General features: G+C 39.8%; 2 protein-coding genes across 2 annotated transcripts; one reads left to right on the top strand and one right to left on the bottom strand.

The window, feature by feature from the left end:
* Nucleotides 1-43,194: 43,194 nt before the first annotated feature.
* LOC121855555 (putative nuclease HARBI1) lies at nt 43,195-48,826 on the bottom strand. Its single transcript, XM_042350554.1, has 3 exons — nt 48,790-48,826; nt 44,913-45,120; nt 43,195-44,279 (listed from the first exon to the last, which is right to left on the bottom strand). The coding sequence occupies exons 2-3, from the start codon at nt 45,109-45,111 to the stop codon at nt 43,426-43,428; spliced, it is 1,053 nt and encodes a 350-aa protein (XP_042206488.1). The 5' UTR covers nt 45,112-45,120; nt 48,790-48,826; the 3' UTR covers nt 43,195-43,425.
* Nucleotides 48,827-49,391: 565 nt separating this feature from the next.
* Nucleotides 49,392-67,397, top strand: LOC121855475 (vesicle-trafficking protein SEC22a-like). Its single transcript, XM_042350439.1, has 7 exons — nt 49,392-49,730; nt 52,959-53,140; nt 56,713-56,876; nt 59,641-59,901; nt 61,072-61,196; nt 62,394-62,462; nt 62,734-67,397. The coding sequence occupies exons 2-7, from the start codon at nt 52,959-52,961 to the stop codon at nt 62,932-62,934; spliced, it is 1,002 nt and encodes a 333-aa protein (XP_042206373.1). The 5' UTR covers nt 49,392-49,730; the 3' UTR covers nt 62,935-67,397.
* Nucleotides 67,398-71,061: the final 3,664 nt, after the last annotated feature.

Raw genomic sequence — 71,061 nt, 5'->3', positions numbered from 1 at the left:
ATTAATAAAGTCGTTATTGATGATCGTTTTACATGTTTTCCCGCACCAAATGGAAGAGTCGAAATACCCCAACACCCAGACACATGACTCACACAAGCAGTTGCCTTAAGTATTTATTGATAACAAGCCTCAACGTCTTTAAGCAGTTTTAACTCAATTCCTAGCAATGTTTGTGATGGTGAGACTTGAAGTAATAATAACACCTAAACTCCCAAGGTTCTGTAATGATGGGATGATGGTGCTGACAGCATTTACACGGAATTGTGCTGTATCATTCCTGTTATGAATTATTATGTATTTTTAGTAGCGCTGAAGGAAATACAGTTGGATGGGCACCACACAGCTTTGAGTCGGCACTAAAACAAACAAGAGACTAATGAACGCTATAGGGGTAGGTTAAGTCATCAGCAGAGGAGAGAACAGTGTCATAAGGACGGTATATTGACCTTAGTTATCATTATATATTTCCCTAACACACAACAATAAACCTGTGGCTACCATGTGTGCCTAAGTCCTGGTAATGTGAGTGTAGGACAACAGCCCCCTAGGACAACAGCCCCCTAGGACAACAGCCCCCTAGGACAACAGCCCCCTAGGACAACAGCCCCTTAGGACAACAGCCCCCTAGGACAAAGCCCCTAGGCCCCCTAGGACAACAGCCCCCTAGGACAACAGCCCCCTAGGACAACAGCCACCTAGGACAACAGCCCCCTAGGACAACAGCCCCCTAGGACAAATAATAAGAATTTTTTATATCATTATTTTTATTCTTTATTATTTACAGTTTATGAACCGAACCTAACCCAAACTAACCTAACCTAACCTAACCCAAACTAACCTAACCTAACCTAACCTAACCTAACCTAACCTAACCCAAACTAACCTAACTGAGGGGGTTTTGTTCAGGGAGTTGGAGCTTTTGTCCCAACCCCGATTATCTTACCCACTGAACCCCTTGAGGAAGTTACACCTCTTAAAAACTGATAAACAACCCATAATTTTATTTTTTCTCAAGGACTGCGGAGGGTCGAGAGCATCAAGGGACTTTATAAACACCATGTACTGTTGATAAGTGTTGTATTGTCCCCAGCTTAAAAATTGTGAACACTTTTTTTTTTTTTTTTAGATCCTGTTGTCTGCTTCTGTCTGTAAATGTTGGGAAAATGTTATGTTAATGTGTAGTTATTGTTGAAAGCGGCAAGGTCGGGCGCCCAAAACAGTAGTATCCTAGTAACTCGCGCCTCAGTCTTACCACCTGGGAGAGAGTCTGTACTTGTGCCTCAATACGTCCTTGTACTGATGTTTCTATTGTGTTTACGTACCTTCACGACACTGCCACCATATTGGAAGCCTTGTCTCACAGAACCTTAGTCGTAAAAAGATTCATACTTAAACCAAACAAAGAAGACAAACAGACTAACGGATGTATCATGACCTTCACTACACATAAAAAATAAGTCACATCCGTAATCAATATAAACGATACATCACCAACGATAAGTGTCTCATCTTCCCGTGTGCTGGTACTCGACCCTCCGTCACCCCTCCCTCCCTCCCTCACACATTACGGCGCCAAGATGCTACCACCACCACCAGCCTCGTGAGTTTACGCGCCAAAAATACATCACTCACATCAGCCATGACCACCAGGGAGACGACCTTGCTCTCTCCCTGAGATTGACGCCACTTTACGCCGCCGTGATGCCTCAAACACCCTTATTTACGCTAGAAAAACGCGGGAACTCCACGCTCTAGGCTATTTACCTTGTCCTTGATTCTCACAGAAACGCGGGAATCTCGTGTCAACTGTGTCGGCAGATCCGCACCGCTAATGTACAAGATGATAGATAGCCTTGTTTACCTCCCAGCGGTATCCTTGTGCACATCTTCACCGCTCTTTTAGTTCATATCTTCTTCAACATAAACGGATCGATAAATCATTTATTTTCGTTGACAGGATATCCAGTCTAAGATAGGCAAGTCAATATAACCTAACGCGGTCAAACCTAACCTAACCCAGTCCCAGTTGTCTAAAACCTTATCACATTTAGCCAGTTAACCTCACCCAGTCAGATCTTAAGAAATTTAACCCAATCAATACTAACCTAACGGAGTAATATATAACCAAACCTCCCTTAACCCAGTCACCTAACCAAACCTCCCTTAACCCAGTCACCTAACCTAACCAAACCTCCCTTAACCCAGTCACCTAACCTAACCTAACCTAACCAAACCTCCCTTAACCCAGTCACCTAACCTAACCTAACCTAACCTCCCTTAACCCAGTCACCTAACCTAACCTAACCTAACCAAACCTCCCTTAACCCAGTCACACATAACCTAATCTAAACTAACTCAACCTAATTATTTTCCTAAGTACAAGAGGTTTATCAAAATAATATGAAAATCTCTGTAAGTGTCTGTCCGCGCCGAGGTAATAATAAGTCTTGGAATAAATTACATAACTTTTTGTTTTAAGATACAATTTCATTTTCTAAAGTTATAAATCAAAATGTTATATTTATTTTTACTGGACGCTCGATAACTCTTGTACACACGATATTGTATGACTTATTCTTTATAATACTACTACTACTACTAGTAATAATAATAATAATACCACCACCACCACTACTACTACTACTTTTATTTATTTGTTATTACTACTACTGCTACTACTACTACTACTACTACTACTACTAATAATAATAATAATAATACGACCACTACTACTACTACTTTTATTTATTTGTTATTACTACTACTACTACGTACTACTACTACTACTACTAATAATAATAATAATAATAATAAACCTCAGATGGAAGTGTCAACAACAAGCAGTGGCGGCTAAGCAAAGAACTACTATTGACTGTTGTGTGTGTGGCCCTGACCCCTCCACCTGCTAGAGACAATTACCTCCCCATCTTAAGGTTTGTAGGGGGAAGAATAATAATCATTGTGTGCGTTCTTCCCGGTCCACCTGATCTTACCTGTTGGTATAGCTAAACGAGTCTTACCTAATGCAACAAATACTAATCATTATATAATCTACCTTAGTCTTGTCTGCCATCATCTAATCTGTGCGCTGACCTAACCTAACCAGATCTATCCTAACCTGACCTAAACCTAAACTAACCTGACCTAAACCTAACCTAACCAGATCTATCCTAACCTGACCTAAACCTAAACTAACCTGACCTAAACCTGACCTGACCTAACCTAACCTAATCAGATCTATCCTAACCTGACCTAAACCTAAACTAACCTGACCTAAACCTAACCTGACCTAACCTAACCAGATCTATCCTAACCTGACCTAAACCTAAACTAACCTGACCTAAACCTAACCTAACCGAATCAACGTGACTGAATTAACTTACCTAACCTAATAAACCTAAACCTAGCTACCTAAACCAAATCAACTTGGCAGAAACTTAACCTAACATAGTGCCGGGGGGGGGAGGTTAACTAACATAGGATTTTGTTGACTATCTCTTAAACGTGTTTATGGGTTCTCGTCCAGTCAGTATACTAACTATTACCTCTCTAGTTCAACAACCATCCATCTATCTGCCGCAACTACCCATCAGCTACCACAATAACCATCCATCTACCACAATAACCATCCATCTACCACAACAACCACCCATCAACCACAACAACCACCCATCAACCACAACAACCCCCCCATCAACCACCCATCAACCACAACAACCACTCATCAACCACACTAACCACCACCCATCAACCACAACAACCACCCATCAACCACAACAACCACCCATCAACCACACTAACCACCACCCATCAACCACAACAACCACCACCCATCAACCACAACCACCACACTATACTTACCACCATCTATCCATCCACCAAGGTTATATGTAAAACCCGGATGAGTCAACTCCTCAGTCAGTCGTCTCTTCCCAGTACAAACAGGCGCTTCCTGATGCACCCTCGACCAGTGTTTGAAGACGAACTACAATCATGAGTCTAACCTAAACGTCTCTCCCTTCCCCTACCTCCCTTCCCCTACTTCCCTTCCCTTCCCCTTCCCTCCCTTCCCCTTCCCCCTCCCTCACTCCCTTGTACGTAATATTATCTACCTTAACTTCAACTTCCGTGACTTATCTTAGAAATCAAATTAATTTTTTTTTTTTTTTTTTTATTAATGGTTAAAATAATATGAATACTTTCCATTTCTTTTTCTTTTTTTCCTAGAAGTCGTACGTGACTCCCGACGGTATGGAGTGTTTATGAACATTTGTCCACTAAACACATCCAACAATCACTCGTGTCAGATGTCAAGGTCTATGTTTGATTGGTCCGTCAGGGTCCTCGGCCACGCCCATAGAGACAGGAGACGTAGGTGTTGCCACGTCAGTGTGTGTGTGTGTGTGTGTGTGTGTGTGTTATATCATAAACCTTACATAAAAGAAGAGTTCAGGGTCGGATTCTAATACCAGTTCCGGTGATTTTAGGGTAAACAGCAGAGTATTATCCCAGAGCTTCTTGTATTATGACTTGAAAATGTGAGTTTGGTGTAGAGTTGAACACCTGATGTGGTAATAATTGTTCCTGGTGTTCATGTTCTTCGTTATGAGCGTAAACCTACACGAACAAGAGACCTTTATCTCTCATAATTGTTCATGGAATAGTGTTCTGTTACGCGCTTATGGACCATAGTTGTTGAAACGCTGTAATAACATAATAATAACAAACATACAATTAAATAAAAATAACAAGTATTATTATTTTAGTCATTACCACTACTACTACTATTACTACTATTACTACTACTACTACTATTACTACTACTACTACTATTTTTTTTGCGAACGTGGCCTCCAGTCTCCCCCAATAGCCACCTTCGCCACCATTTAATTACCTTAATATTAAATATCGTAATACATAAGTAGCTATCCTATCTGTGTTGAGTTAGTTGAGCCGTAGATCTATGCGGCATTCAGTGACTGTAGCCTCATAGTCAATATCTGCTATTACTCTATTGATTATAAAATTATCAATAATATAATTACATACGATTATTACCATTATAATTATTCTTATATCAGCACCTCAAAGGCTCTTCAATCCAAATTTCCTCTTCAATAGGAATAAAAAACACATCTAGAACAAACACGTAAGACTATACCCCCAACATAGCGCTGAACCTACACTGTGCCGCTACCTTAATCAGCTGTGACTTATGAGAGAGACTTTACCGTATAATATGGCACATACAGTATATACAGTTCTGGCTGCCATATTGGGCGTCAGTCAGGGCGGGTGCGTGAAACTCTAGTCTAGATGACTCATCTACTCTGTGTTTTGACAAATAATTTTTAGTTAAATACTGTGTGTGTGTGTGTGTGTGTGTGTGTGTGTGTGTGTGTGTGTGTGTGTGTGTGTGTGTGTGTGTGTAATAATAATAATAATAATAATAATAATAATAATAATAATAATAATAATAATAATAATTAACGGTTTATTGAAAGAGCATGGCAGCCGGAAGGCTGAAAATATAGTTACATAATTGGGGAATGGGTCTCTTGATTTACAAATAATATACAAGTAACATAAGTGATACAAATATGAAATATAATAATTAGGTGGGGAGAAGGTCATACTACAGGGTCTTTCAACATAGTGACAGTGTAAAAAAATAAGATTGTGCATGCGCGTGTTTTAGTCTTTGTGTATGTGTGTATTAGCATGTGTGTGTGTGTGTGTGTGTGTATACTAGGGCCGGCGTGTGTGTATGAGTGACACCCACGCCAGATTCACTTTTCCACATCTCAGTGAAGGCCGTAAGACCCCCTCTCTCTCTCTCTCTCTCTCTCGGAAACATGAATATTACAAAACCTCCTGTGGATAATTTTCCATCATTAACTTCAACAACTTACTCACTAAAATCTTCCGTCCCAGTGTGTGTGTGTGTGTCTTACTCTCTCTCACCCTTTCACACATTTCTCACCCACTCTATTTCACTTTCACACTCATCTCTCTCTCTCTCTCTCTCACACACACACACACACACACGATCAACTTGGTGCCCTTAATCCGGTCATAACAACTTCCCGTCACACCTACGAGCTGGGATCAACTTTTCCACCGGTTCGTCCCACGTTCATCCCAGGCCTACCCCACGGTCATCCCAGGCCTATCCCACGAGTGTCAATACAATAATCTTCATTCCACACACACACATACACACACTCCTGATTTATGTACTGTACAGCCCTGTAAATGTATTCAACGCATATTATATCATTATGTCTAAATCAAATGTAAGCCTATATATTTTCAGATACCGGCTGCAACTCTATCAATAAACCGTTTAATATTATTATTATTATTATTATTATTATTATTATTATTATTATTATTACACTGTATGTACCCACTTTTTGTAGGTCTTGGGCCAGCTGAACCAATCTAATTCTTGACCTATAACCTCTGGCTGATGCTACCCACAAATGTGACGAGTTAGTGTGGGCCAGTGTGGTGCTAGTGGGAGGCTAGTGTGGTGCTAGTGTGATGCTAGTGGGAGGCTAGTGTGGTGCTAGTGTAGTGCTAGTGGGAGGCTAGTGTGGTGCTAGTGTAGTGCTAGTGGGAGGCTAGTGTGGGGCTAGTATGAGATAGTGTTGAAACTGGTATTGTGCTAGTGTGGTGCTAGTGACGAATCGTGTGGGATAATGAAGGGGGGTTAGTGTGGACTAATTTTAGTGAGGGCTAGTTAGGGTTGCATTCATACATACATACATACATACATACATACATACATACATACATACATACATACATACATACATACATACATGCATACACTCACGTCACTTTTCCTCTCACCTGTCTTGATGATTTAAACCTGTTCAGTACAAGACTTGATGTGTGAACGTGAGGAGTGCGCCAAGGACGTGGGCGAGGGCGTGTAGGCGTGGGAGTGCGGCATGGGTGTGGTCATGAACGAGGGCTGTGGGTATGGTCATAGAGCATGGGGGTGGTGAACATGGGTATAATCATAAACTATGGGCATGGGTGTGGTCATCATAATCTGTGGCCGTGGTTATACAATATAGGCGTGATCATACACTATGGGCGTGGTCATACATAAACTGTGGGCGTAAGTGTCATCATCTGCGAGTGTAAACATGGGCATAGACTGTGGGCATGGGTATGGGCGTGACCATAAGCCGTGAGCGTGGGCACATGGGGGCAGGGCCAACATAATGTCAGTCAGTACCCGCTGAAGACAAGCACGAGTGGGAGAAGACATAGAAAACGGGAACCATACCTAGGAGACACAGCATAAAACACTAATATTGATAAACACGAAGTAGAGAAAAGGGAAGATAAACAGGGAATAAGAGTTAAAAAAGGAACTAGACAGAAAGAATAAACAGGAAATAGAGTAAAAAAAAGGAGTAGACAGAAAACTTAATAAAAAGAAGTAGAGAAAAGGGAAGATAAACAGGGAATAAGAGTTAAAAAGGAACTAGACAGAAAGAATAAACAGGAAATAGAGTAAAAAAAGAAGACAGAAAACTTAATAAAAAGAGACAGAAAGAAATAGAGACAGATTAATCTCATAGAATTTATATAATACTTAGAGAATTAATTAACCTACGCCAGTATAATGCATAACCTTATATAATGAATACTGAGAAAGGTAACAAAGGCCTGACCATCGTAAAGAGAGGTAGAGGAAACGTAGTAGAGAGAAGAACAGACGAAGAGAAGATAGAGGGAGGAAAAGGTGGTGATAAAACTAAACACAAAGGCATAGATGACAAAAAAAAAACTCGCGTGTGTGTGTGTGTGTGTGTGTGTGTGTGTGTGTAAGTCAGTGAAAGTGAACAACAACAACAAAACAGAGAATCTCGGGACACAACCACTACCACTACCACTACCACTACCACTACCACAACCACTACTACTACTACCACAACTACCACTACTACCACAACTACCACAACTACTACTACCCAAACTGTACATGGATCAAATGAATTATCATCCCCTTATACTGTGCGGTATATAAGTAAAGGGAAACGGTGAGCTGAGAGAGAGAGAGAGCGAATTAGAAGGATAGAAGAAAGAAAAGAAACAGAGCGAAATAGAGACCAAGAAAAAAGAAAGAAAAGAGAAAAGAGAGAGAGAGAGAGAGAGAGAGAGAGAGAGAGAGAGAGAGAGAGAGAGAGAGAGAGAGAGAGAGAGAGAGAGGAACTGGTATTTATATCTCAAGTCGTGATCACCTCAGGCGGTGCTGGCTGACGTACAGTAGTGGGAGGTGGGTGGTGTGTGGGGTGTGGCGAGTAAGTGGTGTGTGGTTGGTGGGGTGTGTAGGTGTGGGTGGTGTGGGTGTGTGGTTGGTGGGTGTGGTGTGTGGGTGGTGTGTGGGTGGTGGTGGGGTGTGTGGTGTGTGGGTGTGTGTGTGGTTGGTGTGGGGTGGTGGGGTGTGTGGGTGGTGTGTGGGGTGTGTGTGGGTAGTGTGTGGGGTGTGTGTGTGGTTGGTGTGTGGGGTGTATGTGTGTGGGTGGTGTGGGGATGTGTGGTGGTGGGTGTATGTAGGGTGTGTAGGGTGTGTGTGTGTGTGTGTGTGTGTGTGTGTGGGGGTATGTGTGAGAGAGAAGAGGTGGTGTGGGCGGCTAACACAACACCTAAGCTAACACAACACCCTAGCTAACACAACACCCTAAGCTAACACAACACCATAAGTTAACACAACACCCTAAGCTAACACAACACCTTAAGCTAACACAACACCATAAACTAACACAACACTATAAGCTAACACAACACCATAAGCTAACACAACACCATAAGCTAACACAACACCATAAGCTAACACAACACCATAAGCTAACACAACACCATAAGCTAACACAACACCATAAGCTAACACAACACCATAAGCTAACACAACACCCTAGCTAACACAACACCTACAACACAACACTATAACACAACACCCTAAGCTAACACAACACCTTAAGCTAACACAACACCCTAAGCTAACACAACACCCTAAGCTAACACAACACCCTAAGCTAACACAACACCATAAGCTAACACAACACCATAAGCTAACACAACACCATAAGCTAACACAACATCATAAGCTAACACAACACCATAAGGTAACACAGCACCCTAAGCTAACACGCAATATTAGATAACCAAGAACATTTAGTCTCTTTCAATCACTCTGAAGGTGGAATATTGTCCAGTAATTCGTCTGGGGGGATTTTGTCCGGTTGAGATTTTGTCCGTGTACCGAGGATGGCATTTCGGCGGCATGTGGGTGGCATGTGGGCGGCGTGTGGGCATAGTACCGTCGTTAAAAATGCAGACTGCAACTAAAGGTTACCTGAACTGCTCCTACGGTCACCCCATACTACTACCAGGTGTGTGTGTGTGTCACCTAAGCCCACGACCAAGCAGTTTAACAGGTGTGCAGGTGGAGGGTTTAATCCCCACCTAACCTAACCTAACCTAACCTCACAGGGTAAACAGTGGACTCAGGAAACTCAAACTGGTGAAGATTCTGATGGTAAAAATTTTGTCCATGAACTAAAAAATACTTCGTAATTTTGTCCAGAAAAGAAGTGATGGAATTTTGTCCGGGTATCACCATGGAAACTTTTGTCCACACACCCATACTGACAACACGCCAAATACGACTTATCACAATGGTATACAGTAAGCCCTACAGTAAACACCCACGTTATTTCACCAGCTGTTGTATCAAGTGATCAAAAAAAAACCACACCCTCGACGGGGAACATCCTATAATAATGGTGACAACAAACGGGTTACATTCTCGATAGCGTAACCCGGTATTAACAGGGCCGTCTTGAGATTATGCCCGGTGTAGCAGGGTTATGTTCAAGGTCCAGGGAAAAGATCTACAACAATAACATACGATCAGCTGTTTTATCGTGGTACCAGCTGTGAAGGCTGTCACACCTACACCACCCCTGCCATACACACTCACACCCTGCCATACACACTCACACCCCACACACTCACACCCTGCCATACACACTCACACCCACACACACACTCACACCCTGCCACACACACTCACACCCCTGCCATACACACCACACCCCACACACACACCACACCCCTGCCATACACACCACACCCCATACACACTCACACCCCACATACACACCATACCCTGCCATACACCACACCCTGCCAACACACTCACACCCTGCCACACACTCACACCCCTGCCATACACACCACACCCCTGGCCACACACACACACCATACCCCTGCCATACACACTCACACCCCTGCTATACACACTCACACCCTGCCATACCACACACCCTGCCATACACACTCATACCCTGCCATACACTCACACCCCACATACACACACACCCCTGCCACACACACACACACACCCCCTGCCATACACACACACACCCTGCCATACACACTCACACCCTGCCATACACACTCATACCCCACATACACACTCACACCCTGCCAAACACACTCATACCCCTGCCACACACACTCACACCCTGCCAAACACACCACACCCTGCCACACACCACACCCTGCCATACACACCACACCCTGGCCACACACCACACCCCCTGCCGCCAAACACATTCCACACCCTGCTACACACTCACACCCCTGCCATACACACTCACACCCTGCCATACACACTCATACCCTGCCACACACTCACACCCTGCCATACACACTCACACCCTGCCATACACACTCACACCCTGCCATGCACACTCATACCCTGCCACACACTCACACCCTGCCAAACACACTCACACCCCTGCCATACACACTCACACCCTGCCATACACACTCACACCCCACACACACCACACCCTGCCATACACACCACACCACATACACACCACACCCTGCCACACACACTCACACCCCTGCCATACACACTCATACCCCACATACACACTCACACCCCTGCCATACACACTCACACCCTGCCATACACACACACACCCCTGCCATACACACCACACCCTGCCATACACACTCACACCCTGCCACACACCACACCCCTGCCATACACACTCATACCCTGCCACACACTCACACCCTGCCACACACACACCCTGCCATACACACACACACACCCTGCCATACACACTCACACCCTGCCATACACACTCACACCCCTGCCATACACACACTCATACCCTGCCATACACACTCACACCCCTGCCATACACACTCACACCCCTGCTATACACACACCCCACATACACACTCACACCCTGCCAAACACACTCACACCCCTGCCATACACACCACACCCTGCCACACACTCACACCCTGCCACACACCACACCCTGCCATACACACTCCACCCCTGCCACACACTCACACCCCAAGCATACACACTCACACCCTGCCATACACACACTCACACCTCTGCCATACACACTCACACCCCTCATACACACTCACACCCTGCCATACACACACACACCCCACACACACTCCACACCCTGCCAAACACACTGCCACCCTGCCATACACACACTCACACCCTGCCATACACTCACACCTGCCATACACACTCACACCCTGCCATGGTTCAAGGTCTCTGCCATACACACCACACCCTGCCATACACACTCACACCCTGCCATGCCACACTCACCCCACACACTCACACCCTGCCACACACACACACACACCCCACACACACTCACACCTGCCATACACACTCACACCCCTGCCACACACACCACACCCTGCCATACACACTCACATCTCTGCCATACACACACCACACCCCACACACACACACCCTGCCACACACACACACACACACCCCTGCCATACACACTCACACCTGCCATACACACACACACCCTGCCATACACACACACACTCTGCCATACACACTCACACCCTGCCATACACATCACACCCCTGCCATACACACACACAATCTCTGCCATACACACTCATACCCCTGCCATACACACCACACCCTGCCATACACACCTCTCACACCCCTGGCCATACACACCACACCCTGCCATACACACCACCCCACATACACACCACACACCCTGCCATACACACACACACACCCTGCCACACACACTCACACCCCACACACACACACCCCTGCCATACACACACACACACCCCATATTAACACTCACACCTGCCACACACCACACCCTGCCATACACTCACACCCCACATACATCACACCCTGCCACACACTCACACCCTGCCATACACACTCACACCCTGCCACACACACTCACACCCTGCCATACACACTCACACCCTGCCATACACACACACACCCTGCCACACACCACACCCTGCCATACACACTCACATCTCTGCCATACACACTCACACCCCACACACTCACACCCTGCCATACACACTCACACCCCTGCCATACACACTCACACCCCACACACACACACACACCCCTGCCACACACACACACCCCTGCCATACACACACACCTCACACCCTGCCATACACACACACACACCCTGCCATACACACCTCACACCCCTGCCATACACACTCACACCCCTGCCACACACCACACCCTGCCATACACACTCACACCCTGCCATACACACCACACCCTGCCATACACACTCACACCCCTGCCATACACTCACACCCTGCCATACACACCACACCCTGCCATACACACACACACACCCCACACACACTCACACACCCTGCCACACACCACACCCTGCCATACACACCACACCCTGCCACACACTCACACCCCTGCCATACACACCACACCCTGCCATACACACTCACACCCCCTGCCATACACACACACACACACCCCTGCCACACACACTCACACCCCTGCCATACACACACTCACACCCTGCCATACACACCACACCCCTGCCATACACACACACACCCTGCCATACACACACACACACCCTCATACACACTCACACCCCACACACACACCCCTGCCATACACACTCACACCCTGCCATACACACTCACACCCTGCCATACACACACACACCCCACATACACACCACACCCCAAGCACACACTCACACCCTGCCATACACACTCACACCCTGCCACACACCATCTCTGCCACACACACTCACACCCCACATACACACTCACACACCCCTGCCATACACACACACACACCCCTCTGCCATACACACTCACACCCTGCCATACACACTCATACCCCACACACACACACACACCCCTGCCATACACACTCACACCCCTGCCACACACACTCACACCCCTGCCATACACACTCACACACCCTGCCATACACACTCACACCCTGCCATACACACTCACCCTGCCATACACACTCACACCCTGCCATACACACTTACACCCCTGCCATACACACACACACACCCTGCCACACACACTCACAACTCTGCCATACACACCACACCCCCTGCCATACACACACTCACCCCTGCCATACACACTCACACCCCTGCCATACACACACACACACCCCTGCCATACACACTCACACCCTGCCACACACACCACACCCTGCCATACACACTCACACCCTGCCATACACACACCCACCCCTGCCACACACACTCACACCTCTGCCACACACTCACACCCCTGCTTACACACACACACACACCCTGCCACACACACCCACACCCTGCCATACACACTCACACCCTGCCATACACACTCACACCCTGCCATACACACTCACACCCTGCCATACACACACACACACCCCTGCTATACACACACTCACACCCTGCTATACACACACTCATACCCTGCTACATACACACACACACACCCTCATACACACTCACACCCTGCCATACACACTCACACCCTGCCATACACACTCACCCCACACACTCACACCCCCTGCCATACACACACACACCCCTGCCACACACTCACACCCTGCCACACACCACACCCCATACACACTCACACCCCCACACACCACACCCCACATACACACTCACACCCCTGCCATACACACACACACCCCACACACACACACACACACCCCCACATACACACACACACCCTGCCACACACTCACCCCACACACACTCACACCCCTGCCATACACACACTCACACCCCACACACACTCACACCCTGCCATACACACTCACACCCTGCCATACACACACACCCCACACATACACACCACACCCCTTGCCACACACACACACACACACACACACTACATATAAATACAATATAATTCTGGTGAAGTAAGATACGTGTTTATGAAGGCTTTATCACAACGGGATGCTGGCAACAGTTATAATGACCTAACTCACACGACGAACAACACAAGGGCCTCTGTGGTCCGTCAGCCCATCCAAGTGTCTGGGTCAGTCATCACCACTAATCGTCCATCTCTTCTCTACCTATCTCTTTATTTATCTCTTCATCTCTCTCTCTCCATTATGTGTCTCTTCCTGCCTCCCTCTCCGTTATGTATTTCTCTCTCTCTCTTGTGGAAGGTAAGTGTTGTGGTTTCTCAGGTGAAGGCAGACACCTCCACCCACCTCCACACTATACTCAGTAACCCCCCGACTCACACACACACACACACACACACACACACACACACACACACACACACACACACACACACACACCCTCCCCTCCCCTACACTTTCATTCCCTTCCTTTCCTCCCCACCATCAAACCAACTTTACTCTCTCCCATCCACTCACCCCCCTCTCACTCCTCCCACTCTGTAACTTACAATACTTCACTGGTGGCTGGGAGCCACACACACACACACACACCCGGATTATCACCATTACACCTGAAACATTAGCAACACACTCATACACACAGATGAAATATCAATGCAGTAAAGTACACCACACACCTGTAAACACATCTGCAACTTATGAGCACCACACCTGTAATGCATCTGAAATGTGTTACCACCACACCACACCTGCAATACACCTAGAAAATACAGGCAACTTATACGAAATATACCTGAAGTAAATTGTACTACACCTGCAAACATATATGGATTTCATAGTACTACACTGAAATATACCTGAAGCACATTACCCTTACACTTGTTACATATGAAACACACCTGCAACACCTACACGAGTCAACATACAAACAAGACACCTGGCACTACCACCACATTTACCACGAACACAACAATGTGGCAGGTCATTATCACCGCATGTGCGATACATCTGTCATGAAGGCAACACAACTACAATAAACATGCAACACTACTAACAACACACCTGTAAGAAGTCCGCAAACCCCCGCAAAACAGTAATTAACAACAACAGGTATCCCGACAACTCACCTGTGTCAAACGTGCTACATACAGAACCTGCACTCCATTTACAAAACACCAATCTACAATGAACCAGTACGCTCGTAAAACACTTGTCAAACACCTGTAAAACATTCACAACACACCTGGCAAAACACTTACAACAAACCTGTAACACAAGAAACCTACCACAATACTGTAACAAATGCAACACCACACCTGTAATGATACCATTTACCTGCGGAACAGCTGCAATACAGGTGAATGGAAGTGTTGCCCCGTGACGCTGGGACACAGGTGTGGTCTGGGAGGTAAACTAGTGCTCATTAGTGCCGCCACCTTACACACGGTCACACACAACGGACAACATTGAACCTCAAGTCCAGATTCTTTCTCGGCACTATACTGTCTCTAACGGCACACGGACAAAAGTACCGTTGGTCAAAATCCTATAAGACAACACCCCATTTAAAATTCTACCAGACACTTTCTTATATGACAGAATTCCACCAAATCTCAACAATTTTCCATTGAACAGAATCCCATAAATTTTCCCAATGAACAAATTCCCGCCAAACAATTTCCTAATACTGTTACATAAAATCAATTAAACAATATCCCATCATGTAATTTCCCACTAGACAAAATCCCCGCCAGCACAGTAATGAACACCGCATATAAACTCCCACCAGCTCTTAAGTCCAAAAGAAATCGCTATAGGATACAATTTTTTTAAGTACCGGTATTTTCGTAACGTTCTTTCATCTCTTGACTAGATTTATTTATTCACTTTCACAAGACTTATAGTAGAAGTCAATTTACCTATAAAAAAGCTATATATTGTTTATTTACCATTACCAATACGTCTTACTTCTCTCATTATACAGACACATCTGCCTCCTACAATGCACGCACGCCACCATACACTCTCAGTTTGTCTACCGTTCAACATCTATCATTATAATTCAACAAAACCCACCTGAAATTTCCGCCCGACTCTCAGTTTGACCAACCCTGCCATATCCATTTCAATGTGTTACTTTCCAACCGCCTGGTCTCGCCACACACCAATGATAAGTAAACAGTATAGAACTGTTAATCGGCTCCAAAGAAAACGACTGAGGCCATGTTGACAGTGTACATATGGCATCGTTTTTTGGTGAAGGAATTTTGGCGGGAGTTGGTGGAGGAATATGCTTTGTTCCTCACAGGGTGATCTAAGGCACGCGAAGACACCAAGTAACTAGTTATTCTAATAATAATATGTATATGTATATTTGTAAATTGCAAAATTATAAATAAAAGATAAAAAATATTTGTTGTTAATTATTTTCTAAACATAATTCAGTATAATTTTAACTAGCAAAGGTTACATTATATTTGACTTTATACTTTCATAAATGACCATGAAAATGTCCAAGTTTCTTAAATTGTACTAGGAAAACAAATTTAATGCGTTCCGTTAAAGTGTATCTATTTAAAGAAGGATTTGTTTACATATCCTAAGTTTTAAGGCTCATGAACTGAAGATACAGTTAATGTCACGGTGCTGTTATGTCCGTGTGTGTGTGTGTGTGATAAATTAGATCCAATATCCACGATATCTGATGAACTGTTTGAAATGTTAACTTAAAACTTGGTCTCCTTAGCCAGCCAGGGTGATGAGTTTTTAATTCCTTTGAGATGCGAAAACAATCCACATTGAAGTGTTAAAATCCAGTTGTATTGTTGACGTTATTACTGTACCGCATTTGAGCAATTAAGGTCTGGAAGCACGTAACTAAATTCGTAATTACACTAACCACATCAACATTTAAAATTGAGATTACATTTTCGCATTTATGGTATCAATATGTACAAAGTTTAAATTACCATTATTATTTGATCAATATACTGAATATATCAGACAACAGCTGTGTAAAATGACTCCTTGTAATCCTCTTGTTCACGCACACGATAAATTAAGTTGTATTTCATATTATCATTATTTTTCTAACTTTCACGAACACAAATCAAGAAATATCTGCACTCCATGATGGCTCAGGAACGTAAGAAAAACACACGACTGGGTCTCATCTAGTCCACATAATTTATATTTGGAGGTGAGATTTTGTCAAGCGGGATTTTATCAACTGGAATTTTGTTTACAGGAGATTGCCCGTCGGGATTCTGTCCAGTGGATCTGTTTGTGTAATTTTGTTCGATGAGTATCTTAATAATGCAAGTGCCCGACGGGGTATTGCTCAAGCATCATTTTAAACAAAGTTGACAGGAGTCCACAACAGCAGAGCGCAGAGTAACGCATCGCTATATTTGTTTGAGCCTCACAGACTGGACTCGGTTTATTCAGGGGACTTAAGTTGTCACGCGCCTGCCTTGTACCGCTCCACAAATATTCAACAAGTCCATTTTTATCTGGTGACTGAACCACTTCATATGTACAAAAAAATGTTCACAGTAAAAACATCACGAACGAGACAAACGTACTTGTAAGACAGGAGATATGACGAAAGGTGTACACAGCAAACACGCCGTGAGTGAGGCAGGCAAGTCAGTTGATATGAAGATAATTGCATATCATTTTATGTACAATTATATATTTTCATCCAAACACAAGGGTTGGCTCTCACGGATATGAATCACTAGCTCTCGTCTGTACTGAGAAAAACGAATACTGTACTGCTCTGTGTGCAAATCTACCAGAACAATCCTACACTCACCTAACACAACCTAAAGTAATCCGACCATACTTACACCTTTAAATTTGTTCAATTATACCCCCCCCCCAAAAAAAATCTCATCCTAACAAAATAACCAAATCTAATTTTCTAACTGAATACAATCTGGCTTTCGTTATAATGACGTTACCTGTATAATTCATAAAAAGGAATTTTTTATCAGCAACCATTTTTTTTTTACAATTTATTACAATATTTTTACCGGCTGTTATTGACGGAGAAAATGATTGTATTACAGACGACCTCTGTAATATGATTATTTTTATTTACTTTCTTGACTTACTTCATTATACGTCACAGATTACTGAATTCGGTCACAAATGGTAGGTGTGGAGGCAGGCGTTATGCGGGGAAGTGAGATGTGCTACTGAAAAGTTTTAATGACTTCATTTTATATTTTATTGATATAAGAGATATAAAACAGGTTACGGCCGGGAAGAGTAAACCTTGACAACCAAAACCAACACGTACAGTTAAGAACACCTCCATGAGTCACGGGGGGCGAGGACTATCAGTTACAATGTCAGCTCGATAACCGATAATAAAATCTTAAAATAAAAATGGCTGCCGATACTTGTTTACATCCGCGTCTGGTATGTTCTCAACGTCCCAGATACTGATGATATATTATTTAATTTGTCGTTCATAAACTAAACCAAACAAACCTACCTGACCTAAACCTAATCTAAAATACCAAAACAAATTAGGACAGTTTTTTTTCCCTTTGAGCGCGGAACGGTGCCTGAGAACCAAGCAGTTTATCTTACCTAACTCAACTGGGTAACCGGACTTATCCGTGGATAATTTGGAGTTGGTGAGTTTAGAGTTTTTGTCCAGTTAGTGATTTTACTGGTGGGATTTTGTCCATTGAGAAGTTATCTAGTGAGATTTTGTGGACTGGGAATGGAATTTTGTCCAATATGAAACTGTCTACTTGTGGTCTTACTTGTCATACAGTACAGTTACATCTCACCTAAGGTCCCGGGCGTCTGGAAACACTTCGATTTGTTCACCTCCTGCAATGTTGCCAACACGTGGGCACCACCGTAGTAAATAAACCAGAGGTGAATCACTGATAAACGAATTTATAAATAAGGAAGCTTATCGTAGAATCATCTAGCAAGGTTTACACACACACACACACACACACACACACACACACACACACACACACACAGCAAAGGGTTATACACGTAAAACAATACTCCACAAATTCCCCACTCTTTACTGTACGTACTCTGTTTATGACCGGCCTTTGTTGCACTGCTAAGTAATGTCGGACCAGTGTAAGCTTGCATGACCATTTTATTATGTAAATATATATCTACCAACTCCTCTTTATTCTGGAGGGAGACACCAAGCTTGTACTGGGTTATCAAGTGGGCGGGGTAGTGGATTTATTATATATATTCGCAGTTCTGTAATTCAGTATTTCTTCAGTTGCCTCGTGCTTGTCCAGTCGTCTCTCAACGGTGAACACGCTTGAAGACGTGTTCAAATAAGTTGTGTCATTAGTCCCCAAAACACCGTGAGAAGTGTTCTTGTCTCAGCTTGGGGTGTAGACGTACTTACGTGTCTTACTAGAGATCTTAAAAGTAAGAGACGTAAAATTATTTCGTATTTACTTGTATTACGATCGTACGTAAGAGTCAGTCAATCACAACACCATGGGGTTGCGGACCGTTATCAATTAAATGTTTAACGTTCTCAGTTTCTCTCCACTGACTTAGGTGTGAAAGACCCGCACGTTACTTCTCTCCGTTAATGAGTTAAAAACAACACTTATACTTATTGTGTGCTGTACAACCTCCGTGGATTGTTGACGCCCTGTTGCTCTCCATCTATGTGCTGTAGCCGACGTCAGCCTTCATCTATGTGCTGTAGCCGACGTCAGCCTCCATCTATGTGCTGTAGCCGACGTCAGCCTCCATCTATGTGCTGTAGCCGACGTCAGCCTCCATCTATGTGCTGTAGCCGACGTCATCCTCCATCTATGTGCTGTAGCCGACGTCATCCTCCATCTATGTGCTGTAGCCGACGTCATCCTCCATCTATGTGCTGTAGCCGACGTCATCCTCCATCTATGTGCTGTAGCCGACGTCAGCCTCCATCTATGTTGTAGCCGACGTCAGCCTCCATCTATGTGCTGTAGCCGACGTCATCCTCCATCTATGTGCTGTAGCCGACGTCATCCTCCATCTATGTGTTGTAGCCGACGTCAGCTCCATCTATGTGCTGTAGCCGACGTCAGCCTCATCCTCCATCTATGTGCTGTAGCCGACGTCATCTCCATCCACGTCAGCCTCCATGTGCTGTAGCCGACGTCAGCCTCCATCCATCTATCCATCTATGTGCTGTAGCCGACGTCAGTGCTGTAGCCGACGTCATCATATGTGCTGTAGCCGACGTCAGCCTCCATCTAGCCGACGTCAGCCTCCATCTATGTGCTGTAGCCGACGTCATCCTCCATCTATGTGCTGTAGCCGACGTCATCCTCCATCTATGTGCTGTAGCCGACGTCAGCCTCCATCTATGTGCTGTAGCCGACGTCAACCAGTAAGAAGAATGCACCTATCTCTTATTATGGGTTAAATTTAACTTCCGGCCGCTTGAGAATCTTTGTGTCGCAGCTGGGGGGCGAAAATGTACTTGATTTATGAGTTAATTTAAAAGAGAGAAAACAAATAGGTTGTAATAAGGCGTGTAGATATATGGGTGAAGAATTAAAGGATTAACTGAAGATTAGCCCACAGTTTATTTTAACTTAAGATTAACTACCTAACACTAACGTATCCTAACTTAACCTAACGTACCCTAACTTAACCTAACATTAACCTAATCTAACCCGCCAGGTAGCGTTAGGGTATAGTCAACCTTAAGGTGAAATGGCCTTGGGGTGAGGCCTTTTCTTACGACTCAAAGATAGTTTCTCAAAAGTTCTTCAGAAAATATTTTACCTTGTGAATCTTCTTGAAAGGTGTGAGTAATGATAAGCGGGGAAGATCCGACACTGATTGACTAGATGCTACGTAGATTACTAAAAGATTTTAAACGGTTGAGAAAAACTGGGAGGTTAAGACGACTTTAAGTGAGATAGGCGCCACTCTGTTAGACTTACGGTAGATACAGTTAGTGTGGAGAGAGAGAGAGAGAGAGAGAGAGAGAGAGAGAGAGAGAGAGAGAGAGAGAGAGAGTCACTATCAAAATCAATGCCACATTAGAGAGAGGGGCAGGACACTGTAACTTTAAGAGTAAAGATTTCAAACATTCACTCGTTGATTTGTTTACGTCGCGCCACGATACGAGAGAACGCATCCACTCACAGCAGTCAACTTGTCCGCCATCTTTAGGCTGACTTAGATAACATGAGAAAAAAATAGTTTTTAGTTTTTATGACGTTAAATAAAATCTATATTATTTTAAAAGACGAGATAACATAATAAATAAATAAAAAATCAAACAAAATACTAATATGATAAATATATATTTTATTATTTAGAAAGTAAGATGGTATGAACGCTGAGCTAATAAACATCGACCACTGAGCAACACCACACAACACTCACCCCTGCCACACCACACAACACTCACCCCCGCAACACCACACAACACTCACCCCCCGCCACACCACACAACACTCACCCCCTGCCACACCACACAACACTGACCCCACACCACACAACACTCACCCCGCCACACCACAACACGCAACACTCACAATACCAGCTCCACTACCGGTTAATACTGCCTCGCTAGACAATACCAGAACTAACTTAAATAAATAAGACGATTTATCTGTTCTTCGATGCACTGAATAACACTTGGAAAAAAAACTCACCATCGAAAAAAAAACACAATTCGGTCATGAAAGGAAAAACTCGGTTGACTAAACGTAGCTAATAAATAAACTAATATACACTTATGAAATTAAATTCTAATAATCTAGTTTTGAGGACAGGTAACCTAACGGGGTTGTGCGTTTTTTTGTGTACGCTTGAGTCAGTCAGTCAGTTGGCTCACACACACATAACCAGTTACTGAGACATTCAACGTGAGAACTTTTGATATTACATGTCTGACTCTGTGATATAAGTTAAGGTGACCGAGCCAGTTAGATGCGTTCTCACATCTCTCTTACAAGTTACGGTGAGCCAGTTAGATACGTTCTCACATCTGTACAAGTTAAGATGAGCCAGTTAGATACGTTCTCACATCTGTACAAGTTACGGTGAGCCAGTTAGATACGTTCTCACATCTGTACAAGTTAAGATGAGCCAGTTAGATACGTTCTCACATCTGTACAAGTTACGGTAAGCCAGTTAGATACGTTCTCACATCTGTACAAGTTACGGTGAGCCAGTTAGATACGTTCTCACATCGGTACAAGTTAAGATGAGCCAGTTAGATACGTTCTCACATCTGTACAAGTTACGGTGAGTCAGTTAGATACGTTCTCACATCTGTACAAGTTACGGTGAGCCAGTTAGATACGTTCTCACATCTATACAAGTTACGGTGAGTCAGGTTCAGGAAGTCTTTAAAATGACTTGTGTTAGAACCCGTGTTGATGCCGGGCAAACACACACACTGCAGAGGAAGATGGGCAAAGAAAAATACACGGAGAAAAAGTTTGTAAATTAGTAAAAACAAAAGTTAGAAGTTTAAAATAACACGAGGCAAGGAGGAACTGTGTGTGTGTGTGTGTGTGTGTGTGTGTGTGTGTGTGTGTGTGTGTGTGTGTGTGTGTGTGTGTGTGTGTGTGATAGCCATTCTTATGAAAAATATAAAACAGAAAACACGGTAAGAGTTGGATTGTTTTTGTTTTTTTTGTTCTTTACACGGTCATGCACTGAACATTGAGCATATAAATGATAGATTCTTGTCACAGTCTCCCCTTACAGAAAACGGGAATAATACACAGAAAACGGGAATACACAGAAACGGGAATACATAGAAAACTGGAATGCACAGAAAACGGGAATAATGCACAGAAAACTGGAATACATAGAAAACTGGAATAATGCACAGAAAGCGGGAATATACAGAGGGGAGGACCTCAAAATATTTTCCACCATTAAATAACAACCAACCTCCTATATCGCATCCCTGTGTTAATATGTTTCATCGGCATCTGACGTTCATGTCTGGCAGAAAGAACTTTAACCAGGTGTAAAGGAACTCAGACAACATCAACAACAACAAGTAATAACAATATCTAGAGGAATTACAACAACAACAACAATAACAATATCTAGAGGAATTACAACATAAACAAACAATAATAATATCAAGGTAAAATCACAGACACGTCCAACTAACCTAACCTAACCACATCAAAAAAAAACGCGAGATAATGACCATAACTTAAGCATAAAAAACAATGACAAAAAAAAAACGATAATAAAAAAGAGTAAACATTGCCACACTAATAACAATAACAAGTTACTCTACACGTGATCGAGACAGAATCCTTTACCCATGAGAAATCTTGAAATTCATTCCGATTGAAGCTACCCCCCCTCTACCCCCATATCTCTCTTTCTCTACATGTCTTCGCTGTCTATCTATCCTATTCTCTCTATCTTTCTCTTACGTATGTCGTCTCTCTCTCTCTCTCTCTCTCTCTCTCTCTCTCTCTCTCTCTCTCTCAGTGGAGGGAGTGGTAACAGTACTTCAGGAAGGACCTATTATAACAGTACTTAATGTTCCTGCCGACAACTTGATCACGTCAGTTGATGGTGGTGGTGCAGTACAGTAGTGAGTGTGTGTGTGTTTGTGTGTATGTTGATGTGTGTGTGTGTGTGTGTGTGTGTGTGTGTGTGTGTGTGGTAGTAGTAGTAGTAGTAGAGTGTGTGTGTGTGTGTGTGTGTTGATGTGAGCAAGAACAATGAGAAAACGAAGAAAAGGGAGGTATTGCATCAGAACACACCACCACCACACTAACCACACCACCACCATACCACACCACTGACCACACAAATTTAGCCTTGACTTGATAACCTTGGCGCCAGCACTTCATGAGCCAGCTGTGTCATAAGGAAGGTACACTACAAAATCCCGCCAAAACAGAATTTGTTTACGTCCTCAGACTCCGGCACGTTAAGTTAGATTACACGAGGCGATGTTAAATTATCTTAAGATTTCACTAGTAACTTACTCAGTGACATTAGGTTAGGGTAAAATAATCTAGGTTAAGTTAGATTAGGTAAGGCTGTACGCGGATAGATTAGATATTAATTTTAGTAAGGTTAAGTTAGTTTGATTTAGTTTAGGTTGATTTAAATTAGAATAAGTTAAGGTTAGGTTACGTTAAGTTAGGTACACGCCTCATTATAACGAACTTCAGTGCTTATAGTGATGGAACAAGGTCTTATACAGTGTTCCGGGTGACTTCATACTGCTCCGTCACGAAGGATCAGCGGCCATTGTTGTACCGTGACGTCACTTCCCTTTGGCGGGATTACTAGACTCCACATTATCACCAAAGGTACGATCAATGGTCCTAATGAGATGGAACTTAAGTTAAAACACATATGAACCCGAATTAACAAAAATAACAAAAGTTCCGTCAAAATTACACTCCTTAACCATTTACTACCAGACGAGTCAAAAATTACTCTTGTGATTTTGTACTTGGAAATTTTCTCTTAAGTGAATGTATTTAGTCAAGGCGTGGGAGTGTAAATTTGATGTTATTTGTGTGCCTCAGTTGGAGTCACTCAGTAAGGTACATTCTTACATTTTCACTTACGAGTAATAATTATCTTGGGAATCTTTGAGAATCTGGATCCCTGCAGCTGGTCCGCCATGGCTCCTTCGACACAAATTTCTCACTCCCTACGTCACTCCTCCCGATTCCAGTATTATTCAGAAATGAGATTTCTTTTGCCCCCCACATCTCGAATATAAAATAAATATGCCATTTGGTGTTTGTACAAAATATTTCTACTAAATGTTGATACTGAACAACTTGAGTGAGAAAAATATTAAAAAAAGTTAAGTTATCATTGATGGTGTCCTGTACAGTAGTGCGGGGAAGACAGTCGTGATGGTGAGAGGAATAGATAACAACAGTAATATGAACACATAACATTCACAGATATTAGTTGCAAAATGTTGGCTACATCTAAAAACTCAAAGAGGCCAATCCACTTCCCACTGCACGTTGTGGACGTTTGAAACACCTTACCCAACCAGCTGGTCACGCAGCCAAACATGTTGACCTTTGAGAAACGACTGTACAAGCCTTGGGCAGACTAAGGTGTCATGTTCGATGACAACTGTGAATAGATGTAGTAAAACAACTATTCCGTTCGCTAAAGTAATTATCACAATTCAAACGAAGATTTGGGACACAGGCCAGAGGTCCTCGTCCAATATGTACTGTTCCTGGGGGTAAAAAGCTACCTGCGTAGGCTATGGTCGTAATAATTACATTGTTTAGTGAACTATTGCCATCTTGTGTTACATTATTGAGCTACAATATTATTACAAACAAATTAGTTCTAAATAGTTTATGTAATATTCAACTGACATTTTAGTTTTCCAGGATACCAAAGGCGTACTGCGCTCCTTGTTTTGGGAAACATTTTGTTACACGTCCATCAGTCACAGCTTAACGCCCCCAAAAGGCACTCGATGGCTCTTAGTTATCAAGAGACTCCTGAGGCTGGCCCTTGACCTCTCAGCCAGCAGGAGGGAGGTACAGTACACCTCCCTCACTCCATCTTTTCTGAAATTTACAGCTGCTCCCATGAGTACTTTGTAATAAACGAGCGACACGCCAAGCACAAGTAATGTGGATTTTTATGATTTTTACAGATGTGTGTGTGTCTGTGTGTGTCAAAATTATTATGCCTAACCCTAGCATTATGGTCCAACCGGCAACTGACGCTAAAATATTGCCCTGTGTTGCTCCTCTCTCTCTCTCGTCTACACCAAATACATGTTAAAATAATGAAAAAGTATTTGACATAATTACACAAAAGTAGAGTTTTCGACACCAAACGTTTCAGCATCGGGGCGCCGTATAAGTGTTGATGTTTCTCTGGTTAGAATAAATTTATTAGTAAAACAACTATACTGTGTACACTTCCACCCTAAACATGTTCCACCTTATGTTAAAATAACGTTTAACCCAACACGCTCTTCAATTAGTTTAACTTGGCCTAACATAGCCAATGACGTTTCACCTTACTGTAGAAGTTTTCGAAAGCAGCTTAACCTAAAGTGTCAACCCAAACATACTGTATTCCAGCCAAACTTGATGAAACGTAACTATAAATGTTTCACCTAAATAAACTTATCCGAAGTATATGACGTAAGGTGTAGGGTTACCACAGAAGAGAGCACTCCGGAGAGGTCTATCAGTATACTACCACCTCACTTTGTACTAATGCGTTGTGTATATAGTATATGTAATACATTAACCCTTCACAATTCAGAGGGTACTTAGGTATTTTATTCGGCTGAGAGAATCCCCTGCCCTCTAAAGGGTTAGAACCTATTTCAATTAATGCAACATAACAGTCAGTATACAGTAAAGTATATAATGTATTGTGTTCTACATTTTTTATGGGGATTAGCTCACCCGGGCACAGGTCACCGACCCACATACAGAGATGAAAACAATCCAAGAGTGAAAAACGATATACACACTATGTTGTGTTGTTAAAGTAAAGAAAACAATTGAAACCCTACAATTGGGTGTAAATGAGGCAGAAAGTCAGATCAGCAACCTGGGACTTGGTCACAATTGTCGTGATGTCATATAGCAGCAGGGTCTACCATTAGACAACACATTATGCTTCCAATACCTTCCCAGGCGGTAGTACCTCCCTGCTTGATAGCTGCCTACTACATGTTGTCTTTATTGAGTATCTATAAATAAGAACAAGGGTCTTAACCTCAAAAATCAATGTTATAATTCGTCAATTTCAATGTAACTCTTTGCGTGGAGTGAGCAAAACAAGATTATATCAGCTACGGGGTTCTATATAAACATAACTTACTTTGGTTGGAAGAAAAAAAAACCGAGCAGGTCAAAATCCCGTACATTTTTAGACATTCTAAAATCCCGTCCAGGCGGAGAGAGATTTCAGGACCTAAACAGAAGAAAAACCGGACGGACGTATGTTAACCCTACGTAAGGTAAGTAATGTAATCACACCTAAGACGGATAAAGGGTGTTGAGCGGACGCAGGAGTGTGGTAAGGCCGCACCTGCTGGAACTGTGGGTGAGTGAGAGACCTTCACGTCACTGATGTCATAGCTGACACAACACACCATGACACCAAAGCTGGTTTATCCCCACTTAACAAGTCTTACTACTTCCCCAAGTATTTTATTTACTCTGCTGACACTGAATTTATATTTTGTCATTAAAAACACGTTTAAACATTTTATTGGTATAATTATTAAAACCGATAACAAATCACAATTTTAAATTTTTCGATACCTGATACTTTTTAGGATTTTTTGTTCATCTTTATTGATAAAATTTACATCATTATTATCAATAACTAAACAATATATTTAAAATTATTTAGTTCACGACCGCATTAATGTACAGTATACTGTACTGTATTTTGGAAGTCGATAACTTGTCCAAGGAATTTTCTATTACTATTATTATTTACTGGTTAGCCTCTAGTTTGTTATCTTAGCTTAATCATGAAGAAAATGCACTAAGTATTCCTTACATCTTAACCTTTTTTCAGTTCGACGCTGAGTGTGTGGGGAATTCTCAAACTGATCACAGTATTTTCGCCAGTCAATGTATGTAGTTTGATTTATTTTATTTCAGGTCAACAGTGAGTTTACGAGGGCTTTTGGCGCCTAGTACGTCTCCCAGAATTGTCCTTATTGTTACTTATAGAATGATTTGAGATCGTCCGTGTGAAAAACGTAGACTTGTTTCACTTGTTACACACTCCGTAATCATGAACTATACATATTATAGACAGAGCCAAAGTTTCACACCCTTTCCGATCATGACCGTTCCTCACCAACACCTACTCGCGGGAAGTCCATGTCCACAACTTACATTCTTTAAACATGTGTGGCCGGATTCTCATAAATTCCTAGGTTAAAATTTTCCCCGTATACCTGGGATCAGAGAACGGATGTGGTTGGGGTAAAATCTCTTTGCAATTTCGGTGGAATTTCTGCCGCCCGTCATCTCATCTTCACGTCGTAGGTTGAGGTAATAACGAGTTCTCGCAGAGGCAGTTAATGCGAAATTTAACCATAATAAGTTTTGAAGGTCCATCTTTTTTGTCGAATCGTAAGTAAAGCCGGTTGAGATCTCACAAGTTATTAAGTAAATTTAAGTAAAAATATAACAGAATCCTGGACTTAAGTTATGATCTTTGAAAATTTGTTCCTCTTCTCACTTGCAGTCATTACTTAACCATCTTTATTATTTGAAAGGAACTAGACATTCTTTTTCATTGTGGTAGACTGGTAGAGGTTCTAGCAGACGTGTTCACTTAAGGGCAGCAAGTGACAAGAGACACATTTAACCTAAGCTTATATATTATGGTTAAGAAAATCGAAAAAATCTGCATGATTTAGTTGGGTAATATGAGCTGGCTGGAGTATATATATATAATACTGTATTTTGTAAGTAGATGGAAAGGCGTGAGAGGAAGAGATACAAGTGAATAATGAATCTGGACAACATAATTTGCTCGGAGTAGACGTGGCAAGATAAACACTGGCGCGATGTTACGGCTGAGACTGAACGGAAAGAAATAATAGAATGAATTTCATTAGCATACTGACCTTGGAGACGACGGTAAAAAAGAAAGTGAAGAGACACCCTAATGTGACATGAAAGAGAGGTGGGAGTGGGCGCTGATGAGGGGAATAACCTGTGCATTGATGGTAAGTATGGGAGGGACAAAAGAGGTGCCGCCACCTATACACGAGGGCCGACCTACAGCTGTGTACAAAGTTAAGTATGAAGGAACCTGAGCTGGTAGGATAATAAGCTCGTACTTTATCTATCCAAACATATCTAAGCAACTAATTTATATCTATCCAAACATATATATAAGCAGTAATTTATATATATTTATATCTACAGAACCCCCCATCCCAACCCTCTCTCTCCCTTTGTTCGTGGACACAGGGACAGAGGTCGTGTGGGTGCTTTACCTTCACCATGACTTGCTAACGTCTGGACACATCACATTCTTAGGAAGACTGACGCGCTGGCGGTGGTGCCAATAGTCTGAGTTCTCTTTATTTGTTTTGCTTTTTTTCGTTTTATTTTATGTGCATCTTCCTCCATCTCTCTCTCGTCCTGTTTACCAGTCTCTCTCTCTCTCGTCGTGTCTATTAATCTTTTCATTTTACTAGTTCAGCTATTAATGGCTCGCTCTACCGGCCTAGTTGTTTGTCTATCAGGTTAGCTCTCTCCGTCAGTCTCTCGATTACGTGGATAGCAGACAAGCCTCTCTCTCTCTCTAATATACAATCTATCTCTCAGGCTATCTCTTGCTCACTATTATATGACAGACTAGCCTCTCACTATGTATGTATAAGTGTATGTCTCTAGGCTACATGGATGACACAGACAAGTCTTTGTTTTTGTTTGTTTTTCAGATGGATGGTTCCTCAAGGTGGCATCCTTTGTTCGACTCCCCCCCTCCCCCCGCCCCCTCCTCCTCCACTTTCTCCTTGGTCACGAGTAATAATTTCAGAAATCCTTCAGTCAATTTCCGTTTCTGTCGCCTCGTTAGTTTCTCCTGGATAATTCACGGCCGTCATGCCTCCCCCCTCTCCGTCACCAATAAAGATGAAGTCAAAATAAAAAGTGACTCAAGATTCGCCACATAAACCCTAAATTAGAAAGAAAAAAGAATCAGTCCACGAGACGCGTTGGATTTGGCTGTTCCTGTTTATTGTATATTCGGTTATAGAAGCAGGCGTGGTTCGGATAGAGGCAGGCGTGGTTCGGATACAGAGGCAGGCGTGGTTCGGATACAGAGGCAGACGTGGTTCGGATACAGAGGCAGGCGTGGTTCGGATACAGAGGCAGGCGTGGTTCGGGTATACGAGGGACCAGTTGTTGAAACGAATGAATAAAGTTATATACAATACCTCCTTTGAAACTCATAAGCTTATATATCAAATGATCCCAAATTCAGCTGGAGGTTAATATTCATTTACTAATCTATTAAACTACTGTCCAGGATACATACATTCACTCTCAAGCCTCTTGGTGAATAAATGACAGTCTCTTCCCTTCTCCAGATAACTTTAAGCGCCTATTTTAGTAAACTTTTAGCGGACGATTTTGGCATAATCATTTTTAAAAACTTGGCGTACAGTTTTGGAGAGAAATATTACGCGAAAAAATGAGAGGCAATCTTGGAGGGCACATGCCACTACAGTACCGTTCATTGACAGTTTTAAATCGTCCCTTTTAACTACTGTAAACAAGTCCTTTTGTCTCTCATAAGTGTGTGTATTAGCACTTATTGTCCTCACTATTTCCTCAATATAATCAAGAGGGAACAAATAGTGTCATTATTCCACTCTTCCATTCCACCCACTCCACCCACTCCCGGCACTCCACTCCACAGCACACAATACCCCGCTACACCTCTCACTCCCACCACTTCACGCCAACCTGAGTCACCAAAGAAAAAAAAAGTCACATTTCTGTCTGGGTGATTCCTAACTAAACCAAACTCAATCAGGCCAAAAGAATTCTGCCTGGACGATTTCTTGACTAACCTAACCAAACCGGAACTATTCCCAGCCTAAGTTATATCAAGGGCGATTCATAGCCTAAAGTTAGCCTTGACTATTGATTCCTATCATGCCGAGAACAATTCGTGTAGCCAAGCTTAATGTGAGTACGCGATTCCCATCCTGATTAATTAAACGACGACTTTTAGCCTAATTCAACCAAATCAGGACTGCGTGTCTAACATAATCTACCAAGAGTCACCCTAACCTAGACGATCCTAGTCTCGATAACCAAGGTCATTATTAGCTTAACCCAAACCAAAACTATTCCTAGCCTAACAAATGACAGACAAGTCATTTTTTGTCTAGTCTAACACAGCTTGAGCTAATCTTTGCTGAACATAATCACGACGGTTCCTAACTTAACTTAAACTACAATTATTCCTAATCTAACGTAAATTAACATTGCCAAGAACACTTGTTAGTACTAACTAATCTATACCTACTCAAGCATGACCTAAGACAGCTAGGATGATTTCTAGCCAAACATCTTTTTTAATGGGGGTTAACCCAACCGGTCAGACCCACATCGGGGCCGGGAAGGGGAAGAACCAACTGCACCTCGGAAAAAAAAAAAAAAAAAAGTGGAGAAACGAAAATATAACAAAAAAATCAAGAGTGAAAAACGAAATACAGTATAATAAATGTTGTATTGTCATTATTATGAGAAACAATTGAGACCCTGCAATTGTGTGTAAATGAGGCTGAAAGTCAGATCAGCAACCTGGGACTTGGTCACATATGGCAGCAGGGTCTACCATTAGACAACACATTATGCTTCCAATATCTTCCCAGGCGGGAGTACCTCCCTGTTTGATAGCTGCCTACTACCACTATAATTTAACCTGGCGTCCTAGTCAAACTTTACGACACGATTACGGTAGTCTTAGCCCAACTTTAGACAACCAGGTACACCTTTTAAACTAAATTAAGACAACCAAGACTATTCCTCACTGAACATAGCTGTACCAAACCAATACATTCCGGTTTAGTTTAGTCCAAACATAATCGAACCTCACAAAGACCAAAACATTTCCTAACAAAACCAGACCAAAATATCTCTGGTTAGACGACCCATAACTAATTTCAATGTGAATTAATAATCCTAAACTATGTGTACCCGGATGTTTCCTGGTCTAGCTTACCCTAACAAACATATTAAAACAGTTCAATTTGGATGAATTTTAGCTTCACCAATTATGCCTACAGAATTCCCACGTGGACAACCGAGACGGCAGAAATATTGCGTCCTGACAGGTTCTCAAGCCAACCTATCCTGAAAGATATCGGTTACCGTGGTTAGCCAAACCCCCTAAAAATCGACCTAGAAAAATCATGTTCTCACATAACGTTACGCTAACAGCCATGAAATGAAGGAATAAGTCAAGGATGATCCAGTGTGACCTTCTCGTGTGACCTTGGGTTAAGGCGCTGAGGTAAAGACATGCGTCAGTTGCGCCCCGGCCATCGTTAGGCATTTCCCTCCATAATAATTAACTGTTGTTGTTGTTGGTGGGAAATAGCCTCTACTAGTCTGATGAAAGTTATGTTCCTTAGCCTCTCTCACCGTTAATGTTGTCTGCAAGGAAAACGAAAGCAGATGATCTTTGTCGGATAACAATTATATAAAAAATTATTCTTTCTGTTAACAACGTAATGATTTTTTATAGTTAGGAACAAAAGTTCATATGTGTGTGTGTGTGTGTGTGTGTGTGTGTGCGTGTGTGTGTGTGTGTGGACAAATATTAGTCTTAGCTGTAGCTTCTTCGAGGCCATAATACAATCAGTTGACGCTTCAGGTGGAAGTCAACTAAATCAACAATGTTTTTGGCTGGAAGAGAATTTAATCAGCTGACGAAACTGAGCTAAATCAGTCGGCAGTCTCTGAGACAATAAACTTTATCAACAATCAACTAAAGTTTTTTGGGGAGACTGAACTAATACAACTCTGTCTCTGGGGAGAGAAAACAGTAAAGCACCTGATGGTTCCAGCGGAAACAAAATTAAACCAGTTTGTGCCTCGCGGGGAACTAAACTAATTCACTTAATGTTCCTGGCGAAATAAATCCACCAGCTTGTGTTCAGGAGCATCACCTTATCCTTCCCACAAGGAAATATAAACAAAGCCAAAGCAGACAACACACACACAGTGGCAAGTTTGTTTTAGCTGTGAGCTGTGGTGTGTGAAGGTCAGGGCCACGTTTACCCTCAACATGTACCAACACTCCGTCATACTGGCTAAATTCTCGGGCCATTTTAGGGTTCCCACAAAACTTACAGAGAATCTTATTTCCGCAATCTTTCACGATTATTTACACGTTGTTCTTCGTAAAAAAATATACACGAATGTAACACTAAATATTAAGGACCTCAATGAAACGGCAAGAATGTTGACTATCCAGCCTAAACCAAACACAACCAAACCTCAACTACTATAAAGTTCTATCTCATAATTTTGAATAGTTGTTGGAGGTGAATTTAATAATCTTGTTACGCGCTTACAAAGACCTTTGTTGTTTAAGCGCAGTAATAACATTATAACAACCTGAAATAACCCAACCTAATTTCACATATCTTAACAAAATTCATTTGCATAGTAAGAATAAAATCCAGGTCGACACTACAGTACTGTACACTCATGAGGGTGAAACTGCAGGAAAACTGAGTTGTAGGCAGTTTAAATCTGTTGGCGCTGCTAACTTCCTCGCCAATTCTCTATTTTGCTTATTTGAGTATGTTTTATTCGATATATATTCGGTAAAATTAGTTTCGATCATCCCTTTATTTAGATAACCTAACCTAACCAACAAACTGTACATGAGCTCTCTCGGACGGTGGTAACTTAAAATCCTAAAATTCGCTGGATGACCGAAACGAAAATACCATATAATTCTCTCTATAACCATACATATCCTAAGAGATATTTATGATACCAAATTACTCCGATAATAGAAAGGTATATAATGATTCATATAGATACTGTACGCCCACATTTTCCCCCGATCCTTAATAAACCAAATCAACTTACCCACAGAAAGTTACTCCTTTCTTATTTCCTGTTGATCTTCTTAGTTTGTGCATCCGTAGGCAATACACCCAGGCATTTTGCTTTCAGCAGTCAGTGGAATTGAGTACACTAGAGTCTGTAGACCATAACTTTTGAAGACAAGTGGGAGATCTCAAGCGAGCGCCTACAGCCTACAGAGGATGGTAAACAAAGATTATAATGCGAAAACCAATTTGCCCGCTGAGGAGTTTTTGGGAAGCATTGCAGTGAGCCGCCACCCATCCAGTAAGATCAGATCAATAGCATACTTTACGAACAACCCCTTGTTAGGATGACTTTAAGTAAGTTAGACCTTCTGAACAATGAGCAGTCGGAATTCAGAACCTTAACTGCATACAAGTTTATTCTTTTGTATATGTACATTGTAAACATCCGTCTGTGTGCACGTCAAATTTCTATGTACAAAGTAAATTTCACATGCTGTCCTCCAGACAAAATTCTAACCATACCTGACAACTAAAATTAATTTATCTTAACCTAATGTTGGCTAATGTACAGTACTCAACATTACTAAAGGAAATCAACTTATTGTAACTTAACCTAACCAACCTAATGTAACCGACCACGCTAACGTTGATTTACTTAATCTAATATTACCAAATCTAACCAACCAATTTTAACTTGCTCAACCAACTTCGAGTAACGTAATCTCTAACTTATCCTTATTTAATCAATTTAAATCAACCAAACCTGACCAATTTAAAGGCAATATAAACAATAACCCAGGAACTTAATAATGGTTTCTTATCTTAAGAGATTCTCACTAAAATAATCATCTTAATGCAGGAAACAGAAAGTGGGCCATGGCCTCCGCGACCTCAGCGAATTGACAAAAACCATTATGATTTTAGGAGGAACGACCCGCTGAATACTGTCATACTTCAACGTACAGTACAGGTGTGAATGGTCCGTTCCTGTTTTATTTTTTGCCGTAAAGCAGATTACGTAGATGTTGCAGCTTATTTGCCGTTTCTTAAGTAAATTCGGTGCCACTATAGCGTGTGTTCTACAAAGATATCTTTAGTCTAACCTAACCTAACCTAACCTAACCTAACCTAGCCTATCTTGTAGAAAGCACGCTGTTGGAGTAGCTCGTCATACTCGATTCCGAGTAACAGCAAAGTAGCAACGTAGATTAAAATAAGTTTTTTCCCCTTGGTCCACTCTTAACTTACATATTAAGTTTTAAAACAAATTTTTTTTGTGAAATTTCCGAAAACAAAACATTGTTAGGTTCGTGGAGCCTTTGCAGATATTTATCTGTAAGTAAACAAGCCAACAGAACATTTGCAGGCAATTCAAACATAAAATTCACCAATTTTCCACAGGTTCAAATTCGCTCACCAATACAATATCGCGTCGCCTGTGTATCCCCAGGTTGACTTGCCCATGTTTGATGACGTCAACTGTAACACCTGAACTACCTAACACTTGGGGTAGTTGTAGTTGGTCCATGTGGTCTGCTTCATAAATGGATTTCAAATAACTCCCTTCCTTGCTTCCGTGTCTGCCTGTCTGGTTCAAAACAAACAACAGCGAGGATCCCGTACAACAATATAGAGGAACACAGCTACGGAGTTGATCATTGTTACCCACGAAAATATACACAAGTTTCCCATGAAGGGTCGTGATGTGTCAGTAGCGGCCTCGTTCCTTCATTATTTATCATTTCACGAATTATTATCTTACTAGCCGTTTGGGCGGTTACTATGTTATTTGTTACTTTATGATCTCCATCGCCCAATGTTAATTCAGGAGGAAACCAGCGATGTTTGGTAAGGTGACAATGTCCCGGGCCGGGAATAAACCAAGACCGTTGTGAGAGGTAAGCACATTACCGTTGTTACTTCCAAAAATTGTTTACTTCTGTAATACAACACAGAAAAACACTTGTAAAAAGGTAAAGTATCTCCATACTTCCTTATTTTCTCAATTCATATTAAGTCCTCTCAGGTATTTCATACAGGTGTTCTCGATCAGCCTATACTTCAACTCCCACAGTCACCTTGTCCATTGGAACTCTGAAATGCACCACCACCCCTTCCCACCCACCCCCAAAAACTCACTAGGAGGAAAATTGTGTGAACACTTCCTCCTAACGGCCCACCAGCCCCCACACTCCTTTTGGATTTGGAGAGACACTGGAAAAATGTAATGAATGATAAAATATTATCACAGTAAAAATTAAAGGCCTAAAGGTGCTACTATTATAGGCGGTCTACCGAGCTGGAGTTGGTCTACAGTGATATTTACACTAGCGTCTATTAACCTAACCTTACCTAACTTAATATAATATATTTTAACCCACCCTAACCTAGGTTACGTTAGGTTAATGAATGTTAGTGTAAATATCCCGGTAGACACAACTCCAGCTCGGTAGACCGCATACTAAAGTAGCACCTGCACGGTAGACCGCATCCAATTCGGTATCTTTTATTTTTGTTGAAAGCTTTCCGAAGCCAAAAGTTAACTTGAATAGTATTGTTTACGTTACAGTGGGTGATTGATTTTGTTTCACTAAGAAGAGTTTATCTGACCTGCTCATGTTAATTTATTAACATTAAATATTTCCCCTAGAAAATTTTTAGTTTCTATTATATTTATTGAAATCTCTACATTTGGTGCGTTATACATTATAAAATGGTATCATATACAGAACAATACGTTTACTGTAACTTTAAAGCAAAAAAAATAAATTTATATATATATATATATATATCAATGTCATTTGTAATACTTAACTTTAATACTTTTTTCAACAAATATTAAACTAATAGAAAGCAGTAGTTCAGTCTGATCACTTGACACGATCGTGTATATATATATATATATATATATATATATATATATATATATATATATATATATATATATATATATATATATATATCCAAAACTGAAAGCATTAATAAAGTCATTCACAAAAAAATAACATATGAGGACATATTTACTCAAAATTCATATATCTTTTAAATATTTGGGGGAACATAGCCACATAGGCAAATGTGTTCATCTTTGTAGAGTGTGTGTGTGTGTGTGTGTGTGTGTGTGTGAGCATGTTTTGCGCATATGTGTGTGTGTATTGTGTAACCATATTTTGCCCACGTGTGTTGTGTTTAGCGTCTGTGTGTACATGCACACACACAGTAAGTAAGTAAACATGTACATGCACGTATGATGACATCATCATGGTCAATTTATGACAGCTCACTCAAACACTTAAGCACACCCTTGACCTTCTCTCAAGTTACCTTTCACCCTTGACCTTGTCCTTGGGACTGCCTACCTCCCTCCCTGCCCCCCTCGAGCTCCTCCAGGAACTAGCAGAGGTCGGTGAATACTCATCACGACAAGGACAAGGTCACGGCGGTGTTGGTGATGACGGCGTGACCTTGTGACACACCTAGCTTATCCCAGCTGCTTACTGATGTCATGGTCATCATTATTATTATTATTACTGCCAATAGCAGTATTATGCTAATCACGTTTTTCCTATTTCCAAAATATATAATCGTGTTCCATTCTTCTGATTCCAGACTAAAACTTAGTACACTTTGGTGCAGCACCCAACAGACCGGTGTACTCATAGGTTTAGTTACTGGTGTGAGCGGAAAGGGGTCACTGTGTCCTCACTCTCCTGCCCGCATCAACACTTGTACCCATATTATTGTTTCACATATTCGCCACACATTACTTACTATTGTGTTTCTAAAAGGTGTGATCCCTGGAATTCTACTGTATTTAATTGGTTCAATATCCGCCTTTCTTAACCTGGATGATGATGAATTTTCCCGCGTGAGGGATGTTTTAACAAGTGAAGCTTGACGCAGCATATAGTCGGATTTTGATCACCCTTGTTTTTGCTAAGAACATTTTTACGGCTTTAATTTCGTATTTTTATATCTTTTGCTCCGGGTTATACTGACGATATTTTTTTACGGAACTGAAGATTTATTTTAACCACCCGATAATTTATTTTAATAAATATATAATTATAATGGATATTAATAGTTAAAAATATCAAAAGGAATTCAGGTGCTCGACACAACTTAGTATGTATAGTGAGTTGATAATTATGAGGTAAGTTGAGGATATGAACAAGTACGTGTTGTTATTTCGGATCACCTGGATATTAAACACACTAGCTTATTTTACTTAATGATAACCAGCCTAACATTAGATTGGGTAAGGTAAGAATGTATAATCATCTTATGTGTGTATGTGTGTGTGTGTGTGTGTGTGCGCGCGTGTCTTCGTGGCCATCTTCAACAGCCATGACCGCGACCTTGTACGTTCACCCACCCACCCCACCACCCATCTCACTCATTCCCTTGGTGCATCTCTTCTCGGGGGTATGACTCAAGTTTTAACTAGACGCGTGGAACATTGTGTGCTCTCTCTCTCTCTCTCTCTCAGTGGTCAGAACAAAGAGCACAGCACGACACACGTTCACACGAGTCGTTAAAGTTAGAGACGTTCCCACATCACCAGTTAGATACGTTCCCACATCACCAGTTAGATACGTTCTCACATCACCAGTTAGATACGTCTCACATCACCAGTTAGATACGTTTCAAATCACAAGTTAGATACGTTCTCACATCACCAGTTAGATACGTTCCCACATCACCAGTTAGATACGTTCTCACATAGCCATTTAGATGAATTCTCACATCACCAGTTAGATACGTTCTGACATCACCAGTTAGATACGTTCTTGCATCACCAGTTAGATACGTTCTTGCATCACCAGTTAGATACGTTCTCACATCACCAGTTGGATACGTTCTCACATCACCAGTTAGATGCGTTCTCACGTCACCAGTTAGATATACGTCTCACATCACCAGTTAGATACGTTCTCACATCACCAGTTATATACGTTCTCACATCAGTTAGATACGTTCTCACATCAGTTAGATACGTTCTCACATCACCAGTTATATACGTTTTTGCATCACCAGTTATATACATTCTTGCATCACCAGTATGTATACGTTCTTGCATCGCCAGTTATATACGTTCTTGCATCACCAGTTATATACGTTCTTGCATCACCAGTTATATACGTTCTCACATCACCAGCTATATACGTTCTTGCATCACCAGTTATATACGTTTTCACATCACCAGTTAGATACGTTCTCATCACCAGTTATATACGTTCTTGCATTACCAGTTATATACGTTCTTGCATCACCAGTTATATACGTTCTTGCATTACCAGTTAGATACGTTCTCACATCACCAGTTATATACGTTCTTGCATTACCAGTTATATACGTTCTTGCATCACCAGTTATATACGTTCTTGCATCACCCATTTATGAGAAACATTTTAATATTAACTTTAGAAAATCCAGATTGACCGAGGTTCGTATGATGAACTTCTCGTGACTGAAGATTTAAGTAAAAATAAGTAAAGTAAGTTTAAACAAGTAAAGTAACTTAAAACAAGTAAAGTAAAAGTAAGCTAAAACAGAAAATATATAAAATCTTGCTGAGACAATCAAAACTACAGCTACTTACATTTAACAGCAGTAGTGAGGTATTAAATGAACGTATCTAGTCAAGGTTAGAGTTTTAATGCAATTGGGATTCGATTTTGGATCACGTGAAGATTAGACACCCCCAGTTTATTTCAGCTGATGAAATTAAACGCCCAAATGCTACCAGGAAGGGTTAGGTTAGGTTAAGGTGTATAATCATCAGGTAGAACAAGCTGGGGTGGCTAATCTTTATGTGGTCCTTTATTTTTGTTTTATCTTAATTATCTTAAGTCAACCAGTTACTTTCTTGCATCATCAATTTCAAGGAATAATTCATGGTAGGTTAGGTTAGGAATATTTCATGGTACGTTAGGTTAGGAATATTTCATGGTAGGTTAGGTTAGGAATAATTCATGGTAGGTTAGGAATAATTCATGGTAGGTTAGGTTAGGAATATTTCATGGTAGGTTAGGTTAGGAATAATTCATGGTAGGTTAGGTTAGGAATATTTCATGGTAGGTTAGGTTAGGTTAGGAATATTTCATGGTAGGTTAGGTTAGGAATATTTCATGGTAGGTTAGGTTAGGAATATTTCATGGTAGGTTAGGTTAGGAATATTTCATGGTAGGTTAGGTTAGGAATAATTCATGGTAGGTTAGGTTAGGAATATTTCATGGTAGGTTAGGTTAGGAATATTTCATGGTAGGTTAGGTTAGGAATATTTCATGGTAGGTTAGGTTAGGTTAGGAATATTTCATGGTACGTTAGGTAAGGAATATTTCATGGTACGTTAGGTAAGGAATATTTCATGGTAGGTTAGGTTAGGAATATTTCATGGTACGTTAGGTAAGGAATATTTCATGGTAGGTTAGGAATATTTCATGGTAGGTTAGGTTAGGAATATTTCATGGTAGAAACCTTTGTGAATCTTGCCCAGAGCCGTGCTGTGGGGAGGGGGGTGGGGGTTATTGAGACAGTAACCTTCACCGCCCACTCCTTCCCTCCCTCCCTCAGGTCACCTTACACTCCCTTCATTCCCTCCCTCCCGCCCTCCTTACCTTCTCTCGCTGCTGTGCCTCTTTCCTTCTCCTCACCCCCACTCCACCCTCTTTTTTATTTTATTTTATTTATGTCCCTTCCTTTCCTCCCTCACCACCTACACCTCTCCCCCTTCCCCCTGCACTATACCAACACCCGAATGATTGGCTAGCTCTGTATGGGGATAGATGACGTCACAGTAGCAGTAACTAGTTGATTACTAACTGATTACTAACACAAACCTAGTGACTGACTGGCTTGCTTAGCAAAATATAAGACTTCATAATAGCAGCAGCAGCTCACTAATTGATCGTTGAAGTATTTAATACTATGCACTCCCCACTTATTATTCACCTAAGCCAACCAAAATATATATAAATTCCTGAATTTTGGACATAAAAATTAAGTGGAATATGTACATCTATATATCATAATTATACAAAGCTAGACAAGGATAAATATTTTTAACCAAGTCATATATACAAAGCTAGTTCTGTCGTCTCGTATGAAGTGGGGGAGGGAGGGGGGAGGAGTGCAAATTATTGTACTATTGTGACACCTAGGCAACATCCGCCTCCTTTGTCGCCGCGGATCACTGACTCACATCAACAGGGATTTTGTTTTTAATATGATATCCTATTTTACCTTACCATCGGCTATATTCACTTTAATATTGACTCACGAACTTGAACAAGATTTTCAAGAACAATGGGAGTCTTTCTTACACGAGCCACAGTCGGGGGAGATTAAGTAGGTTAGGTGTCTTGGATACCGCCAATATTCAAAATTAATTTAAGTCAAGGTGAAAATATGTCAAGATAGACGACTGGTTCCACAGGGACGAAGGTGAGCATTACAACAAACTCCTCAAATAGAGTCGGCTCATGACCAGCGAGGTGTGGTGTACACTATTCATCTATGGTGCTTGTACATATTTTATTTATATATATTTATTTGTAGTAAAACAACACCTGTACTTGTCCATGTATGCCTTCCTGTGTATGTAACTAACTATTCTTATACAGTACAACCTTTCTGTATTTAAATATGTACCTGTAATTACACCTATCGCTGTTCTGTGTTTGTACCTTACCTGTTCCTACACTGATAGTTGTGTATGTACGTAAGTGGACCTGTGTTGTTGTTTCTGAAAATAATGAAAAAAAAATAGTGTTGGTTCCATAAACACTGGAACAAGTTATCGGTGCCGGGAGACCTACTTGCTGCTGTCTCACCATTGAGGTCATCGATGGTCTGGTTTGCTGCTTCCCCTGGCAGACTTACTGTGCACCAGTAGACATAACATCTCTCACCTCTACCCATAAATGCCTAAATGGCGGACTGACTCTGACGGACTGGCTTATTGGTGCTATTTACAATCCTTTGTTAGCGGAAAGTTGGAACTAAACCTAAAAACGTCAAATACTCTTAGTACACCAATACAGTACTGCCAACTTTAAATGTGTCGTTTTCATATTTAAAGCAATGTTAGTCGAGTCGTGCATTTTGACCAAGCAAACAATGGAAATCGTTAATACCATCTTACTGTATGTGTGAGCACTTAGTGTATCCCCATTTCAACATGCGTAGGTAATTAATGGAAAGAAATAAGAAAAATAGTAATTTATGCTGAGAAAAGCTGGTGACGTTAGCTGATGACGTCACTTGAGAAGTGTGGGGACGAAGGCAGGGGAGACGAAGGTCATGTGGTGCCCTCAGACTGACCCCCACACTCACCCCACCTTCTTGTTCTACTGACCCCCTCACTCACCCCACCTTGTTCTACTGACCCCCACACTCACCCCACCTTATTCTACTGACCCCACACCCCCACCTTCTTGTTCTACTGACCCCACACTCACCCACCTTGTTCTCCTACTGACCCCCACACTCACCCCCACCTTGTTCTCCTACTGACCCCCCACTCACCCCACCTTGTTCTCCTACCCCCACTCACCCCCCACCTTGTTCTCCTACTGACCCCCCACTCCACACCTTGTTCTCCTACTGACCCCACACTCACCCCACCTTGTTCTCCCCCCACCTCACCCCACCTTGTTCTCCCCCACACTCACCCCACCTTGTTCTCCTAATGACCCCCACCTTGTTCTTCGACTGACCCCCCACACTCACCCTCATATGTTCATCAATGCTGTTATTTCTTTCATTAAAAGTCTGAAGATTTTCTTACTCTTTCATTCCATTCTACATCAACCTTTCATCACCCTCTTAGTTACCTCACCATATGATGAGCTCAAGTCTTCTCCAACACTCTCCAGCTCTGGCCATCAACTTGTCTTATGACTGCCTTCTCTACCACTCATCTTACCTGGTCCTTACTAAATGAGGCATATCCAGAAATTTGTTAAAATGGTACAACCTGTCCAGCATTTTTCTACCTCTTCACTTAAGAAGGTTTATGTAAGCCAAGAAGGTAGCTGAACAAAAAGGAGGGGTGGAGCCTGTGACCCCTGCCTGAGTGTGCCTCTGCTTACAAATATTCCCTCTTACCTCCCCCATGTTCTAGCTCTCCAAAAAACTTTCTCGTTAAAGCAGATCATTAATTTTGTATGTGATTGATGTAAGGACAAATAAATATAAATTTACTAAATAATACAGCATATGATTTAATGAAATTATGAAAAATGAAGTGACTATATATATATATATATATATATATATATATATATATATATATATATATATATATATATATATATATATATATATATATATATATATATATATATATATATGATACAGAAATACTGTAGGTACATTTGTTAATTCAACTACCCAATGACAGTCATATTCACAATCCCTATACAGTAATCACTGTTTTGACCTGAGATGACTGCAGAATATCTGCTGCACACTGTGGTTGAAGCTGGACATCTTCCTCAATGATAACTACAATTAATAAGAAACAGGCAGATAAAACCTTGCTGCAAACTGGTGATGACTGTCAATTTCAAACTAAAAACAAAACTCATCATTAAAAGGTGTGCTGAATTATATCAGACCTCTTCAACCTTCCCTCTAATATGAGTCTGGCTTTTTCATTTACATCTTCTACATTACCATTCTCCTCCTCTTCATGAATATCATCACTTGCAGGAAGTGGATCTTGGTGCTGTATGGCAATGTTATGCAGAACAGCAGTAACACAGATAGATTTTACAACAGTGTCAAGGTTGGTTTTAAAGGGGACAGTCAGCCGTCTGAACCTTCTCTTCCACATCACAAATGCTTTCTGAATGCAGCGTTTTGTTTCTGCATGAGACTGATTATACTTTAACTCGCTGTGGTTGCATGCATTTGGGAGAGGAGTTAGGAGGTATGGAAGATTAGGATAATCTGAGTTGCCTAACAAATGCCCAGGATATTTACATCTATTCTCCTCCAGGTGCTTGCAAATATTGCTGTTATAAAATATTCTGTTTTTTCCAAAACCACCAGGACAATATGGTACCAAGTCAAAGAATTTGAGGTTTGGACCACAAATGGCTTGAACACAGTAAGCATAAAATCCTTTCATGCACCAGAACTTCTTTAGTTGAAGGCCACTAGGTTTCATTAAGGGGATGTATGTGCAGTTGATGGCACCCATAACACCCGGAAAGTTTGCTATGGAGGAAAACTCTTCGCTGATGACTGGAAGATCTTCTTTTCCAGGGAAGTATATGTACAACTCAAGCAAATTAGCAATTGCTTGTAATGTTGTGGATATACATGAACTAACAAATGATTGTGAAACATCAAACATTTTTGCAACTGAACTCTGTAAATTTTTAGTGGCTAGCCAATGAAGTGTGATCAGTGTTTGCATAACAGGTGGCACCGGACAGCCTGTAAAAATAAAAATTACAGTAATTCATAAAATACGGTACAGTAATTGCTTTTATATTTAATATTTTATCTTATTACCTCTAACCAGCCATATATATAATACACTAGCATTTCATGCATGTGGTCATAAACAATGTCAATATGCTGTACAGTACAGTACTGTACACACCAGTACAGTACAGTACAGTACAGTCATCTGAGCTCACTCCATTATCACATACAACACTCCCTCATTCAACTATGATATCAAGCTTAACACAACAGCCTGCACACTGCTACTTCAAAATTAACACTAAAACAATTCTTAAAATAGTAACATTAAAATTACTGTACATTATTAAGAGTAGAAAATAATTACAGATACAGATACAGTACAGTACAGTACAGAACAATACAGTACAGTACAAAAGAATACAGTACAGTAGAATACAGTATATCTGTACATGCAACACAAATCTTGTATAAAGGTCTAGTAGCTATACTTTTAGTGAGAATATTTTTATTATTGATTACTGTATACAGTTAATGTTTTTTTTTTTTTTTTTTTTTTACCCATGACATTAGTTTTTCTATTGATCAATATTTATACTGTACCGTATTAGCAAATTGATGACCTCCATACCCACACCTTACCTCTTCTGTCATTGGAAAGAGGCAGGTGAATCTCTCTCAACACTTCTTGTACACTCCATTTGGATAAGTGGAAATTTTTCAGAAATTCCTCATCGTTCATTGACTGAAAGTAATCCCTTCTGTCGACCACAATCCTACGTGGGATACGTACTCTATCAATATCGTCAATGGCATCCAGAGCCCATAAATAGTGGGCCATTTTAGAAACCTGGGAAATAGTAAATTTTATGATGGAATGTATCCTCTACGATATTCCAAGCTTCTTAAAAGTTTTTAATTCTCATGATGCACTAGACAATAGCTGTCCCTTGTGTGACCCTGGCCTACCCTTACAATTAAATAAAACATTTACATTGCTTTACTTTGCAAAATAATGCTCAAAGTACAGGTGCTAAAAATGTACCGGTAGTTGAATTATTGTGCCCTTTCCTTAATATACATACTAGATACTGTGTATGTAGTGTATCAAGCCTTTATTCTCCCGAGAAATTAATTAATTGAACTTGCTAAGCTCTACTGTAAACAATAATTTGTCTACAGTGGAGATGTACCAGTAACTACTGTACTGTACAAAGATGTTAACAGTGGTCACAGTCCCTTTCAGTTTCATAGTACAACACTGTACCGCATACTTAATATGGAAGAAATGTATCAAGTACCCTGTAACATATACTGTAATAGAATACAAAACCATATGTGATTCTTTACAGTATACATCTACAGTATTTGGACACTAGCTACCTACACTGTTATGCTGTTCCAATGAATGATGACAAATCTTCGCTGAACTGTAATATTTGAAGGAACTGTTGCAAAATCCAGACACAGTTTAGTAATTGTTTGGCTTCTGGTCATACTTTAGAGTTTAGACAACTGACCCATCAGAAGGAGCAACTGTAGGACTATTTTATATTGAAGAAAACTTCTCTTACCTAAAAAATAAAATGGAGAAACTGCAACTTTCATACTTTTCTTGTTCTGATTTTTTCATCCTGATCACACATCTGTATCAGTGCAGTGCCTTCATCAAACGCCATGTTCATTTGGTTATGTGAATGTTGCCACGAAACAAATGTTATATAAACATCAATACATTTCCAGTCCATATAACACAAAACACCAGCAAATAATATAGAATTTGTTTTTTTGTATTCTGTACTGTACCAACAAGGATTTACAGCAATTTTTGTATTATTAGATCAGTGACTTTGGAAATGCATTATTTAAGGTTAGGTAAGTTGGTTAGGGTTTTAACTTGGCTTGTTGTCAATAGAAGGAGAAGCCCGAATATGTCATCATCCAAGTGTACAAGGACCCTATTTACTCTTAACATAAACAAGAGAAAAAACAAAAGTAGGAAAACTGCAATTCCTCCAAGTGTTATTATTTATACTTGTATTTAAAAGGTAAGAAGGTTTTCTTCTATTAAGTTGTTCTTTGTCTGGATACAGACTTTTATTTACTTCTGCTATTTGTCCGGCATTCATTGTGATTAATCATGGCTGATGCTGATGACCTAGATTATTAAAGTCAGTCACTTGCAAATATGGTTAGGTTAAGTTAGGTTAGGTTTGCAAGTGACTGAATTCAGTAATCTAGAATCAGCATCATCAGCCTTGATCAATCAGAATGAATCCTAGACAAATAGTGGAAATAATATGGGTCCGTGATTGGACAAATAACCACCACCTTTCTTCTATAGAAATTTTTTCTTAAGTTGCTTCTTCTCACGAGTTGGTTGTCTAAAGAATTACATTAACTTGTTTTCAATCATCAAAGGAGAATCAAAATCATCATTCTCATTCAGATCCCATCCAAAAATGGGCACAGGATATAAGTACCTGTATACCTGTACAGCAGTCATATGTGAGACGTCGAAGTCTATTAGTATGGCAGCCTAATGTACATGCGTGGTGGGTAGACTATATAATGATAGTTACCAAGATGGCCTTCTGAGTAATCTAAACTAACTTAACCTAGCATAACCTAACCTTACCAAACTGAAACACTAACATTGCAGTTTCAATACCAAGCTGGTTTTTTACCAGAATCTACGATTTTCCAGTGGGAGTTGGTTTAATTCATTTGACCTTAATTTCTGTCGGCAATGAATAATTTTGAGTTACCACCCCCACTCCCTTTCAACAATCTTTGCAGTGAAACCGCAATACCACCTCCCCTACCCTATAACCCAAGCTGACCATTAACACACTCTGTTAATATGGCTGCCATGAGCGTAGGACAAAACCCCCTTGAACAAACCGAACCCAACCCAAGGGGGTTTTGTCCGGACCCAGGCTGCCGTACCTGTAGCCACTACACAAAACATATGAAAGATAAAATACTGTTTTTAGTCCTGGAAACATATTGAGAACTAAGGCAGCCACATACCCTCTTTAAACTTTTTTCAAACAATGAGTGACTTGTGTAAAATCAAACACTTTGATTAATTTTATTTGAATTTACTTAGTAAAGAATCATTCAGGTAATTATTGACGATTGACCCACCAGCACTTTAGCACAGCAAACAATTATAAAAACACCATAATTTCAGTGTTTTATAGAGGACAATGTCATAGTTTGTGCAATTTCTTTTTTAACCCAACCCAATCTAACCTCATTCTTACCTTAACATAAAACCATTCTACAGAGGACACTCATAGTTTTTTTTAAACCCAACCTGACCTAACCCAACCTCTTAACATAAAACCACATTACCGCCGAGAAGACAAAGTAGCGAGTACCTTAGGACACCTAAATATCTACCAAACGAAGCATTTGCACAAGAGATGATTATCATATCAGTACTCACTGACGAAAATAGAGTAAGTAAATAAACACCAAAACAAATATCTCAAAGGCAGGTATCAACATTAACCTTCATTCAGTACAAGCATACTTTTTTTCATTTTTTGCGGGGAATAGCCCACCCAGGCACAGGTCATCAACCCACAACGGGGCCTAGGGGGCAAAAAAATAAGAGTAAAAAGAAATTAAAAATAGAAGATAAAAGGATTACATTAATCTACACCACAAAGATGCCAGAAAACCAGCTTTTTTAAGTGAGACAGATTTGAAATAAGACAGATTGTATGAATATGGAAACACAGGAGAAGGCAGAGCATTCCAAAGTTTGGCTGTGCGAGGAAAGAAGGATGTACTGTAATGGGTTATTCTAGTGTGAACGACATCCACAGAGAAACGGTGGGCATCAAGGGCAAGACGAGTGTTACGAGCCCACGGCCTTGCCGGCGGTACACAGGATGCCAAATCCACCGAACATTGCCCATTAAAGTAACTGTAAAAGAGAGAGAGAGAGTGAAGCAACATTGCGGCGAAGAGAAAAAGGGAAGAAAGATTATCAACTAAAGGAGGAGAGTTAAAAAGACGAAATGCCTTTGATTCCACCCTATCTAACAGTTGAACAGAAGAGGAGCCACCCCAGATATGAGAGCAGTACTCCAAGAATGAATCCCTTATAAACTTGAAGCAACTGCTCGTGAGTATAGTAGCTACGGCACCTGTACAGCATTCCCAGTTTTCGGGAGGCAGCTTTAGCAATGTTGTGGATGTGTGGCATCCATGACATATTAGAGGAAATGGTGAGGCCTAGCATATCTATTTGAGAATATTTGTCACAAATTATTAGTATTACAGATGTGTTGTACCATTTCCACGTCTAGTTAAATGACCAAGGGTCCGGGACGAAGAGCTTTAAGTGTACAATACACTACTACAGTATAACTTCAACGACAAAACTTGTAGATATTATCCCGGATCACCAAATACACTTCACTGTACTTAACTAACAAAATAATAAGGGGAGTCACTCTTATTACGAAGTTTTACCAATATATTACAATACTATTAACGTTACCTTAAGGTCCTGCTGATGTAAACAATAATAAACTTGTATTTTGATCAGTTCTGCGAAGTCTTTAAAAAATTATTGACATTATTTTTTAACATATAATTAAATTCTTCCAAGATAAACAATACCTACCATATTATGTAAATGGAAATACTACTGTGTGTATATACAGTACATGAATAACCAAGGGCAAGTATTTTATTGAGGATTACTCATTTAGGCATTGTCACTTAAATCTATCATTTCACTCTGTCCTTATTGGTCGTTAATACAGTTCATTGTTTCTTTATTACTTTGTTATGGCCATCGTTGTACTCGGTCTTTCATTTATATTAACCTGACGAATAAGATAAAAAAATATTCTCATTCGTCGTACAGTAATATATATCATAAATTCTCATGGTGTGGTATATCATTTCAGAGTGAGCGTCGAAAATAAAGCTTTATGTTTTAATTAACTAATATATATGTTTTATTATCACTATTTATTACTGAATTGTTTATCGTGCTATGTAACTTATAGATATAACAGTTTGAGTCATTAAAAATGTATTGGAGCCGTGAGTTTTTAAGCTGAATCCCTGTGTGACTTTTGAGAATTTAGTTGGGACTCGGGGTCAATTTTAATGCTCGTCCATGATTCTCCAAAATTTTTAGGTTTACTGAATGCCCTGTACTTAGCATGGCATTAATAATAATAAAGAAGATAATGGAAATGAATTAAAATCTACAAAGAGAGATTGTTGATGAAGGTCGTAGCAGATGTAAACAAACTCCAGCTGATTACTTGACACGACAGCGACCTAAGGGCAATAGTGTGGGCGGCTCAACTACCTTATTGTATTGTTTCCTTCACTTCCAAGCCTCCAAAACTTTGTCTACACTGAAAATATATCACGTGTTAGTGGGCCAAATTAACTGAATTCTGTGGTGGTTTTTATGATAAGGTGTGTAATCCCCACAACATGTGAGTCATATGTTGTTGTCATAGATTCAAGTGCTATAATCTGGATGTGAAGGTCAGGCAAAGTTCTTGTTCTAGTGTTTTATGCTATTAGGTATAGATACAAAATGATTCTCGTTATTTAAAGTAAGATTAACAGTAGTGTTTTTGGTCATCTGTACCAGATGTTTTAGGGACTTGGTCAAGAAGAATTGGTGTTTCTCATCTTGATAATAGGGTTAGAGTCTAGATGAGTTACACGCCTTAACTACTTACTGTAGGACACTTCACCATAGAATATAAATGGGTAAAGATTCGTTTTATGCCTGAATGGGAATTCTATTATTAAAATATTTATTTCTTAAGTTTTTCATTGTGATTCTAATGGATAACGGTGTAGTCGTTTCCATTTTTGTGTTTAATATCATGATATTAGTGTATAAAAAATTTAAACCAATTCGGACAATTCCATCTGGTGGTAGCCATTGTCTACACCTTTACCTTCTAATGTACAGTATATGAAATATGATTTGCACAAAGCAGGCAGGGCTCTGAAGATGAGGGAAAATGTTGGGTAAAAAAACTTTGAATACCTGACTTAACCTTTCTTAACTTAGGAAAATCCTAATCCTATAAAAAACTTAATTTATTTAACCGATGGTGATGGAAAGCAATTCTCCATTTGTTTTTGCATGTTTTCGTTGGCGACACTCTTGTTTTCGCATGTTTTCGGTGTTTAAGTCACAAGGGAAGCATGACACTGCTGAATATGTCTAGATGAAATTTTGGTCCAAGCAGATCATGTGAAGTTCACGTGAAAGAAATTTAAATACCTGTATAATGTTTCGTGAAAATGTGTTTAGTGAACTTAAAATCCTTCAGTATTGTTGTATCCTCTTCCTGTCCCAATTACATCTAACAGACATTAACAAAAGGTCAGATTTTTTCAAATCACAATGAAAAACATAAGAAGAAACTATTTTAGTAATTGAATTCCCATTCAGGCATAAAATTAATCTTTACCTGTAAAGGATTTCTTACCTTATGAAATTTAAAAAAAAATTGCGAGAGCAATATGTTTTGCGTGATATAGATTTTAAAATTTCTTTAGGCTTCAATTAACAGATGCGGCACCAACCGATATCCAATACTGTACAGTGCCACATTGTCCCCTCAGTGATAGTGTGGAGGTTCAATGGGCCTAATTTTTTTTTATTATTATATACAGTACTTGTGTTGCCCTGGTTAGATAGTATTTAAGGACAGTTAAGTTTGTTTAGAGGTTAGGTTAGGGTAGGCTAGTTTGAGTCATTTTGTGAACCAGTTTTTATAAAATGTAACTAGTATGTACAGTACAGTACTTCATAAATGTTCACAGTTGCCAAGAGGGATCATTAATAATTTACTGGTGCTCCTCAATGAATAAACTTTTAATGTATGAACTTTCAGAGATATGAACAAACCTGTCCATATGGCCAATTGACTGTTCAAACCAACAAAATTAAAATAAGCTATTTATACATTAAATACTGTACAGTACTGCTAAAGGCTTGTAAGATATGCTGTAGGGTAATGTGCTGTATTTATTACTGGGGTATAACTACACTTTATTTTATTTTTTTACAGTATGTTTGATATCTACAAGATTTACGAACAAGCCTCAGGAACGTAACTTGTACTGCATTGTCCTTAAAATGAACCAAACTAAATAACCTAAACTAACCTAACCAAACCAAGCAAACCCAAACCTAACCAAACCTACCTAAAATACTACATTTATATTGTATTGCAAATAAATCACTGTTGGTCCACGTGATCCATGTACAGTCGTACACCGATTTACGCGGTCAATTGAACCCATGGGGTACCGCTGAAAGTGAAAACCGCGTAAAGCGAACAACAGAACATATGGGATTAATTCCAATAGAGACTGGCCCGACCCCCAAACTCCACTTTTTCAGACACAATACCTACGTTGTAGTAAAAATTACATCTTAATTTTATGATGGTATGCACACACAATTAATAATTAAGAGAAATATCAATAATATTAGTTTTTTTAACACTTACATTAGTAGAAAAGATGGCTGGGCACACAGGGATGGGGGGTTGGTTCCGAGGCAGAGGGCAGATTATTGGCCCTCACCTGTATCACTTGTATCAATTGTATCACTATCCACCACATAGGCTTGCAGGGCCTCTTTGTCAAACCCCTCAAAGTCCATATAAGTCCATATCCTCACTATCACTATCACTGACTTGGGCCGGCTGTGGTGGGTGGCGACCTTGTGCGCATCCTGCCCGCGCCGCTTCCTGCGTATATGAGTAGATGCACCGCGTAAAGTGAAAGTCCAGTTCTGGCTAGGTACCGCGTAAATGCGAAATCGCGGAAAGTGAAACCGTTTAAAGCGGGGTATTACTGTATATGCTGATAACCACAAGGAAACAAGAAAACACGAAGTTTCCAAGAGCTTTCGTGTAATACACATCTTCAGGGGTGAGTACAGACTGTACTCACCCCTGAAGATACGTATTACACAAAAGTGCTTGGGAACTTCGTGTTTTCTTGTTTCCTTGTGGTTATCAGCATTTATTTTGAATTGTATCTCAATATTCTAACAACAACAAAAATCAATGAAAAGAACCAGGGCCAAGATACTGTATATGACGAACATGGCAGGTAGATTGTGGTTGGAGTCCTTTCTGCAGACGTAAAAGTGATATCACATAAAACATATTGCTCGAGAACTTTTTTTTTTTTTTTTTTATGAGGTAAGAAAGCATTTATGTTCTATGATGAAATGTCCTCTACTGTAGTTTGTAGGGAGGAGAGAGAAATCCTTCCTAATTGCATGCACAAAGGGGTGGGGTAATATTTTTTAAACAAATCTAAAAAGTAACCCTAGGTACACACCCCAAGGGTCCCCTTTGTATACAATACTTGCAAAGTTTCAGGTCTCGCAGTAGGTTTTATGGTCTTGGAGCTACAGCTCTGACTGACACACATACATGTTTTCCTATGTGATTATTATTTTCACTTAATGTGTTTTCACTTAACAAGATACTGTACTGGATACCTGACAATTTCATCAAAAAATTCTTTCAGAATTATCTAGAATTCGATTGAATGCATTTCCTGAAATAATTAGGCTGGGAAGTTATGGACAAATCTTACATATGGTATAAAGTGTAGCCTGTATTAACAGTATTGTGTGTGTATCTTTCTCGCCAGATGATTGTATATGCATGTTTAGCACGGTTAGCGGATGGCACTCCACTCTCTGCAACCACGGACTTTGCTAGTGATGCCGACCCATGTATGCAGGAGGGAAAGAGATGTGTCAAATTATTAAGGAAACAGCTGTCCAAGTTTGGCAAGCGTGTTTGTCTCCAGGCTGAGGAAATAACTGTACAGTAAGTTAGAAATATATATTGTAGATTACTTTTGGCCTTTATCTCTCTTTAAGATAAGTTGTTTCTAACATATCACTTACCAGCTCCACCATATACAGGGTATACTGTATGAACACATCCAATACTGCAAGCAGCAACTAGAGTTGTAAAAAGTACTGGACTTTGTTACTTAAGTATGAGTGTTGTTACATTGACAAAATATTCTTCAACTAGAAGTAAAAGTATCCAAAGTTCAATGTACTTAAGTACAGTAGAAGTAAAAAAGTATCTCATTCATACAGTACTCAAGTACTGTGAAAATTAAGTACTTTTAAAAAGTAAATACATACCCAAAATGTTACTTGAGTACAGTGCTCAAGTAAAATTATTTTGTTACTTTACAACTCTGGCAGCAACTCTTCCCAAAACTTGACCTTTACTTCCTCATTTATTCCAGCCTGTAGGGCATAGGTAGATAGATACAACTATTACTATTCAGTAATGTAGTTTGTTCACTTGAAGCTTGCAAGTGATAATAATGAGGTAAGGATAGCAAGGGAGGCGAAGACAAACCCCAAAGGATTCTACCAAATGTATCAAACTAAAACACGAGAAAAGATTGGACCAATACGGTCAGACTCCGGCGAGCTCACTGATAACGACGGAGAAATGAGCAATAATTTGAATAAATATTTTTCAACAGTTTTCACCACCGAAAATCTAAACGTGATACCCGAGGCACCGACTCTATTCAGAGATAGTGAAGAAAACAAATTAAGTGAGATAGTAGTGACTAGTAACGATGTTAGTAAGCAAATAGACAAACTAAAGCCTAATAAGTCACCTGGTCCCGATGAGATATTTGCCAGAGTATTAAAGGAATGTAAGGAAGAGCTTAGTATGCCCTTAGCAAAGTTGTTTAACATGTCCTTAAAAACAGGTGTAGTACCAGAATCCTGGAGGATAGCGAATGTAATACCGATTTTCAAGAAGGGGGATAGATCACTATCCTCTAACTACCGCCCAATCAGTCTAACATCAATAGTAGGCAAATTACTGGAAGCAATCATTTCAAACTCTATTCGAAATCACCTGGAGAAGCACCGATTGATCAATGATTCCCAGCATGGCTTCACAAGCGGACGTTCTTGCCTAACTAATCTATTAACATTCTTTTCATCAGTTTTCGAATCAGTGGACGAGGGGCACAATTATGATGTGGTATATCTCGACTTTAGCAAAGCCTTCGACAGAGTCCCCCACGAAAGACTAATTAGAAAGGTAGAAGCTCATGGCATCAAAGGTGACATCCTTAAATGGATTAGGGCGTGGTTACAGGACAGGAAACAGCGAGTGAGCATTAACGGCACTAAGTCCCATTGGAGCAACGTCACAAGTGGAGTTCCCCAAGGCTCAGTACTTGGACCATTATTGTTTATTATATACATAAACGACATAGATATCGGCATAGACAGCAACATAAGTAAATTTGCTGATGACACTAAAATAGGACGTGTTATCAAATCTGACGACTCGGCAAAACTACAGGAAGATCTAAACAAATTTTTCGAATGGTCTGAAAAATGGCAGATGAAATTCAATGTCGGCAAATGTAAAGTACTCAGTATAGGAGATGTAAACAGGGAAACCAGATACCAGATGAACAACGATGCCATAGAGAAATCCGACTGCAGAGATTTAGGAGTAATGATAAGTAGGAACCTTAAGCCAAGTAAACAATGTGTTTTTGCTCGTAACAAGGCTAATAAAGTACTTGGGTTCATACAAAGGAGTGTTAGTTACAAGACTAGCGAGGTCATCCTAAAACTGTATCTTGCTCTTGTGAGACCACACCTGGATTACGCAGTTCAGTTCTGGTCACCGTATTACAGAATGGATATAGAATCCTTGGAAAGAATTCAGAGGAGAATGACAAGACTAATCCCGGGCATTAGGAACCTTGAGTATAGAGACAGGTTAAAGCATCTTAATTTGCACTCCCTCGAGAGACGTAGAGCGAGGGGCGACCTGATAGAGGTGTATAAGTGGAAGACAGGGCTAAACAAAGGGACATTACAAAGGTACTCAAATTATCCAACCAGGAGCGAACTTCGTAACAATGGTTTTAAATTAGACAAATTTAGATTTAGGCGTGAAATAGGTAAACACTGGTTTGGAAACAGAGTAGTGGATGAATGGAACAAGTTACCAAATATCATCATTAACTCGAATACGCTGGATAGCTTCAAACATAGGTTGGATGCTCATATGAGCAATAGGGGTTGGGTGTAAACGGGACTGCCCAGTATGGGCCAATAGGCCCGCTGCAGTTTCCTCCATTCTTATGTTCTTATGTTCTTATGTCAGTTTGGAGCAAGGCAGCTGATTGACTGGGGGATGGATACGGGACAAGTCATTACAGTTCTTTAGTATTTAATGTACGTATTGTACTGTTTTGATAATCTGAAATTTTAAGGAGTACTGTAATAACTATTCTGTGTTGATATGTGATAATTTTGGGTTCCCCAAGTGTGGAAATTATCAGAGGTCAACACAGAATAGTTATTACTCCTTAAAATTTCAGATTATCAAAACAGTACAATATATTAAATACAAAACTGTAATGACTTTTCCTGTGTCCGTCCATCAGCCAATCATCTGCCTTGCTACAAACTGACCCTAGGCATCAGTTGAGAGTTTCGAGTAAACAGACTTTAGGCTCTTTCCTATTACTAGTTTCAAGACCAAAATTTTCATATTTATCCATACTTAATCCTATACCTGTATCTGTACAGTACATACTGTAAATGTTATTTAAGGAGTGATTGTGGGAGGCGTGACAAAATCTGAAGTTGCTTGATCAGGTTATGAAAGCTGCAGAAAGAGTGAATGAGATATTGATGGCAAGAGGACCTCCCCTCTGTGTGAAATGAAGGATGTATGAGGCTGGTGTGATGTTTTATGGCAATGAAACATGGGCAGTTAAAAAGGATGACTTAAGTAGACATAAGCAAGCTGAAAAGAGAATGGTGAGGTGGATATGTAATGTGACGCTGAAAGACGGTAGGTCCTATTCAGAGCTAAGGGGACAGCTGTAGATGGTTTGGGCATAAAGAGGGAATGGATGAGACACATTGGGACAAGAGGTGCATGTACCTAAATGTGAAGAGGAGGAGATCCAGGGGTAGGCCAAGAAAGACATGGGGAGAAGTTGTAAGTATAATGACATTAGAGTAAAGAGACTGCAAGAGACTGTGCTGCATGGAGAGCTGCTAACAGGTTATTGTGACTACCGTGTGCAAGCTTGGAAAGTGGCTGCAAAATGTTGATGATGATGACTGCAGTAATAGAGGTGTTGTTTGGCAGACACCCAAAGATTTCTTGATTTTCATCTTATTGTTTATTGTATTTTTTCCAGAGAAATAATTGTCAACTCATAGCTTTTGAGACTTGCAATAATTTTCTTCTATCACTGAGTGAACTTAATGTGAGAGATAAAAGTTTGTTACACTTCAAAACTGCTTTGTGTTATTGCTTATGGATGTACAGTACTGATTGCAGAACTTACTTATATGTTTCTATTTTAATTACAGTTATGTAACAGATGACTGTACTGCTTATGTGGTTGTGTGTGAGCCAAACTACCCACATATCCTTGCCTTCAGCTTCCTCGATGAATTGATGAAGGAGTTTAATATTCTCTACACTGCCTCCGTTGTCAAGTCAGTCAGAAGACCTTATGCTTTTATTGAATTTGGTAAGAAAAGTGTAATATACTTGAGGTCGCACAGTTTTGTTTGGTTTAGATTATAAATACCATAATTACAAAATAAGTATCTCTTACAGCCACAAGATAAATAGAAAAATACTGTAATATACAGTACGGGTACTCAAGAAATATTTTTTGTCTATAATTGCATTTACTTCACTGTTGTCTTTATTACACAAATGTTAAAACATCAGAAGCCATCCATGAATAAGATTTAAATTTGTATATCTTGTTCCAGACCAGTACAGTAATTTACAAGAGCTCATAGCAGATCCTATTTATAAGGGGTGGAACAAGAGGGTATAGAAGGTTCAGGAGAGAAGAGGGAAATACTGTACTAAGAGAGTGGTGCTGAACAAGTGTAAGAAAGGGCAAAAACAGTGTGTGTAGAAATATTCATCACACACTTACTTATGTCATCAACTTGTATACTGTACACAGTTTACAAAATCAGTCATCATTCACACATCATACTATTTGCATTGTCAGTCTATATAATGTACAGCACTTGAACACTTGTATGTACAGGCATCCCCCTATTTATGGTGGGGTTGTGTTCCTGAAAAACCCATCACAGGTCGAAATACAGGTATCAGAAATCAGGATCATTATAACATGTGGTTCAATGGGATACTGTACTTTCCCAGCCAGTTGAACACCTACATGTTTCACCGAAAAAAAAAAAAAAATCGTACACCAATATTATTCCTACAACGCAAACAACATGTACCACATCATTAAAGAACAAGCCTGGTCATCATCACATGCCCCTTCAAGGCTAAGAGGACTCTTGTAGGTGGAGTGGAGACACCACTCTGACTCCTACAAAGCCTCTGCAAAGTCTCATGCTGCTTCACAATGTCAAGCTTCACCTCCAGAGACATGGTTTTCCTGGGTGCCTTGGCCTACCCAGACATTTTCAAAGCTACACAGCTCACTTCAGTCACAAAAACAGAGTGAACGATAATGTTATTGCAGCCAACACTGCTCACATCATGGTCACAACAACAGGAGTAAAGCACTGTACAGTCACAAAGAAACATAGTAAAAATAACTTCACAGTTACCAAAACAGAGTACATTGTGAATGTTAATGATGTTCTCTCACTGTAAAAAAATAAATAAATAAAAAACTGATAAGCAACACCACCAATATTGACGGATAATCGTTGAGCTACACAATCACATCATATGTGATCACCAGGGAACTAAACTTGCGGGTAGACTGCAGCTGACAAGTGCACTGAGAGATGCATTTCATATTCTACTTTGGCCGGACGATTACCATAGTTCATGCTGACTGGTTACATCACAAATAGGGAGATGGTCTTAAGATATCACCATCGTTAAAATGGAATATCCAAGATAGGGAGATCGTAAATCAGGGGAGACCTGTAACTGATAATCATTATTCCAGGCATAGGATTATAATGATAGTGTATGGATAATTCTCGTCAGGTAAAAGTTATGGCATCAGCTTGACAAATCATCAGTAGCATTTGATTAATTAATTTTTATATTTTTGATTGATTCCATTGTAAGTCATATCAAGTATACAGTATTGTTTATGTCCTGTACTGTATAATGTTTTGAAATGCAATATATCTTTCAAAGAATGATCTGTCTTTCTAAAATTATCTGTGTGGCGACTTTACTTACCTAATTCTGTACAGTAAGTCCTCGTTTAGCAATGCCCCCGATAACGTTGTTTCGTTATAATGTCGCTATTCTTTAGATACCCAAGCTTCGGATAACGTCCCACCGATTCAGTATAACGTCATCACAGACTACTTTGTATGGTGCATCACCCTCTCTCATCTTGGTGCGCTACGCTCTCACCCACGAAGCGTCACGGTGTCCCCAAGCATCCCCAGTGTTTAAGTGTTTTTGTTCTTTATACTGTACTCTAACCATTTGAAATGGCTTCCAAGCATCCATCAAGTGCTACTGATGCTAGTGTTGTGAAGAAGCAATGTAAGATCATTTGCCTTGCTATGAAAATGCAAGGCTCCACTACCCACCACACACTAGCTCCACCACCTCCGTCCATCATTGAGTACAATACAAAATGATTTAATTTATTTATATATACGTATACTATTTTCTATAAAAATGCCATTGCATTTCTGTATATGTAATGTATTTTATGGGGCAAAGGAAGGCTGGGGAACGTAACTCCCGTATTTTATCTATTTCTTACAGGGAAAATTGATTCCGTTAACGTCGCGGTTTTCAGGAACGGAACCACGACGTTAAGTGAGGACTTACTGTATTTCAACCCCCTGTGATGGCACGTAATGTCATTATTACAGGTATACCCTGAAAACCGGTGTCCCAATAACCGACGATTACATATAGGGGAAGTACCCCACAAGTTTTGTTGATACCGTGGATATCCCACGATTGGGGTAGGAGCGGCAGAGCTGTTTTGAATTTGGCGGGCAGTAGAGTGGTGCGATTGCTTGCCACAAGAAGGCTCTGTGCGCTGCCTCTGACTCATTCCCACCTCTCTGCACTTGATCCCAGTTACCATGTGTCTCCAACTTTGTGTTTGTTTGTTGTTTCCGACTTCATGTGTTTCCTCTTATGGGCATTTTAGAAACTTATTATATAATGTACTGTAGATAAAAATATGTAGAGCTTACGATGTCTGATTTTAGAATATTGTTTCCAATTTGTGTTTCCTTGGTGTTCTATATGTAAACAAAACATAGTCATTTTAAAAAAAAATGTCAATATGAGCATTTTTCCAGACACCTTCCTTCAGAAGACAAGGCAGAAGTACAACAGCACCCGAGCTCTTGCCTCCAGATTAAACTTAGCAGAAATGACCACAGACCTCAACCTCCACCCTCCGTCCTACATTAAGATGCACCAGTTAGAGCCGCCTCCATCTCCGTCTGTAACATCGAGGCCATCAAATGTCAGTACTGCATCTCACTCCCCAAAAACTCTTGGTTTATCAAATGGTACTGTAGCAAATGGTGTCATCATCAACAAGGATGTTTCAACAGGTATGTAAGACCATTCTATCACAGTTGGTTATTATTAATGATAGGTGCAGTACTGTACTGTACATTAATTTATGCTGTAATTTTATGGTTATTATTCCACCTGTTATTATCATTATTATTTTATTCTGTGCGTTGGATGTGAATGACGTGATACTGTAGAAATTTGGTGAATTCTGCAGATCGAGAGTGAAGATACTGTATTGATTGATTGATGATTCTATTTATAGTGGGTAAGCCAATCAACTGTACCTAGAGGTCCAGTTAAGGCCATCCCCATGGGTTCATTGTTAGATACAGGAAGAAACTGGAGTGCCTGAAGAGAACCTGTGATGATTGAGAGACACTGGATAATATTCTTTTCACATTTAACCCAAGAATGGGATGAATCTATGTTGTGAGGCAATCACTCTACCACTGTACCATTGGTATTCATAAAAGATATGCACAGAGAAGAAGTCTTTCCAAAGATGTGGAGAAGGAAGTGTACCAAGATGGAGTGCTCCTGTGGAGCCTTTATCACAAAATTAAAACTTAGGGAAACTATTAATTTCAGGATTCATCTTAATTTGTATACGTTGGGGTTATCAGACAAATGTTTATAAGTTTGGAAAAAGTATGAAATCTCAAATGGTAGTGTAATTCAATTCTTTCTTTTTTTCTCTTTCTTCTCTCTCATTGTTCACCAAACTTGCATCTCTTATACCAATCTCTCTCTCTCCCATGGCTCAACCCTAGATATGTGATGTGGATCATATGTGGCTGATGAGTGAGTTGACTCACCTTCAGTCCTTTATGAAATATATTATTAATGTGATAGAGGAGGTGAGAAGCTAGAACATGTGTGAAAAATTTGACTCAGTGACTTATGAAGATTTAGTAAACTACTGTACTGTATTATATTGGTACAGTAAGATACAGGACATATAAACTGCTAGAAAATACAAACAGGCCACACAGAGTTATGAGAATTTATGTAAAAGTGGAAGAGTTAATGGAGACATTTACTGTACTGTCTTTGACAGATTTATGATTATTATTATTGTTAATACTTTTGGCAGCATGATTGTATTTTTTTCTTTAAATATGAAGACAGAGAGACCAGGAATGAACTCTTAAGCCAATTTTAAATCTTGACTCTTAATTACATATATCCATTATATCTTGTTCTAGTGGGTGTTACTTTAAGACTGAGACCTATCTCTTGGTATGGTTGGTTGGCCGTCGTCCTGGCTGCCCCGTGTGTGTTCCTTGATATATACAGAGGAGCGGTTGCCATCAGCATGTCCAGTCTAGAGGTAAGCCATTTCAGTGGGTTTTCTAAGGAATATTTCATACTTAAGCTTCCTTCCAGTACATATATTATTTAACTGGTAGTCTGACAAGTGGTTAGGAGGATAAGACAATGATTGAAGGACAATAATACAATAAGGTTTTGGTTATATAAAGCAAAAATTTAAGTAAATAAACTTCATATTGACATTTCTGTGAATATCTTCCATGTATGAGTACAGATACCTGAGCTCTAGGCATTACGGTACATAAATATCCACGTGTTTCTGAAAGGAGTGATTGAGTAAAGATGCTGCAGCATTTGGTGTAAACAATGATTTATATACAGTACAGTAGTTTATGACAAAACATAGAGCATGAGTTTTGATAATTTCTACAATCAGTACAGTTTGACATGGTTCAAGTTCTAAATTGAAAAAAAAAAATGCTGCTCAGTTTCATTAATTACATTTAATTTTAATTGTGCATTTGTTACACTGTTCATATACTGTACTGTACTTGTACTGTATTAAAATAACATCTGAATACATAAACGAACTTTACATTTTTTATACTGTAGTTTATAAATAATCCCTCTTGGTATTTGTAAATTGGTGCCCGTTAAGTCCAAATTCGGACCAGAAACTCAATCTCATAATAATGCTCATGTATTCTAGAAGCCAGATGACCAACAGGGCGGGGCCAAGTAAAAAAAAATTGCCAACTCAGATTCTCACCAAGCCAATATGGTGTTACCTTTCTTATGTACCTTGACTGTAATATTTGGTCTTAAAGGACACCAACATACAGGTACTGGATATTGGAACTTATTTCAAGAATTAAGATAATAGTGGCATTTTTCATTTCTATCAATGTATATACGTACAGTAATTCCTTTAATGTGCTGTACCTCCAAGGCCATGTGAAGTAAAAGGAGTACCTCAGATGGATAACTTGGTGGCCATGTTTGGGAAGAGTAATCTTTGAGCAGAATACATTTGTTATGACAGTTAGAATGAAAAACAGGAAATAAACGGAGGATAACTTGCATTTCTCTTAGATTTTTGTGACCCTTCATCATAGTGGGAAATTCTTGTAAGATTAGAAAAATGCTTCCTTAATTATGTGTTAGATATTTTAAAGTGTAATAATCACGAGGTGAAGAATTTTACCTTTTCTTGATTAGTTTTAAGTACTACTCAGGATATGTTTATTTGTGTCAGGAACTTGATGGCTCCTCACCCTGGCATGGCATATTCTTCCTGACAGAGATGGTATTTCAGATCATGCAGGTTAGATATTAACACTTTTGTTTCTTTTTGGAAATGTGATTGTACAGTATTCTTCATATTCCTCGGTGCATTATTTGGCTACACCAGACTACAGTACAGTATATGTGAAATCAGTACTGCAGTATTATTTTTTCTTTACAAAACTTTCCATCGTTAGTATTAAAAGCTTGTGCCACTTATTGAAAATGTTAAAGGAAATTATCTTCTTTAGATTTAGTCAGAAAATGAGACTCGTGTAGTCACTAATGTTTTATTTTTTTTTTTTTTGCAGGTCCACATGTTACGGAAATACAATAAGTTCCGAAAACTTGGGACACTGGGATGTGCAATACTCGTGTTAATTCTAAATGGGTTCCTTTTTGACGTTAGAGATATGTGGATATGTTTGGTTTATATTTTTGTTTCTTTATCTCTCATGGTCGCTACTTTTCGTAGGCCTTTTGAAAGAAAGTTACCCAGATTTCACGTGTGAGTTGTGTTTCTAGTCTTATAAAAGTGTTTAGCCGGCCCAGATTTCTTGTGCTAATTGTGTTCCATCATTCACACAAGAAATAATGATATTTCTCAATGGAGGATATACTTAGGACTGTTATTTTTTTATGTGGGATATTAGGTAGATGTCTCTCATAGGGTAAGTAATATGTACAGTACAGTAGTAATATTTTTATCAACCTAGACTTTCATTCCCTAAAACCTATTTTTAGGAGTTATATTCAAATCCCTGATGTGCAAAATTACCCGGTCAATTGAGCTAACCAGTTAAGAACAGATTAAATTTAGCTTGTTGGGTGGGAATATATTTCTGAATACAGTTTGGAGATTTAAAATTGTTGTACAGTACTTGTGAAGTCTGGAACAAATAACTAAATATATACAGTATGTGTTTTAGATCACGTGCTGGCTGAATTTGACGATGTTCATTAAAGTTTTTGTAATGTATGAAGACACGATTATTTATATTGGTCATAAATACAAAACAAGAAGATGTATATCCCAAGGAGATACACAACATTCCTAATTTAAATGTTACTGTTTATATAATTTTTCTTTGCCCTCTAAAGCCAGTCCCTTCTATAATACAGTACGGTCCCAGTTATTTATCTTTACTGCTGTTATGTTCTCTTGTCCACACTACAGTACCTGGCATCACAAGTCAGTTGCACATAAACCTCCAAAAACTATTCATGCTCTCTGGTCATTCAAACATATTACTTTCTGAATATCCACCTCCCTTCACTCCTAGTGCATCTAACACCCCATTATATCATCTTGCTCTGCCTCTATCCCTCCTACCAGCCATCTTTTGAATTATATACCTTTTACTAATCTTTCCCTTTATGTGGTCTCTGTCTTTAGTACCTCAGGAGATCTTGATACATGCTCTGGCCAACACTTCTTTCACTTTTGCATCTCTTTGTTTCTGTACTTGTATTCTGTGCAAGCAGTCTACGCCTTGTAATATTTGTACTTGTAAGTACATCATTTCTTTTGCTTCTGATTTGCTCCTTTTTCTTACATCAAGAGTCTACTAAGCTTTATGCCTTTATATTCATGTCAACTCAACAATTCCCTTGTACATGCCCAGCTTTGCTTCCTTTGACACAGATTCACTCTCCATACATTCCCCAATCCACCAATTATTTCTTTCCACTCTTAGATACTGCATTCAAAACACTTAATTTCTTTCATTCTGTGTCCGTTCGAGCTATCAGTTATTTTTCTCTCGTCTCCCCTCTATAGTTTTCATCACTTTTTCTTTCTTCATATTATTCAACTTTCTCCCAATGCTCACTCTTTTAAACTCATTCATTAAGATTTTAAACTTTTCTATTATTATATCACCCACAATACTAAACGATGGTGACACTGGTGATATTCCACAACTTTAACGTATACTGTAGTTCTATATTCATTGGGAATCGGTTTCTTTCTCTCACTGACACTCGTACACATGCTTCTCCCCCCCTGTAAACTTTGGAACAGCATTCAACAGTTTCTCATTTACTTTAGATGTGTTCAATATTTCCCACATTCGGTTAAGCTGTTCTATCAGATGTATTAATATAGTAAATCCATAGTTGTCACAAATAAATTTTTCCCTTTTTCCAGAAACTTTTTTTTACTCATTTTCTTTATCAAAAAACTTTAATCCGAACATGCACTTCATTTTTTCTCAACCCACATTCTTATTTCCCTAATGTTCTTTATTTTTTTTTTATAATTCTAATAATAACAAAGAGTTACACAGGTAAACTCAATGGCCTTGTTCCTCACAGTACTTTACATTCATCTTTTTCATCTTTTTCTTAATAGGTACAGGCAAACAATACTGTACTTGCTTTCTGGCATCACTTTGGTAGCAGACGGTGTATGAAGTATTTGTTTGAGAGAGGATTTGTTATGGTTACAATGGTAGGTTGGCTTGGACTTGATACCGTTATATCTACAAGTGTGATTTTTTTCCCACAACTTCAAGACAGTTTTTTGGCCACTCAGAGAAATAGTTTATCCCTGCACAGTCTGATCATAATTTAGCTCAACATAACCACAATACCCGTTAAATTTTTGTGTATATGTGAAAGACCATATCTCTCTTACCCGTATATAAAAAAGTGAAAGTCGGTTCCATAGGCCTGATACCCATTAGGGACATGTGAATACAGCACAAAGTAGACTAAGCCTTCAGTATACACTGTACCCTCGTTAATTCGGATTTCGGCTGAATTTGTATGTTTTTTCCCCAAAAAATTAATTAAACAGTTTGAATTTGGAATGAATCTGAAATAACCGAGCGATTCCGAAAAGTCGATTATTATTATAGGAATAGATTTTGAAATACTGTAGATTAAGGCGAATAAATTTTAGGAATAGAAAATAAATTATATTAATACTTGGGATCACAGATGCATAAGTGGCATTTTGATTTAATGTTAACAAAACTTTTGCCTCGCGATCAGACATGCCAGTATGGCGTTCTTTTCATTTTCTGTAAAAGTTTTGGCCAAATTACTTAAAATTTTAACACCACTCTCCTGTGCGGAACCAAGTCATAAGGCTAGGTGGCAACCCATCTAGGTCCAGTAGGCTAGGCGTTATTGTGCCACAGTCACCAGTGTGCATCTGGCTTCCTAAACGGTGGGTACCAGGCGTGATTTAAAAATGGCCACCGTGATCTTATTTCCGCTATCTCAATACAGGTATATATTTATCACTTACAACCAGGATATTTATTTTTATGAAGTGATAAAGTGATGCGTAGTGAAATATTTATAATGAAATACCCGTAGTGAAATATATTTTAATATACGAGACGGTGAAATGACTACTCACAATACTGTACAGTCGCAAATACCAGACAAAAGCAAGTTGTAATATATAGGCCTAGTTTAGAAAAATAAGTGATAATAAAATGTAGTGCAATAGAGGCATGCATATGGTGAATTATAATGAATACTGTGCTTATTTGATACGTATTCATAAATCCATTGTCGTCCACATCCTAAGGCCTACCTCGTTTGAGGAGTAAGTGGAAATTTTATTGCCAAAAATTTAGTTTTTGTCACAGAAGCTTCTAACTGGTCTATTTCTCTTCCTTAGTATGTGTACAGTAATTATGTCATAAAAACTACTTTCAAAAGATTTCAACAAAATATTAGAAAGGAAAAAATATGTGTATAATCATTTCAGTGACTGCACACGTAACCACCACCTATTTTTACCTTTATCCTGTAACTCCATTACATTTACCATTGTTTTTTTTTCTAATTTTATCATTGTCTTCCTCATGATTAAATCTTTCTTGCCATGTACATTTTATATTGACTGTTTCATGAAGAGGAATCGACAGTAAATTCTCACTTTTTGCTTATACAGTCGGCCCTTAACATACGCGGGGGTTAGTTAACGGAGATACCTGTGAATGTTAAGAATCCGCGTATTTTTGGTGCCCCCCCCCCATAAAAACACCCCTGGCCCCCCGTGTCCTTATTTACCGGTAAGTAAAGAAAAACACTATGTACATGTTTACAAACACTTTATTTAATATTAAAATGCAAAAAGAGCTATAAAAACAATTAATAATGTACTGGCTGGCATCTCCACTCATCCCTGCTCCAGCCTCCAGAGCGTCACCACTCGTCCCCGCTCTATCCTTCCGCCTCCATATCGTCACCGTAACTTATTCAGCAACTCCACCTTCTCCTGCAGAGTCATCACTTTCTTCTGACACTTAGGGTTGGCTCCAGCTGATGTCTTTGATGATCTTTTAGGGACCATGGTAAATGTGGGTAGCAACTACAATGCTGATGTCAACACAAGCGTGGTTACAGCGAGACTGAATGACTGAGGGAACGCAGGGTGGCGTGGCGGGCGATATGTGTGTGTGTGGTGTGGAAGGCGGTGTGCAGTATGTGGTGTCGCGCGCGATTTTAATCTATATTCCTCCGGCGGCAATCCACTTATTTGCAAACCCGTGTATGTTAAACCCGCGTATGTTAAGGGCCTACTGTATTTGTCAGAATAACTTTTTTTTTTCTTTTTTTCTTTTTTTCTTTTTTTCTTTTTTTTTGTGTGTGTGTGATTTCCCAGCCCTTTTCTTACATAGGAAGGCATCATTTGAATACATGTTTGACAATTAGCCATGAATAGCGCCCGGGAAAAAATATCTTCGCGATTTCTGGTCATTCTGTGGGCTCAAAAGTGGTCCTGTGACAGGCTCGTTAAATAAATTTCAGGCAATCCCAACTGTTACGATACAGTACAATACTGTATAAAACTGGTGTGTAGCAGAGGAGGGAGGACAACTCACCAACTCCCACTCAGCAGCCCACGATCCTTTTATAATGACAATATGCAATTTCACCATAATTCCCATATTATTTCGGTTCATTTGATAGTGGGTTAATAAAACATTATTGAAAAATAAATAACTTCCCCCCACCCCACCAAAAAAAAAAATCACACACACACTCAAACCCCAGATGAGCTATTGTGCCACTGGTCCCTAACACTGTTGCTCACCATCTCTCAAGCACTGTTGTTGTCACTGGTCAGGAGGGTTGGTGTTTACCACAGCACTTAGTAAATAATATTACAGTATAGCGTATTTATCAGAGCTTATTTTTGTAGTGTATAATGCACTGCCATATGCCCTGGATTATTCACTGATCAGTTGTCTAAGTGCCAAAAGTAGCCAAATCGAGCCATCATGTATCAATGAATTTTAAAACAGAAATTAAAATTTTATAAGACGATGGTTTAGTAGTGCTGATAATGTGTGTGCTGTGTAAGTGCCTTGTCATATCACTGCACCTCCTGCCTCATCATCTCACCTCTTGCCTAGTCACCTCACCCCTCATATGGTCAGCTCACCTCGCAGTGTTACATTGCTTAATTACTGTATTATTTATTTTATTATTACTGTATGCACATTTAGAAAGTATTTGTTTGCACAGTCATTATAAATACAGTAGATTATTTTATGTGGCAGCCTAGGCAAGGCACAAAAACAACTGAAAATGAACAAATAATTGAACACAAAAATTCGGAATTGTCAAATACAGTACAGTACTAATGTCAAAATACCGTATTCCGAACTCAGTTAATTTGCATTTTTCGGTAATTCGAGTGACCCGGTGCCCCATTTTTGTCGAATTAACAAGGATATAGTGTACAAAGAAGCAGTGTGGTCACAATTGCACTTTGAATCCCTTCACTTCCCCTGTAAAGTTAGGTACCCTTGGCTCGAATCAGCTATCCGTAGAACAGGTGTGTGCTGTATATGCTTGGCTGCTCCACCCTTCTGTATTCTGTGAGACAAGTCCTTTACTCAAAACAGAGACAACAGACAAAACCTTTTCCACATTCATAGGTCACATTTTTACTTTTTCTATACATTGTAATATGGGACACGAGAAATACTCAGAGCACGTGTACTTTGGCGGGAGTGGGTAGGTACTGTAATATATATATATATATATATATATATATATATATATATATATATATATATATATATATATATATATATATATATATATATATATATATATATATATATATATATATATATATATATATATGATTCAGTCCTCTTCTACTAAGACAAAGACACAAAAAATATTAAACTTAAGAATGGAAACATCTATATACATACTGTAATTACAATAGGTTAGTCATGATACACTTCAGTTATTTTTGTTGTACAGTCAACTACTAAAGTCAGTTCTCCTCTCCACCCAAACCATGAACCCTGGGATTCAGACTGATGAATCTGAAGCATTTATGAACATAATAATGTATCAGACTACTGCTTTGGTTCATAAATCTGAATCTCTGAGTTCGTGGTTCAGGGGGGGAGAAGAGAATGGACTTTAGTAGCTGACTGCACAGAGTAATACACTACAAATCCTTTGAGGGATATGTATAAAAGTCCAGCATTTAGAGTTTGAACCTTGTTCTAGAAACTTATTAGGATAGGATTGCAAACAAACCTGACCACTTGCCAAAGTTAGGGTTAAATTTTTGATTGGTGGATTTTGGTGTGTACAGTACAGTACCCATATGGTGACCTGCCCATGGATTGCTCTTCCAAACATATAGGAGAGGCTTATCGCTTATGGAGTCCAAAATATCAAGGTCTGACAAAGCCAGTCCATCTCATTTGGGTTGTCATTATATAAAAAAAGTGGGAAAAAGCATGATGATTTTAGTACTGTACAGGCATCCCCAGCGTTACGGAAGGGTTGCGTCCCTGGAAAATTGACCGTATCGCGAAATTCCGTAAAGCAAAACCTATTTTCCCATTGACTTCCATTATAAAACTGGAGATGCGTTCCTAAGGATTTTTTTTTCGGCCCCAAAAAAGTAAGTCAAGCACTTTTAAGAATGAAAATAAACATTTATAAACACATACAATACAGTACATTAAATAATTTATGATATACATGTAATATGAAGAGAAATACAGATGGAATAAATAAAAATATTGTACTGTACTCACAGATTGTTCCCACTGTTGAAGTAGCAAGACCTGATGTTTTTGCAATCTGGCTAAGTTTTTCTCCAGCATCAAACCTTCTTAAAACATCAAGTTTAATATCCAATGTAATGCCTTTGCGGCTTCTTTTTGCACAACTGCGGTCACTTCCACTTGATGGCCTCTTTCCAGTCATCTTGAATAAGGGTAATGCACTGTACTGTACTTACTGTATGTTTGTAAAAGTTAAATCCAACTGCTGGGGCGAGAAACATGCAAACACACTGGATGTAAACAATGGAGTGACTCTGCGTGGCGATGCCATGCTTGGCAGTAGTAAACACCAAGGAATCCACACCAAACAAATAATAATTAAAAAAATAAATAATTTTATAGTGATTTTTTTTTAATTGCTAAAATTTACCCAAATTTCCGTAAGGGCGGATTTACGGGCCGTATCGCGAAATTATTGGTCATAATTTACAAATTCCGTAAAAGCGAAATTCCGCAACCCGGGGTTCCGCAACGCGGGGGATGCCTCTACTGTAATCTTTGGTGTTGTAGAGTAAGTGATGGTGGTGAAGTCGGAAGAATTATGCTGTGGCAGGTACTGTACTGTACCTCACTATTTGGAGCTGCACATTCATTGCAGACACCGATTGAGATTGAAATTTTACGTAATTTTACTTCACATGAAAATGACACAGAAAAATAAAGGAGAAATCTTTTAAGTTTATATGCTTTTTCCACGGTAAGTCTTCCGCAAATAACTGGTACCAACTAAATACTGCAATAAACACTTTTGTATCAATGATACATTAATCCCCAAATAATACATGGTGTTAGGGTCATAGAAATACTGTATGTCTTATTATGAAACTAATTTATTCAATTTTTTATTTGCCATCTTTGCCACTTGCAGCTAACTACCTGGTAGTTGGTTTGGCAGTCAGTTCTCTGCACACCGTTGATGAGTACAGTATATATTGTATTGGCATGTACAGGTCTCCGAATGTACCTAATCATGTGCCAGTGTTGGTCAAGCAGAAGACTGAAAACAAAAAAAACATGCCAGCGAATTCAAGGGAGTGATAAGTTTTGTGCTTTTGAATGGTCCTGTAAATCAATGACAAACTGGCCAGCATAAGTGTGTTACAAACTGGCCAGCAGTAGTGTGTTACAAACTGGCCAGCAGTAGTGTGTTACAAACTGGCCAGCAGTAGTGTGTTTAACAATGAAAGTGGACTAATATGCATAAATTAATCAGATATTTCTTTCCTGTGAATTACCCAAATTGCTTAACAGTATAATAGAGTATATGTGTTTTGTCTGGGGATTATTGTCTTATATTTTGTAAAGTTCACAGTGTTCTTATATATTTCTAATGTGTTTGTAAAACATTATAGGTAATACCAAACTCACTTTGTATTACTGCACTACTCTGGAACTGAACAACTGGGCACTACTAATGCTATAAAATACTTCCTTAAACTGTATAGTACTTGTACTGTACTGTACTGTACAGTAAGAGCTTTGATGGATTTGAACAATGCCAGAATATTTTATCAAAACTCCAATGTGTGAAGGATAACCACTTGACAATTGCCCTTGAAAATATTTTGT

The sequence above is a fragment of the Homarus americanus genome, unplaced genomic scaffold, assembly GCF_018991925.1.
Source record: "Homarus americanus isolate GMGI-L3 unplaced genomic scaffold, GMGI_Hamer_2.0 scaffold48406, whole genome shotgun sequence".
In the NCBI taxonomy this organism is placed as follows: Eukaryota; Metazoa; Arthropoda; class Malacostraca; order Decapoda; family Nephropidae; genus Homarus; species Homarus americanus.
The sequence above is the reverse complement of the archived record's forward strand: the minus strand, read 5'-3'. Positions and strand labels throughout refer to the sequence as shown.

Excerpts from the sequence above, each read along its gene's own strand:
- LOC121855475 (XM_042350439.1), top strand. The coding sequence starts at position 52,959 with ATGATTGTATATGCATGTTTAGCACGGTTAGCGGATGGCACTCCACTC. Across the intron at positions 59,902-61,071 it reads CAACAAGGATGTTTCAACAG|TGGGTGTTACTTTAAGACTG; the intron begins GTATGTAAGACC and ends ATCTTGTTCTAG. Across the intron at positions 61,197-62,393 it reads TCAGCATGTCCAGTCTAGAG|GAACTTGATGGCTCCTCACC; the intron begins GTAAGCCATTTC and ends TATTTGTGTCAG.
- LOC121855555 (XM_042350554.1), bottom strand. The coding sequence starts at position 45,111 with ATGGCCCACTATTTATGGGCTCTGGATGCCATTGACGATATTGATAGA. Across the intron at positions 44,280-44,912 it reads TCTTTCCAATGACAGAAGAG|GCTGTCCGGTGCCACCTGTT; the intron begins GTAAGGTGTGGG and ends TTATTTTTACAG.